Here is a 59,758-nt window from a genome sequence, read left to right on the forward strand (position 1 = left end):
TAGGCACTGCGAGCTGGGGGAAAGGGGGAGTTTTGCTCTGCGCACCTGGTAGTGCGCACCGGTCCTGGCCCCCAAACCAACTGAGTTTGAACCGTAGATGGGCGATTGGCCAAAAAGTAGAGTTAATTTTCAAACGAACATAGGAAGCCGGGGATAGACTATACATACCAAAAGCCCTTCTCTTACTTTTTTTTTTTTTTAATTTAGATAAATGAAGCTGGGATTTCTACCGCCTGCGCGGGGATGGAAACCAGCCTAAGCGGCTGCCCAGCAGCCCGAGGTAGGCAGAATGCTAAGAGCTGGAGGCGGCGGGGAGGAGAGGAGCGGCGGTCGGGAGCGTGAAGCTCGGACACTGGCCTCTGAGCGAGGCGCTAATAGAGCGCTGGTTCCTCCCGGGCGGCCCACTACTCCTTTTTGCTGTCTACGGCCCCGGGCGCGGGCAGGCGGCCCCAGCCCTTGACAGATCGCAGCGCTACGGTGTGTTTATTCAGTTGTCGGCGCCCGCGGGGTGACGCCCGGAGCGCGGCTCGGGAGTACGCGCTGGTCCCTGGGGCCGCGGCTGCAGGGCCGGGCTGGGCTCTCGGTCAGATGCAGTTGACGGCGCCGGGGTCAAAGTGGGGTACGGGGGGTAGAGGACCTCACTGCCCCGTCTCACTCAGCATCCATTTTTAAAGCTTGCAATAATTAAGCCCCTTCCAGGCCAGGATGAACTTTACCAGTGATACAAAGCCACATGGGTTTCCAGCGTCTCTCCTCCTCCTTCTTTCCTTTACTCTCCATTCCATTAGCTCTAAAGAAGCAGAGGTGTGATGGGTTAAGCCCAGAGAGAGACCAGGGTTTCAGCTCGGTTTTGCCACTAATTTGTTACGTGTCCTTGAACAATAATAACAAAAATTGTAACGTTCCTTGAGGGCATAGGCTAACACTCTCTTCCGTCTCATCCTCAGGACCCCTTGAGGTGGGTACTAATATCCCATTATTCCATGTGACCAATAAGGAAACTGAGACTCACAGCGGCTGCGAGCTCGTCTATGGTCGCACAGCGGCTGGTTACCTGGTGGAGCTGAGATTCTTTTCTCTGGCCACCAAACTCTTGCTCTTAACCACTGCACTCCACAGCTGCCTTTCCTCTCTCTGCCTGGGCCTCAGTTTCCTTTTCTGTAGAACTAGGAGTTTAATTTCCAGCTCTGCCAATCGGTGATTCAGACCACATCCTCTGCCATAGGTCTCAGTGCTGTCGGGGGTGGGAAAGTGATTGAGAGAAAGGAGCGGCCAGTTCTCCGCAGCCCTCAGATCCCTGGGACCTTGGGCCGGTCTCGAGCCACAGGAGGTGCAGCAGAGCGCGCTCTACCTGCTGGGGCGGGGGGAGGTTGGACCTTCTTCCCGGCCAGACTGTCTCCCCCTCTGACCAGCTCAGGGCGCCGAGGCCAGCAGAGCGGGCGCGTCCGCCTGGGTAACTGCAGAGCTCCCGCCGAGAACGTCACCTAGTGGAGGGACAAGTCGGGGAGCGTAGGGCACCCCGTGAGCGCAGTAGTGTGCAGGTTTCCCAGGGTTGGCCCCGGGGCGCCTGGGCTCCCGGGCGTGGGCACGGACTAGGGGCGTTCAAAGACCTCGTCTCGGGTGAGGCCCTCTGGCTGCGGCTTCGGACGCGCAGCATTTACTTCTCTGCCCTGAGGGTTGCAGAGAACTCCTCCCACCGCTTCGGACTACAAGGTCTGGGAGAGGGGGTACCCCAGGGTTGAAATGGGGATCGCACCACTGCTCTTCCCTCCCTCAAGAGTTCTCAGGTGGGGGCTTCCCTGGTGGCGCAGTGGTTGAGAATCTGCCTGCTAATGCAGGGGACACAGGTTCAAGCCCTGGTTTGGGAGGATCCCACATGCCACGGAGCAACTAGGCCCGTGAGCCACAACTACTGAGCCTGCGCGTCTGGAGCCTGTGCTCCGCAACAAGAGAGGCCGCGACAGTGAGAGGCCCGCGCACCGCGACGAAGAGTGGCCCCTGCTTACCACAACTAGAGAAAGCCCTCGCACAGAAACTCAGACCCAACACAGTAAAAATAAATAAATTAATTAATAAACTCCTACCCCCAACATCTAAAAAAAAAAAAAAAGAGTTTTCAGGCAACAAATGGCGGGCGAGAGAGGAGTGCTAAACTTGCTAGCCCCCTCCTTTCCTCTCACCCCACGCCCAGGCCAAAAAAAAAAAACCATTTTTTTTTTAAACTCAGAGAGTTAAGAGTCCTTGCCCTATCTGGGATTCAAAACCGCAAAAGCTCACAATCAAGCCACCTTCCTCCAAATACCCTCCCCCCAAAAAATTCCAAAGAAGGATAAAAAAAGAAACAATCTCGACCTTTTTCACTTAGAAGTGGAAATCCCGGGCTTTCATAAAGGGCTCGCCTTTCCTCGTAGCGCTTGAGTGAGTCCTAGTTAAGAAAAACGACTTCGAAGTAGAAATAAAAGTGAAGAGTGTGAGACAGTGGTCTGGGGCGTCCTAGGGACAACTTGGCCTGAGAAGTTTTTTCTCGCTGGGCCTTTCTCCACCCAAAATACGAAAAGCGCCTGTCCTCTGCCCAGCCCTGGAGCCCTGTACAGGTTTAGAGATGGGACATGCGGGCGAGGAGTAGGCGGCCCACAGGGAGTGTAGGGGAGAAGGAGCTGGCCTCGAGAGCCTTTTCACTTCTTTTTTTAAAAAGAAAAAGAAAGAAAAAGTTTCTGAGTGAAGACTTCGCAAAGTCAGGCACCAAAGTAGAGCAGAGAAGTGTCCACCACCGCGAAACTGGTCCGGCGATCAAACGGGGTAGCGCCTGTTCTTGACCTTTGCCCTCACGGTTTCCTGCGCCTCCAAGACAAGCGACCCCAAGAGGAGGGAACTGCACTTAGCGTGTAGGTCTTGAGCTGGCACACGCTTCGGGTCCGCAGCGAGAACTCCTGGCTACCGTTTACTGAGTAGAAATGAACTAAAACCAACGCGTAAGAAATTGTGAGTAAATCAAGGCTTTAAAACTCCCGGCTTCTTTATAAAACTGCAACTACCTTGATTGTTGCTTCACATGGGCTTGGCTGAAAAGCTTCGGGCCCCATCCCCGGCCAGCCTCGTGTCAGAGGCCAGGCGGCAACAGGCCGCTTCCCGCCCGGCGCTCCTGGCAGTCCCAGGCTGCGCCGTCGCCGCTGCCTCCTGGGCGTTTCCACGCGCCCCTGAAGCGCACTCCCATCCAGTTTCCCGGCTCTTACTAGCCTAGGGTTTGTTTGCCGATAGAAGCCGACTCTTTTGGAAGAACCAAAAGAAACAAAACCTCAAGCACCTGCTCTGGGGCGCGGGGCTCCCAAAGAATGATTAGGTGGAGGGAGGAATCTGATTTGGCGATGCCAGGCGCTGGGAGCTCTGAACAGTAAGAACCCTGCCTTGGACCTTGGGCCGCTGGAGGCTCTCTTCCGTCCGCGTACCCTGGCTTGCGCCTCCTGATCAGTCACTACGCATGCAGAATGGTACTCCCGACTGGAGTGAGCGGAGGCAGAGCTCAGCAGGAGCGGCTCCAAGAGCCAACCTCGCCCCAAGGACTTCGTATCTAAACCTTCCCCTCCCGCTAACCTCCAAACTCGGCGCCTGGATTCTCCGACCGGAATCTGGGCATTTCCCTAAGGGTTTTCTTCCCTCCCAAACTAGCCGCCGTTTTGTTTTCCCGGTTTCCCCGTAGAAGAGTTAGGTACTCCTCACTAGAAAGGGTGACTAAGTGCCGCTGACACCGATTTTAGGTAGGCGGCAACCGCCCTTCTCCGGGCGCAAACCTCACCATGTCGCCAACTACCAGACGGTGGATATACGCCCCGTTTATCACAAATGATGCAACCTCCAGGTGACCCACGTTCGCCTGAGTCTGGCCTCTGGAATCCACAAAAAGCCACCCCGCTCCCCAGTGACCCCAAGATTATGAACACCAGTCCAGCCTGACGGCTCTAGAAGCAAGAGCCGCCGCCTCTTTGAAGTCCGGTAAAGTTCTCTGCGTTATCCTTAAGTTCCCGCCCTCGTGGAGCCCCCTGCCCCTCCCTCCAACCCGCCCTCCCTGATTAACAACCCCTTCCCTACCCCCATCACACAGGGATGCAGAGGGGACATTCAGTGCTCACCTGGAGAGGCTCGCCAGTGCCCCAAGGCGCCCACACTCGCGAAGGCCGAGAAGGGGAGGTGGGGGGAGGATTGTGTCCCACAGGCCTGCGGAGAGCGCATGGCGGGTAGGAGAGGAGGGTGTCTCCGAGAGGGACGCTCCCTCGGGCCCGCCCCACACTCCCACTGCGAGGACGCCCCCAAGGAGTCGCGCGCCCTGCCTAATCTGCTAGGGCTGCGGTGTGAATGGAGCCGCCGAGACTCCTGACTCCTCCTCCTCCCCCGCCGCCGGCCCCTCTTATTTGAGCTTTGGGAAGCTGGGGGTAGCCAGGCAGCTGGGGTAAGGAGTTCAAGGCAGCGCCCACACTCGGGGGCTCTCGCAACTCGACCGCCTATCCGCTCCCCACTTCCCGCCCTCCCTCCCACTCATTCACCCACCCACCCACCCATAGCCGGGACTGCAGCCCAGGAGCCCGGGCCCCGCCGCCTCCTCGCCGCGATCCTGGACTTCCCCCTGCCGCAAGAGCCGGCATCCACGTGTGCCCCGGAGCCAGCGTCTAAGCACACGCTCCGCTCCGGGCCTGGGTGCCTTCAGCAGACCGAGCAGCCGGGGATCCGGGGCCCGGAAGGCATCTGGGCCAAGTTAGGCGCGGCGGAATCGAGCGCCGAGCGTCTGCAAAGCCGGTGGGGCCGCGGAGCGTCCGGGGCTGAGCCACAGCAAATGGGCTCCGACGTGCGGGACCTGAACGCGCTGCTGCCGGCGGTACCCTCGCTGGGTGGCGGCGGCGGTTGCGCCCTGCCCGTGAGCGGCGCGGCGCAGTGGGCGCCGGTGCTGGACTTTGCGCCCCCGGGCGCCTCGGCTTACGGTTCCTTGGGCGGTCCTGCGCCGCCGCCTGCTCCGCCGCCACCACCCCCGCCGCCGCCGCCTCACTCCTTCATCAAACAGGAGCCGAGCTGGGGTGGCGCGGAGCCGCACGAGGAGCAGTGCTTGAGCGCCTTCACCGTCCACTTCTCGGGCCAGTTCACCGGCACGGCTGGAGCCTGTCGCTACGGACCCTTCGGTCCTCCTCCGCCCAGCCAGGCGTCGTCCGGCCAGGCCAGGATGTTCCCCAACGCGCCCTACCTGCCCAGCTGCCTCGAGAGCCAGCCCGCTATTCGCAACCAGGGTAAGCAGACTGGGGAGCGCCCCCTACATGCGGGGCGGTGGCGACGGGGCTGTGGCTGCACGCGGGCACCCCCCTGTCCTACCCCTTACCTGACCACAGCTCTCACTCGGCTGCCTCCCCAAGGACTGTGAGGGTAGAGGAAGCAGCAGCTGGGGGAGAGGAGGGCAAGGAGAGGGAGTCCAGGGCATGGGCCCCTGACATCCTCCAGAGCAGGGAACCGGACTCTTCGCATGAGCCGGGAGGTCATCTGGGGCCCCTCGGACCTCGGGAGATTCTAAGACTATTCCCCGTGGGAGTGGGAAGCGGGAACTGGTGCAATGCCTGGCTCTGCCTCAGGAAGAGGTTTTGTCGCTCAAGGCACCACCAAACTGTCGCCAGGCATTGGACTTTTTAGACCCTGGATTCAGAGTGGGACCAGCGCAGGGTGAGCAGCCTTTGCTCAGGCTGTCCACTCTAGACCTAAGGGAGGCACAGTAAGCACCTTGGAGCACTAGAATGAGTAAATGAATGAGCTAGAGACAATAGTGGCTTTCCTGGACCCGTGTCCGTGTTGCCTGTGGCTCCAGCGCATGGTAGTGTATAAGTGGATCTCTCCTGGGTTCCAGCTCAGGTGGCGGCCGCGCGGGCTCCGGGCTGGAAGAGAGCCCCGTTTATCTGATTCCAATCTCTGCGGGACCGGGTCCTACCACAGGCGGTGGAATAAGGCCCGAGCGTCGTCGGCCTTCCTTCCAGCTCACCTCTGGCACCTCCTCGTCATTGAACACGGGGCTTAGCTGAAGAAAGATTTTTGCAAGACTTGGAGGTTAGAACAAGGACAGGTTTATTTTCCCTTTTCAGTCATTGTACATCGAGGGACACAGCCGGTGGTCTTCTCATCCCGCGCCGGCGCCCTCTCACTTCTCTTTCTCAGGGACCAGCGCGGAACCAATCATGCCAAACCTTTGTATTTTGATTTCTAAGTTTATTCTAATTAGACTTCTGCGCTGTTGGGAACCTAAACCAATTCGGGTTGATTCGATATTTTAGGAAATGCTTTAAAAAAGGAGTGGATACTTTTCCTAGAGCAAAAATTCCCTCGGACCTAGGGACTGGGATGTTTCTAGAATGCGTGGGCTAGGAGGAGCAGAGTATGTACTGTTTGCAGGAGGTGCTGCGGCTCCCGAGGCTCAGAAGAAGGGCCCTGTTCTTCCCGCCTTCACGCGCATGTTCTAAAACTGTATTTCTAGGCTGTTCGTATCTTAGCCCAGCCCGGAGCACCGAGCCCACCAGAAGCTCTGGCGAAACCGAAACCGCCCTCCTCTCTTCGTTCGGGGAACCTGGGATCCATGTTCTGTGGAAGAACCTCAAGCCCACCCATGGGGTCCCTCCACTCTAGGTCTTTCCTAAAGGAAATTAGTGTTTCGAACTCAAGGAGTATTGGAACAGCTCAGTGACTATTACAGATTCTTTTCCTCTGATCGTACCGCCTCTAATTAGCAGGCTGGTGATACCTCTGGCAAATCTCCAGGTCTCAGTTTCCCCGTTTGTAAGAGGAGAGCCAAGATGGGCAACCTGGTGTTTGGCTCAGGTTTGAAGTTCTATGCCACAGAAGCAGAAGTCCGACCCTCCCCCCGCAGGGGTTCTAAACACAGAAGGCAGCAGCCACGTAAACTTGGTTGGACCAGAAACGGCAAGACTGGCAGGCAGGTGTGTGACATGAGTGAGTCTCTGTGTGGATGCTTGCTATTGGAAGACACCTGAGAAGCTATTTTGATCTAAGTACCCTCTGTGCAAAATACTACCATTATCATTTATTTGAAACCATCTAGGTTCTCTCAGGGTTTTGGAACCTGGAATCTGCGGCTTTGGTTGGATCCCTGGGTCCAGCCTTCTACAGGGTGGTCTGGTGCCCAGAATTTCATCAACTCAGCCTCAGGAGTGAGACTGTGGGCATCCTAGCCAGTGGGCAATATGCTTACAGGAAAAATCCCAATTCCTTTCTAGAGGATAGGCCCAGAATGTTAAAGAGAAAAGGGGCTTGGGAGCTGGAGACCGACTAGCAGGGAAAGGAGTCCCCCCCTCCCCATCCTGGGAAATAGCCCAGTAGAGAGGCGGCCCCAGATCCAGGCCACAGCCTGTAAGCCGGTTCCTGTCTTCTTCGGGCTTAGGCTCTCTCTTGTAATCAAAACATAAAGGGATCACACTTGACCAGTCCTTGGGACTCAGTCAGCAGCTAGGAGCTGGGGTCGGATGTCAGAAGCCACTTGCCCTGGCATTGGCAACCAGAGTGGGCCCTGGGTCCCTGAGATTTCAGATTTATTCTCTCGATTTCTGGGCTTCCTGCAGCTCTCCCAGCAATGTAGAGTCTTGGCAGGAGGCTTAACCAGGGGAAAGCAAGGGCATCAATTCCTTCCCCAAAGTGTGGGAAAGGCCATCAGTAGGCCGAGGCGGAGAGGAATCAAGCTTCGGGATCCCTGTCCCCAGGCAGGGCAACCTAGCAATGGCCCAGGGGTGGGGACAATGGCTGGCACTCTTGAACCTCCCCCCACCCCAAGGTATCACACCTCGTTTTTCCCCAATTGCTTAAATATTATAGCTGGTATTCTAATCTTGCTTCTAAATATTAATTCAGGAAACATTTATTGAGCACCTACTCTGTGCCAGGCACTGGGGATTGAATGTTAAGACAAAGTGCCTCAACCTTTGCAGGAAGCTCACAGCCTGACACTGGAGGAGCCCCTTATTTTTGGATGAGGAAATCTAGGCTCTAAGAGATAATGTGTGCAGGAGATCTCTCTGTGGCAGAACTTGAACTCAAACCCAGACCATTCTAGGTTATTTCTACCTCCTTTCCCAGGGATCTTGGCCCCGCTGTTGAGATGGATTTTCTCTTCCCTGATGGATGGGCACCCAACCCACTGTAGTCTGTGTGAGGGGTGGGGAATTTGCCGGGGCAGAAGAAGGGCGAGGACGTCGATAGCCCTAGACTAAGTGCGGGGTTTGGGAAGGGAAGACAAAGACTGCTTTGACAGTCTGCGAGATTCCCCCGGACCGGCTGGCGCGCAGCACCCTATACCTACAGGAGGCCTTGTTATCACCGGGCCACCCTAGTGTCACGTGGGGACACCAGCTCAGCCCTAGGGCTAAGGGCGCCCCCCTTGGGTCGCATTGGAGAGGGTATTTCGTTGCGGGACAAATTACCCCGTATGCTGCCGCAGCGGCGGAGTCATGATTTTCAGCCTTGGGACCACCTTCCTGACTGAGCCTGCTGTCCACTTCATCCCTCAGCTCCCGCGGGGCCTGGCCCGGCCAGGCCGTTCCCGGGCTCCTCCGCTGCGGCGGGCGGGGGAGAGAGGCGCACAGCGTGTCTCGCCTCTCCCCGCGGTCAAGGTTGCACTCCCTTCCCCGGCCGAGACTAATCGTGGGAAAGGCGCTACCTTGGCCCCTCGAGCCTCTCCCTCTAAGGCCTGTACAAGGAGCCTTTGAACACGCTGCCCCTTTCTGCCGGCAGCTGTCTCTCCCCGGGCCTCCGCCCCCGCGCTCTCCGCGCCTGGCTCAGCGCTAGGCCCCGGGACAGCACGCTCCGATCAGTTCCGCATTCGATAAGTTTCTAATTTAAAGAGCCCTCCCTGCTCTCTGAGGGCCCTTTCACCGATGCCCATACCCTCTCCGGGGAGGGGGACTACGAGAGGGGTTTGGAGGCCAGCTTCTGCCCAGCGGTCCGGTGTCCGGTCTGGGACGGATCCTTGGGAGCCTCGCGGGGCGCGGAGGCGACGCGGCCTGCGCAGGAGCTGCAGCCCGCAACCCGTGGCCCTAGCCGCGCACCGAAGGTTGCGGAGCTCGCCTCCGAGGACAGCACGGTGCCCGGGCCATTGCCTTCTCATCGGCTCAGAAATGGAAAAGGGTTCGTCTAGAGACAACTTCTTTATTGCTTCTGTTTCTCCTGTTTATTTAAAAAATGGTATTTGAAAATTCGGCCTTCCCTCTGCAAAACTGGGTGCTTGGAGCCAAATTTCGTTTGTCAGCGGACTGGTAGGCCTTAAACACAGCCTGGCCTTCGCTCCCAAAATGAAGTGCCTGGAAGCCCAAGCGTGCTCACCCACTCCTGACAGCTAACAGGGCGGGGGTTATCTTTGCCCACTTAGCAGGCCAGAAATGGAGGCCTCTGGGGTCATGTAAATTATAAAAGCGGGTGGCTTCTTAAGTTGTCAACCTGTGGCGCCAATTGGTGCGTGAGACTTGGACTGCCCTGTACAATCCGGTAATGAAGACCTGTTCAAACCCTCCCTCCCACACTGACACACCACATTCCCCGAAGTGGACTGTAGAAGGTCGGTTTTTGTTTTTGTTTTTTTTTGGAGATGTGTATTTGAAAGATGTGGGTAATGGCCACCTTTCACTGTTCAATCTAAGTCTTCACTGGACACTTGTTGTAGAGCCTTGACCATGTCTGGGGCAAGAGTGGGGGAATGGGGTTCATTTGACTTATCCCACTCCCAAGAATTGAGCGGGGTTTGGAGACTCAGCTCAGTGCCCAGAGGTGGGGCCGAGGGTGGGGGGACTGGGTCCGGCCCAGTGGCCCTGCAGGGAGACGATGTGAGCGTCTGGACCAATCTGATTCGTCACTTGGTCAGGACCTCAGGCCAGAGACTACCGAGCCTGCGCATAGGCAGGGACCCCACCATTGGCTTCAGGGCTCAGAACTGATCTTTATCTTAGCTGGAGGATACTTTTCCCCCAGAGGCAGCTACAGCTTTGCAGAAGCTAGTGGGGTAAATGTTTAAAGTAATTTAGTGACAATAGTCACAGAAGGAGACTACGTTTTTCAACCAACACGTTTTTGGGTTCTTTTCCCCCTCACTTTCGGAGAGCTGGGGAAGAATACGGGCGGTATTGCCCTCGGTTTCTCGGCAGGGAAACTGAGGCAGAGGACCAGTGCATACCATGGAGGGAAAGGGAGGTACAGTCTCAGGCACGTTGAAACAAACAGGCTTCCTGGACTGGTGCGCGCGGAAGCCCGCCCCGGCAGTGGTGGTCACAGTCCGACCCGCTGGGCGCGAAGTGGGTCCGAGGTAGGAAGGAGGAGGGCGCGATGTCGAGGCCCGTGGGCCCAACTGGAAAGGCCCCTTCTTTTCCCCCCTCACCAGCTTTCCCGAGGGCCTTGGGTGTCAATGGTGTCGGGTCGCGCAGCCTCAGACAGATAACATTACTCTGTAATTACTCTCCCCATTTAAAGCCCATGCCGTTTAACTGGGCCCGAGTAATTAATGAAAGTTGGTGCGCGGGCCTCTGATTTACGGCTGCGAGTCAGCGCCGGGTCAGGCGAGCAGATTCATTTCGGTCGCCCGCGCTGCCCTGTTTTGGGGGGAGAACAACTTTCTCCGCCGAGCGGTTGGCGGCTTTCATACTTGCGAGGTGTTCGGTGCAGAAGCGGCGGACACCGTGCAAGACAAGGGCGTAAATAAATTGGGAAATGGTGGGGAGGCCTGGGTTTTACTCGGGAAAGGACGGGGAGCCTGTCGCGAGGTCACATTGGGCCCGGCTTCTCGCCGCAAGCCCTGGCGGCTGAGGCATCGGGATCCGAATGAGGGGCTGGGCGCTCCTCGCCCGGGTTCTGGTTCAGACACACGGTCCCTGACTCCCCGCCGACGCTGTTTCTCTCTCGGCTGCGCCCGCAGGATACAGCACGGTCACCTTCGACGGGACGCCCAGCTACGGTCACACGCCCTCGCACCACGCGGCTCAGTTCCCCAATCACTCCTTCAAGCACGAGGACCCCATGGGCCAGCAGGGCTCGCTGGGTAAGCGGAGGGAATGATGTGGGGTCTTTCTCTCCTTCTTCTATGCTACCCCTCACTCCCCAGGAATTTCCAACCCACAGCAAATTGGGGAAGGGAGGAGAGGATAGCTAAAAGAAGTTTAGAAGTAATTAGCCTAATCTCACTCAAAAGAAAAGATTGTTTCCCCCCACCCCAAGTATGTTAACTCCGCTCAGCCGAGACCGCGACTGTCCAGAGGGTCTTTTCGGTGCTCTGTGCCGTGACTGCTAAGGGAATGTGAAGTGAGAGGCTTAGCTCGCTGTGACCTGTAGGCCGTCTCTCTGCACGCCCCGGCATCCAGGCCCCAGTGGCCCCAGCGCAGCCTGGGAGCCCAGCTCAGGACGCTCTGCCCCAGCCCTTGCATGCGGCCTCGCACCCCCAGCCCTTGGTGTGCTGCTCTCACCCCGCTCTCCTGGCTCTCTGCAGGTGAACAGCAGTACTCCGTGCCGCCCCCAGTCTACGGCTGCCACACGCCCACCGACAGCTGCACAGGCAGCCAGGCCCTGCTGCTGAGGACGCCCTACAGCAGGTAGGAAGGCGCTCGGCACCTCATCTGGGTCCTCGCGACCTCGGAGGGGGCGCTCGAGCCAGCGGGCACGGGAACGTCCGACGCGGGGCAGCCCGGATGCGGCCGTGCAGGGTCCTGGAGGCAAAGTACGCCTTTAGCCCACTCGTCTCCATAAAGCAAATGAAAGCCTCTCTCCTGGCTCCTATTTGAAAGAAGTAGCTTTCCCCGTTTCCCGGTGTTCTTACTTTGTGTGTGTACGTTGGTGTTTGGTTTTGGCCGCGCCGCGCGGTATGCGCGATCTTAGCTCCGCGACTAGGGCTCGAACCCGCGTCCCGTGCAGTGGAAGCGCGGAGTCTTAATCACTGGACCGCCAGGGAAGTCCCCCCCCCCCACGGTGTTCTTATTTTGAATATAAACGAGGGCGATTACTGTTTGGAGATGAAGTAGAAGGAGCGGCGCTTTGAGGAGTATTTTTTAAAAGGGCTCTTTGCTGGGAGGATTTCAGCTTCCTCGGGATCAAAGATTAAACACGGGGTCCACTCCCACTCGGTTCTTCTCACTCCTCAAGCCCCTCCTCGCGCACTGGCCACACCCGCCAGCCTTCTCTGGGAAGAATTCGAGGGCGCGTACACTCGGGCCACAGCCTGCTCCCCACCCCTGTCCCCCAGAGTCTCGGGCTGCAGCACCACTCTGTGGGCGTCGTCCCCAGCGCCCAGCTACCCCGGACTGTGTGCGGGACTGTGGTCGGGCGGCAGCGGTACCCGCGGGGAGACCGCTCCAGCCGGCGCCCGCCCTTCTTCCTGTTCCCGTGAGGCCGAAGACCAGCTTCTTTTCCTTGCAGACTCTTTCCCAGCTCCTCGTGCCTTCTCTAGGTTCTTGCTCCACCCTCCACCTTCTCTCCCCCAAATTTACTCTTCAACTTTGGGTGAACTTGGCCGGCATCCCCCGTCACCGATAGGGTTGCCTAGTAACTATACCGGCCGGAGCTGGGCGGGAAGGTGGGGCGGGGGGAGGAAAGTGGCAGATCGCGGCCTTGGATGCCGGGGATTGGGCGCGCATTACCTCATATTCCATCCCTACCCCCCACCCGGTGCTGCGGGGATCCTGATACCGACTGCCCCAGGCTCATCTCCATCCTCCCTCCCCTCTGTTGGAAGACCCGGGGCTGACGTCAAGGGAAGGAGGTAGTGAGGTAATAAAGGAAGGAAAAGCGTCTGCCCTGGGAGGTTGGTGGAAGGAATGGCCGCGCCTGGGGGACCTGCAGTCCCACAGGTGGAGGAGGGGAAGGAATGTTCGCTCCTGAGCCCGCAGGCGGCTCATGCCAATGTTCCGACGTGTTTATGAAACCGAGCCTAGGACGGGTCTGATTCTTCCATCCCGGGGAGGGACAGGGTCGAGCCCGTCTACTTCTGTACGCCTACGGTACACAGATTTTGGAAACCTTTCCTTTTGATCGGGAAATCCGGCATATCTAATCTGATCATGGATTCAAGATAACTTTTTTTCCTCCCTACTCCCCCCGCCTTTTTTTTTTTTTTAATTTTAGAGAGGCGGGGGGGGGGGGAAAGGCATGCATTTTGCCCAGACAGAGGTATTGAATGGTCACACCTTCTCACCCTCCTTTTCTCCCTGTCTAGTTAGAACCCAGTTCTGTTCTTTTACACCTCAGGCCCAGTGATCTGTCCCGAGCAGCCATCTTTGCACCTTCCCTTGGTGGGTCAACTCACTGGAATGGGTACAGGATCTGAAATCTCTGTTGTGAAACCCCTTCTCCAAGCAAAACTGAGATGGTGGGGTCATTGCCATCCTTTTTCAGGAGCTGCTCCTGCCCATTGCCAGAGTAGCATTGCTCTTATTCTAGTCATTGGGGGTACAGATGGAATGGTTCCCAGTGGGATGACCTTGACCCAGTCATTCTCCCTTGGCTCCTGGTTGATGCCTCACCCCAAGCAGAGAGGAAGACCTTGGTGCTGGAATGGGTGCTATTTAGATGGGTCCGGATACCTGCTTGGAGGTTGGGGACTGGGAGGCTTTGGAGTCTGGTTCAGTAGTGACACAGTTACACACATTTCTTACTCTCCCCTCTTCAAGCCTAGATCCACCCTGTGGCTGCCTAAGAAGGGACTGAACAGCCTAGAAATGAGTAGGGGATAAAGTGATCACAACTTCTGTCTTAACAGCAGTTCTCCAAACTGAGTCCCTGTGGTGGATTTTGACTTAGGGCTGAATTAATGGTTGCTATGGAAGCAGGAAAAGTCACTTGGATTGCATTTTATGCATAAAAATTTCATATTTTCTAATCCATCTTCTCACTGGCCACTGTATAAAGCAATTTTGTCAGGTTCATCTTTCAGAGATATTTGCTTATCCCTTTCTTCTTTCTACATAATTGGAACTTCTTTGCTCATTTTTATATGAATGTCATATAAATACCATTTTCTCTTATTACAGAAAAATCTCTAAGTAATATCTCCTGAAAAAGAATTTGTGACCCCGTAGGAAAAGTTTGCTTCCTTGAAGTTTGTGCTGAGTCTTTGAAGCTCCATCCACTCTTAAATTGACAGCATTTCTAATCACTTTCAAAGATCAGGTACTTCCCCAGCAGTAATGATGGATGGAATTTGTAGGGATGTTTTAAAATTGGATGCATCAACATTACTACCATTACGGTTATGTCATTTCCTTCTTTCCTACTCCTGAAAATGTTTGAAGGATATTTAAATGCTTTTGTGAGCACAGTGTTTGAAAAAGCATAGGAAGTACAACTAAACTGTAATCACTTAATGGCTAAACTTTTAGATTTTAGATATTCAGTGGTTCTTCTGATCCCTGGCTCTCTTCCCTTTTCTGTCCCAAACTGGGACCTCCCGTGAAAGGTTTGCTTGTATTTTGTTTGACTTGTTGCACTTGACCCCCTAAGGCAGCCTGCCCAGCTTCTTTGCCCTGCCCTTCCAAAGCTTCTGTCTCCCCATTCTTGGATTTAGTCTCCCTTCCCACATGACCTAAAGGTAATGGTACATACACTGACATTAAATAGCACTGCACAATGTGAATTTGCTTTGAGGAAACTCTCAAAATTCTCTCCCTATTCTGAGAGAACTGTAAAGTGATTCTCTCCTCTCTTTCAGGTTACAGATCGGAGGAGTTACAGCTATACACAGATGTGATCAGTAGTGAATAGAAAATGACACCCCAATCAACTTACAGAAAGTGTTAGGAGATAGTTTTCTCCATACTCTCTCCCCACCGTATTGAGAGTGGGTAGAATTTTGTCTAAAGGTCACTAAGGATTCTGGAACAGATTTCAGCCCTTCTGGAGCCCAGCGATCATAGCCCTTATTATGTAATCACTCGGCTTTACTGCATATTGTGTGCTGCTGGGCACTGCGCTGCGTGCTTCACTCAGTTTACTCATTTAGTTCTTCTGATTACCTACGAGGTTGGTACGGTAATCTGCACTCTACTGAAGAGGAGATAGGTTCAGAGACTCCGAGTAACTTGCTCAAGTTACACAGCGAGTGAGAATCAGAACCAGGATTTGATTCTTAGTCTCTCTGCCTTCAAAGCTCATGTGTGCTCTGAATCGCTGAGGGACTCCAAGCCACTCAGTGTCCTCCACCTGGAATATTCCCCTTATACAGTCTGTGCCAGCACCTTTGCTAATAAATAACAAGAATAAATGCTTATATAAACTTACTACTTCCAGAAACCATTCTGAGCACTTCACAAGTATTGACTTATTTACATTTAATCTGAAACTCTTTGAGGTAGGCAAGAGGTTATCACCCCCATTTTACAGAGGAGGAAACTGAAGCCCTTGGAGGTGAATTTGCCCAGTGTGACACAGTAAGGGACAGAGCAAGTGTGAGGCTCCAGAATCCATCTTCCCACCCTCTGCACCCTGCTGCCTCTCCTGATGCTTAAGTGCCATTTCTTTCCAAACGTGGCATCTGCCTTAGGTCTTGCTAGGGGAAGGTCTTTATTCCTCACATTTGTGAAAGAAATCCCGTTATCCATAGTTTTATCCATAGTTTTCAGTTGAAATCGCTCAGTGGATCAGAGGCAGTATTTTCATTGGTGAGTATTGTAGGAGCCAACTTGAACTTTCTCCTGAAGTCTTAACTCACAAAGCAGCTGTCTTTCAAGCTCCAGACTCCTCCAGCTTTCCCTTTACCACTCACTGGGTGTGAACTACTGAAGTTCAGTCCAGGCTCCTAAAGAAACAGGTAGAAGTGGCAGAGACCTTTCTCCCTTCCATCCAGACCCAGGGGGAGTGACAGCCTCCAGGGCCACCCTGGTCTGTGCTTGCTCAGAGGCAAGGTCCCAGGGAAGGAGGGACCCCATGCTACCCTGAGGGGAAAAAGTAGTGAAGTCCAACCACACTAAGCACAGTTTTCCCCTGATTTTGACCTAGAACAGGCAGCTAGCTGGGCCTTCCCTGCTCACTTCCCTTGAATCCTCTTCCACAAGTCCCCCTCTTTCCCTCAGCTTGCTGAGCTCCTTGGAGCCCACAATCCCTGACCATGCCCATTTCACAGGTTGATTCTCACAGCTACTTTGAAAAGGAGTTCTGTGCCCTGTGTTTGAAAAATATTCCCCCACACACTTTTTTTGAGACATTCTAGTTTCCTTTTCTTTTTGCACTCTTATTAGGTTTACATATTCATTTTTAGCAACTGTGCTACTAATTTAAATGAGCATGCATGTTTCCTCTGGCCCCCTAGTGGGTAAAACTATTCCAATTCAGAAGCAACAATTGCTAATTTGAATATTTTTAATTGAATGTTGACAATTCAATCCAACGATGAAGTTGACAGTGGAACCTGTTACCGGTAGACTGTCTTTCATGTGAGAGAAGCTTCCTTAGCAGCCATAGAGCTTCTGGGGAATCCGGTCAGTGGGAAGTACATGATCTACCATTCAGGTTCGCTTTCAATGTAGAATTAAATCAGAGGACATCTGTCACCGAAGAAATAAAACCATGATTAATAAGGCCTCTTCTTACGTGTCGTCTACAAACACTTTACATGGTGTACAAGTTTCATTTAAGACAATACTGATACTTGTTTCCCATATAGGTAGGCATGAAGGCAGGAAGTCTGAACTGGTTTCCAGGGTGGTGGGCAGTGTTATCAAAGCCAAAGAAAGGCTTGAATTGGACTTGTCTCCAGGGAGCAGGAAAAATCTAGTTTCAATTATTCCTGCAACATTTGTGCTGACCAAGTGTTTATTAATAGAAGTTGAATCCCCAGTGAGTTTTTCTTTGGTTAACTGGTGAGCTAGAGAGAAATTACAATACTAAGAGATTGGCTGTAAAATGATTATTCACCATGGCCTGCTGAGCAGAAATTTCTGAACAGGCAGCCTCCGTGGCGCCTTGGAGGGAAGAACGCAGGAAAAAGTCTGCGTGGAAGTTTGTCTGCAGCCTCTGTGCATGAGCGCTGGTCATCAGGTAGAGGCGTGGGGCAGAGCTATTACAGCAAACTCTGGAAACATCATGAATTCTGATCACAGATGCCAGTTACATGTGCCTTTTTCTTATTGGGAATTTTCTTTCCTTGATCTCGGGAAATACTTTTCTTCTACCAAGATGCTGGTTTGCCAGCCAGCAACCATCTGGCAGAGGTAACTCCAGTCTTAATCAGGTTCGACAGTTCCATGCCAGTGGTAATAAGGACTTTTCTACTTTGTTCTGCTGAATATACTTAAACACACTTAAAGATGAAAATGTACTTGAATTACACGTGCATTTGAAGAGTGGGGGAGTTCTGGTCCAGATAATAGCCGAGAGCTTTTCTCTTCCTTTCTTTTTGTGCAGAGGTCAAGAACTCAGTAATACTGCAGTCCAGGCCAAAGCAAACTCCATATGATCTACTACTGATTTCCTTTTAAGTTCCCCTTTTTGCTAGGACTGACTTCCTTTTATTTGACTCCAACTTGCATTAATCCCAGTTATAGAAGTTTCTTTCCTCTCTCCCTTGCTTCCAACTTCAAACATTTCTTACATAGGAAACCAGTGACTCTTTCTGTTTAAAGATCTACTTAAAAATATAAAAGACACCATGACTTTCGCAATATATTTTGGCAGCCAGCAATTTCAGAGTTCACTTGCAAACAGACAGAGTTAGATGGGGAGCTGAAGTGCCTACATGACCACTGTGGTCACTGTGAACCAGACCACCTGCTTACCTGCTCTCCTCTGGGACTGCGGTGGCCGACACCTCCAGCGGTCATTTAGTAATTAGATGCTGTATTTGCCAGGGGGCACATTTTCCTCTACTGGTTCTGCCTCTTTTCGTGGGCTTTCCTGATGACAGCTGGGTGTTGACCAACTGCCCAAAGAGATCAGATTTTGAGCATATGCTCGGGACCAGTAGTTTTAGTTCAAGTTCGCATTTGATCCTCTCCCAGCAGCAGCTATTGTTATTACTGTCACTGTCATCCAGCGGAAAGATGGTGCCAGCCAGGCCGACTGACTGAGCTGCTGAGGAGCCGCAGCCAACGGAAGGCAGGATGTGGTTAAGACTGTGCTCTGATCCTATGGCCAGCCTCAGGAAACCTATTTGGTGGTGGTGGTTGTTTGTTTGGTTTTCTTTTTTGGTTTTTGCTTGGGGATTTTCTGAAAGTCCTTCCCCATTGGCCCTTTCCACCTTCTCTCCCCTTATGAGGATTTGCAAGCTGAGCTATCAGGGCCACTGAAATCGAAGTGAGGGTCCAACTGGGATCTTGGCACACTATTCTTAATCAGGTGCAGAGGATGTGGTGGGGCACCACATCTTGGCGACAGAGAAGGTCATGATGCTCCCTTGAGTATGTTCTCTTTCACCTCCAGACTCCTGTTTGTATTACTATACTATTTTTACTATCATTTAAATGGTAGTGAGAGGACAAGGCTCAGAGGTCAAATAATGCCAGGAAGCCTTTAGAGGGGCCTGGCAGCGTAGAGGTGGGGGCATCAGGCAAGTCAGCACTAGGCACTTCCCTGAGCCCCCCCGTCCTCCTCTGCTAAATGGGAATCATAATTACACCTGCCTCACAGAGTTGTTGTGAGGAGTATTGGTGATGTGTGAATGTACTATACAAAATTTGATGGATTTGAAAAAGTTAAACTATATTATCTGTATAGTCTTGAAAGAGCCAGTATTAGAGCTTCACAACATCCTGGTAAATTTAGACTGATTGAGATTAATATTCCCATTTAACAGATGAGAAAACTGAGGTGCAGAGAGCTGAACTGATATGCTCAAGGTCTTAAAATTTACCGAGTAGCACTGTCCAATAGAAACGTAATGCAAGTCATCTATGTAATTTGAAATTTTCTAATAGCCACATTAAAAAAAATAAGAAACAGGAAATTAATTTTTAAAATGTTCTACTTAACCTCAAAAGCCCAAATCTTATTTCAACGTGTGGTACTCTCCATATTTCAAGTGCTCAATGGCCATGTCTGACTAGTGGCTACCATATTGGGCAGTGTGGTAGAGAGTATTTATCAAGCATCCACTAGGAAGATACATACGTAAGACATAGATTCAGTATTTTAGAAGGTTTGCTTTCTGGGGGCCAAGAAAATGTCCTTAAAATTATTTTCTCTTTGGGAATCTGTGGACTATTCTTTAAGTATGTGAGAAAATTCCTAAATCATAAAGTTAGGTATTTGGGACTCATTGACCCATGTGTGTAAACTTCTGTCACTCATCTTGCTTCTCAGACCTCTTGAAAATTACAGTGTTCTTAGTCTTATGCAAGGAGGAAATAATTTCAGAAAGATCCCACATCCCAATAGGACCTAGGAAAATTGTCAACTGGGGCTGAGTGATTTTAGTTGGTGAACAATTTTTTAAAAATCAGTGACAAAAATAGAGAGCTGCCTGGGGAATACAATGCCTGTTGGCTGAGATTAATGGCAAGATTAATAAATGGATTGCCTGATGAAAAGGCGCAGGAGAACAAAAACCAGTAGAGATTGTGGAGGAGGCCGCTTATTAATGAACTGTCAGCCCAAAGAAAGTTCAAGAAACTCTCCCATGTTAAATGCCGCAGGCTGGCACTTCTAATAAAAATTGGGGTCCTTCAGGAATTAATTACACTGGCCTTACAGCAAGAATTCGTGGAATTGCGAAACGTAGTGGCACAGACCAGCACCGGCCGCTGCTGTGAACAGGGAAGCTGCAGGAGAAACTAATCATTTTTTTTTTCATTGATATGTAGGATATTGTAGTAGCATAATAGCCAGTCAGACACGGGGATGAATGATGGGGTCCAGATATGCACTGACTAATGAAACTACACGTACTTCGAGTTTGAAGTCACTTCACATTTCATACGTAAAATTCCCTCCTGGAATCTGATTTCCTCCTTATCCTGTGTACCCACCACTAAGGAGTTCCAAATAATTTTCAGTGATTATATGAGAGGCAGATGGACTCCACCATGATTTATCAAGCTATGCTGAGAGCATGGTGTTCATTTATTCCAAGGGATAAATACTGTAATTTCCCTCACCCCTCCACAAGTCCCCGGTTTGGCTGGCCTTACAAAACCTCCTCTTAATTAAACTTTGGTGTTACCTCTGCCCGATGGATGAAGCAGTCCAAAGGAATGCCGTGACAAGGTGGATATTGTCCAGAATTTGCAATCTGGTATCATACATTACAGACTGAAAGCTTCTTACCTTCTTTGCCTTCTGCCATGAAGGTGGAGTGGAAATGTTCTTCTGTAATGTGTTTAGACCAAGCGTTCCCAGACAAACCATTAATCTCTTGGGTCTCAAATTTCATAATTAACCATTTCAGTTCGGAACTACATTTATTCCTAGTTGAGCTTGGTTAGTTAGGAGATTTCTGGTAATTGAGTTATGTGCTAGTTTTTTAGGAAGGAGATAAATATAAAATTAATAAATTAAACATAAAAGCATATAATAAAGATGTTCATGAGTCATGCATGCAGGATACTTTGAGAACAGTGTTATTTCAGGAAATAGATGTGATAGCTCTTCTATAATGCATTTAGAGATGTGTCTTAAAACATATGTAATAATGATGTTTTTAAGAGTTGTATGTGCAAAAAAATAAGGGAGAGAAAACCTTTTGGTTGGTTTATATGGTGGGATATTTTTCCTTTGGGGTCTTAATGTAAATGATCAACCATTGTTTTCCCTCATATAATATAGAACTGAGTTGGGGGCTTTAAAAAAAACACTCCGTGACTATAAAATTTATAGAGAATGATTCCTTCAGTTGTATCTAGAGTTTATCATCCTCTTTCTTTCGCTTGTCACATCCTTGAGTATTAGACCATCCATCACCCATCACTCTTTGACTTTTCAGGCCCTCATAATCCACATGATACTTATCCTTTTGATTAAAACAACTTAATGGCCTTTTCACGAATAATTAATCTGCTGTCTTTTTACTTTCAGCTCCAGGCTTTTAACTTTAATGTTGAGCTATCCAGCCTGTGTTGCCTTTCAAAGTTTCACTCCCTTTAGCCTCTTCCCTTCAGAGGTTTAATACCTCTTTAGAAACTTCAGTGTTTGCTCTACTAAGGTTTTTTAAAGGCTTCCAACTTATTCTCACATCCTTTCTGCTGTGTGTGAAGTGAATGACATGCAGAGATCAGTGGGATGAAATGAAAATCATTTCAGACTCCTGTATTCTGTCATTCTGGAAAATGTGGAGGGCTTTCATTGTAAAGAAAAGTTAAAAGTCTATTGCTTTTTGGAGAAACAGTTGCATATATATGTGTCTTTTGTATTATGCATTTCTAACTCTGAATGTTTTTCTAACAGTGACAATTTATACCAGATGACCTCCCAACTTGAATGCATGACCTGGAATCAGATGAACCTAGGAGCTACATTAAAGGGGTAAGGTCTTCTCTACTCCATTTCCCTTAAACAGTAACTTACACTTGTTTGAACCATTTTAAAGGTTCTTATACCATATGAAGAGAGTACAGTTTTCGAAGAATAGGCATGGCTGTCTGTAGAATTAAGATGCTTTCCTTCCTCTCCCAGTTGGTCAGTGGTGTTCAGTGTTAAATTTTTAGGAATATAAACAGAGGATGTTCTTGTCTAGAACAAGGGGGTTGAGAATACTGGGAAAATTTAATATGGCCTTTTCTTGTTGAATGTTTTAGAGTTCTTCAAACTTTTGTCCATTCAAACTTGTTTAATGTTTGTGTTTTGCTAGTGACATCACAGAGGTTAATCATTACATTATCTGATCAAGAAACGCTTTGAGTTTACAAAGTCCCGGATCCAAACTTCTATTTGAGTGAAGATGATTTGGACCATCCAAAGTCAGATGTGTTCACACCTGGTTGCCTGAACAGGCTTTTATCACACTTGATACACAACCAGAATAGGGAGAACATAGCAATCAAACATAGGTAGGGGCAATGCTTTGCACCTGGAACTGAAAAAACAAAGCAGGTGGGACTTGCTTTAAACAGTAAAAGAACTCACTTTTAGTTTCGAATCTGAGTTGGTGGGCAGTAGGATGTGTCAGTCGTGAAGCACCTGCGGTGTATCAGGTACTCGTCTAGGTCACCTCATCTGATCTTCCTGATGGCATTATGATGCCTAGGTACTGTTATCCTGTTTTCCAAATAAGTCAGTCAAGCTCAGAGAATTAAGTAACTTCCCAAGTTCACATCATACTGTGTGGTAGAGCTGGGATTCCAAGTCCAGATCTGATTCCAAAGCAAAGGCTCTTTCCAGCCTCCCTGTGATGCCTTCCACACCCCCACCCTATCAGCCCCAGTGGGATCGAGTCCTCAGTTCAGCACTCTTGACTAGACAGCTGGCTCTACATCTCTGTGTATTTAGTGGCTTCTCATTGGACTGCGGGATCTGGGGGGCTTGCTAGAGCCACGCATGCTGCAGCCCCCATTCCCCACCTCTTCTTCTCTTCTAGAGTTGCTGCTGGGAGCTCCAGCTCAGTGAAATGGACAGAAGGGCAGAGCAAGTGAGTGGACAATGCGATGATGGCAAAGCAAATGACATAGGCCTTGTTGACTGGCACCTGGGGTGATGCAGGAGTTAGGACTGATGCTGGGTAATCAGGGTAGCAGTTGGTGCACAGGGATGGGAAGAATCTATTCATTTTTTCTTCCCTCTATCTCTCTCTGCCTCCTCTTATGCACTGTAGATATACTGTGGGTAAAAATGGAGGTGGTGACATTTCTCATCAACATACTCCTGAAAAACAATTTAAAAAATGATGCTGTAGCAACCCTGCTCATTTCCTGGTGAACGTTGCAAAAAATACTAAATTTGTGGCATTACACATATTCCTGTTCGATCGGTCAAATCTTTCAGCCATACTTAACTTGCCTTTTCTCTATTTATCTTTAAATCTCTCAGGGAGAACTTAATTTTTACCCCAAGTCTATGGCCAGACTTTCTGCAAAGACTTTTTAAAATTCCTAAACATCTGTGTTTTCCCCAGCCTTACAGCCTGCACCCTGGGACATTTCTGTAACTGTTTCTTTTGATTTTATTTTCTCTGCTTAAACACCAAAACCAGCCTTCCTCTTCTCATCTTTCTTTTGTTGGTTCAGTCCTGTTTGTTGGATCGTCCTTCAGTGATCAGTGAAGTTGTTTTTCATCTTCTAAGACTCACTATTAGATCCTTCTTTCCACCCCCAGACCCCAATTTTTCATTTTTCTATTTTAACCAAATCTCCACTTCATCTCTCTAGACCCCAAAGTAAAAAAGCCTGCTATGGACTTGGATTTTTTTCTCTCCCCACTTCCATCCAAGGGGCTGCTGACAGTTTTAGCACTGTATCTTTACACCTACTCAAAACTTGTCCTATGTTTCGTGCTCCCAGCCTTTCTTTCTTGATCCCTTGCTTTTCTTCTCTCTACTGTAATCAGAATTCAGTAACTCTCCCCAAACTACATGCCAAGAATAGATAGAACATGATTGTGAAGTGAGCAGTATGTTTTCCGTTTTTAAAATTTCTTCATGCTGGAGTACAGGGTTAGTTTATTTGCTTAATTACAAAAATTACATATAAGGAATCTTGGCATGTATTTGAATCTGGGTCTTGCCATAGGTGAGAGAATTTTTGTACCTTTTAAGATCTTTAGACACATGATATTAGTCACTTGCTAGGGAGTCAGAAGCTATATTATGAAGACGAAGCACAAAAATGCAAATAATTTGTTTTGTTCAATCCTGTGTAAGAAACCAAAACTAGAAGTGTTTTCATTGATCTGGTGCTTACATTTTGGAGAAGGATTCCTGCAATTAAAATGTATTTCTTGAGTACTTTATTCAGAGAGTTGTATAAAAAGCATCAAGGACTCCTCCAGTAGATAGTCTTATAGAAGAGTAACTCTTTGGAGAGCAAAACATTACAATTGTCTGATTTCCTAATATCTTCTCTCACACTGTGTTTTTATCCCTTTTGTAAGCCAACTAAATGTTTGCTTCTGAGTGTGAGCTGAACATTTACCTGAAGATGGATGTGAACGTTATCGGGCAGGGTGTGAAGGGCTTTATATACCTCTCCTCTTTTGGTCTCATGACAATCCTAGGGTATTATGTTCACACCCATCTTGCACATGAGGAGGCTTGAGAGGTTAAGCCACCTAATCAAGTTCACTTAGCAAGTAAGGGTCAGAGCCACGTTGGAACCCACTTCTGTCTGACTCCAGTATCTGGGCCCTAGATTAGAGTTTCTTAAACTTTTTAGACTGCGACCACAGTTAGAAATACCTTTTACACTGAGATCAGATGTACCCACACACATAGAAGTTTTCACAAAACAATACTTACTACATCCTCTGCATACTGATGTTTTCTACTTTATTCCATATCATTTAAAAAAATGCTGGTTGAGATGTGTAGATTGATTTTACAACTCACTAATATATCATGACCCACAGTTTGCCCCTCTTAGCCCTAAACGTAGCAACTCCTTAGCCCTTTCCTCCAAGCCCATGAGCAGCTGAGAACTGGATTCAGTTGAAGCTGATATCCCAGTAGAAAGTGGTTTTTCCCCAGGGGGGACATAATCTGGGTAGGTATCTTTATTCTCTGTACCAAATTTGCTTTCCTTTGCCATGGTATGAAAATGCTGTTAATATGGAAAATCCATTTGCGAAAAGATATTCCATGAAGAAAGACAAAGAGAAATAACTGTGTTTTTGCATTTATCTGTTACTAGTGTCTGGACACTATCTGAAATCAGTAGTAAGAAAAATCGTGGTGACAAGGTAGATCTGTAACATGAATACTGGAGGTTTGAGTCATGTTTTGGAGAAAAAGGATATAGTTTCTAAGTCACTCATAAAAAAGAGGCATTATAACGTTTTTATTAAAAGATGATGTGCCTCCCACTAATGCCCACTAAATATTAGTTCGCGTCCTCTTTCCTTGAGAATTTTACTTTTTAAAAAAAGAATGAGCTTGTTTCCTTGCAAGTCCACAGAGACATCTTTCGTTAGATGTTGGGGAGCAGTGTTATTATACTGGTTGGGGATAGGATCGTAGGGGGGACATGGGCAAGACGAGATGAAAACATGAAACGGGGTGCTGAGGAGGGAATCTTACCACAGATTTACTCCTCTCTCCTCCTCCCTTTACTCATTTTCTAATCTCTGCGTGCCCATAGGGATCAGAGCTACTTTTATGACCTCAAATGGGAGAATATTGTGTTTCAATTTAAGTCAAAGAGAAGGTACTTTGTGAAGCCACTTTCTTAACTCTGACCCTTTTCTTTACAAACAAATGAAATTATATTTTCTAAGTGGGTCATTGGGAGAAAAAATTGCAGGGGAATCTATCTAAGCACTAGTCCACCTTTATGAATAATTCTGTGTATGGTGCCTCGCATTGCTGTCTGCTTTGTATTTCTTTAGAATCATTTTCTGTGTGTTCCTAACGCCTGCTGATTTCCTAACGCTGCTCCCAAGCCCGGCTACTCTGTCAGCCTCTGTTTTGTCTCTTCTGAAGAAAATATCCTGCAAAATGGAGAAACACATCAACCTTGACTGCGGTCCAGGTTATTAAAACAAGGAAGAAGTTATTCTCTGGGGACTTGGGTAGGGGGAGTGGGAAATCGAACACAATAGAAATGTGAAAGGAGTGCTGAGCGAAATGAATGTCCCTGTGCTGGTCCAAGAAGTTCAGACCATTGGGAACACACAGTATTTGACCTGTGGATGCTTGAAAGGAAAAACGAAACACTCAGGTTGAGTGATGTATGGTGAAAACAAAGCTGCGTGTTTTGGTAGGGCCAAGGCTGTCGAATCTGGAGAAAATCCCCACTAGACATGGTCTCATCCCTGAGAACCTGTGCCAGAAGAGATAGCTGGAGTTCCAATACACAGCCCAGCACCTTTCCTCTCCAGCTAGTGAACAGAAGGTATTCGTCCAAGATATTTACTTCTTGAAAATGGATAGCTTGCTTTTCAGGGGCTCCTGGAGCTTGTGATGCAAACACAAAGGTGGAGAGAAGCAGCTCTGGGAATATCAGCATTCCTGAGGGTACTCCTCCACTCCCAGGATAAAGCTGTTACTTTCTTCTTTTATATGGTTACATTTATGCATTTCAACTGTGTTGGACTTGGCTAGAGTCTGTTAGCCATACTTACCAGAACAAAGCAGGGGACTCTCCTGGGTTTGCAGGATAAAGATGGGGACTCTGATTTAGAGCTGTCTCCCCTGTACCTCTCAACGTGGACTAATTCAGTGGTTTCTTTGCCTTCACTTCACTTCCCTGCTGCTACTTTCCCCTCCCTAGCTTTTTGTCTTGCCCGTTCTTTTCTTTGGGCTTATATTCAATTCATGTATTTAATTTTTTAAATTATGTAAGTAATAACGTATAAATTATAGAACAGTTAGAAAATACAACTTTATAGGAAAGGAAATTAACACTCCCCCCAGCAGCCCAGATGAAACTACTAGTAATATTATGTTGCATACACTTTCAGACCTTTTTCCATGCATAGGTATACATTTGTGTCCTTTTCTTTTTTATAACAAATGATTGGCTTCGGCTTAGAACTAATTCAGCAAATGCACTTCTATAGGCCATTGCAGAGTTCTGTGTTTCGACCTTCATGAGAGTGTTTTTGAAAATATTCTCCACCTCTTAAAAATACTTCACTTTAAAAAGTATTTTGGGCTTTATAGACTTATCATCTCCACACTATGTTTCTAACTGTTCTGTTTTGAAGCAAGGAACTAGTTTTATCTCATAGACGGGAGGATGAATAACAGGTTTGTTCAGGTCAGGAGAAGAAAGAAGCCAAGCAGGAAAGATAGCAAAGGAAGGTGGTGATGAAGGGGGTCAAGCTGGGAATGAGGAGCAATGGTGGACTCTGTTCAGGGAGGGGTTAATGAGGGCTCCAGTCTGTTGATAAAGGGGTGTGTGTGTGTGTGTGTGTGTGTGTGTGTGTGTGTGTGTTGGAGGGCGAGAAGGTATATTAGATGAGTGGAGGATCTCTTTCATGACCTCAAGGTGTCTTTTGGACCTCTCATGTCTGTGATCCCATCATAGGCCCTTCTGAGACCCTCTGCTCACCATTTATCCTTCTCCCTGTCATCTATCCAAGGAAAAAAATCATAACCTCTAGCTAGAAAGACGTCAGTATAGAAGCTGCCCTCATAAAAAGTCATCCAGGGCCTCCCTGGTGGCGCAAGTGGTTGAGAGTCCGCCTGCCGATGCAGGGGATACGGGTTCGTGCCCCGGTCTGGGAGGATCCCATATGCCGCGGAGCGGCTGGGCCCGTGGGCCATGGCCGCTGAGCCTGCGCGTCCGGAGCCTGTGCGTCCGGAGCCTGTGCTCCGCAACGGGGGAGGCCACAGCAGTGAGAGGCCCGCATACCGCAAAAAAAAAAAAAAAAAAAAAAAAAAAAGTCATCCAAATAAATGCATCTCTGGAATGAGGGGTTACTGCTTATTTTTAGTAGGGTTTTTTTCCCCTCTTCAAAGTGAACAATTTCATTTATTCTAGTTTTATTTCTAACTCTTCATTTTAAAAGCAAAGCCACAGATGTAGTGTTCTTAAGGCTAAGATAGTGACTTTATCAAAATGAAAACAACTTTTTTCCCCTTGATTACAAAAGTAACACAGGCTTACTATATATTGAAAAAATTCAGACAGTACCAAAACATTATAAAGGAAAAAAAGAGAAGTCATCTGTTATCTCACCACACAGAGATAACTAGTTTTTAAACATATTGGGGTATATTTGTATCTGCAGAGAAGAAATTCTGGAAACATTTACTGAACTATTAACTGTAGTTGCCTCTGAAAAGATGAGAGGGAAAGGGCAAAAGCCTATTAGAGATGGGTTTAAGAGATCATAGGAGGAGATAAGCTGGAGCCATTGTATTAAGTCAACACACTTCCATGGAGTTTTGCAGCAAAAGGGAGCAAAGAAATGGGGTTCTAGCTCAATGGGGAAAGAGGGTCAGGAGAAGATGGTTTTTTATTGCTTTGATTTATTTATATTTAGATGGAAGTACTTGCATGTTTGCTATTGAGAATGTTCAAGAAGAGGGGAAAAAATTAATGATGGGAGGGGGTAGAATTGCTGGAACAGGGTCCTTGATAGAGAAGAGGCTCGGTGGGCAACTGGGGTTGGTTAGCTAGGAGCTGGGATAGTTCATCTATTAGTAAATTGGTTTACAAGAGATCCTTGTTTCTAAGGATATTAACCCTTTCCTTGTCATATGTACTGCAAATGTTTTATCTGGTTTGTATTTTAACTATTAATGGTTTATTTTCTGTCAGAAATTTTTATTTTCATAGTAAAAATTATCAGTTTATGTTTCATAGTTACAAGTTTTTGGCTTTTGTATAGAAAAGATTTCTTCAATCCCTTTTTTTTATATTTTATTTTTGGCTGCATTGGGTCTTCATTAGTGTGCGTGTGCTTTCTCTAGTTGCAGCGAGCGAGGGCTGCTCTTCATTGTGGTGCGCGGTCTTCTCGTTGCGGTGGCTTCTCTTGTTGCGGAGCACAGGCTCTACACACGCGGGTTTCAGTAGTTGTGGCACACAGGCTCAGTAGTTGTGGCTCAGGGGCTCTAGAGGGCAGGCTTAGTAGTTGTGGCGCATGGGCTTCGTTGCTCTGCGGCATGTGGGATCTTCCCGGACCAGGGATGGAACCCATGTCCCCTGCATTGGCAGGCGGATTCTTAACCACTGCACCACCAGGGGAGTCCCCTCATTTTTTAAAAGTTTACTTATTGTATTTTGGTATATTTTTTGATTGGCTTCTTAACACTTAAACATTTAATTTATTCTGAATTTATTTTGCAATTGGATTCCACCTTGATTTGTTTCTAGATGACTAGCCAGTATCCCCAAACTGCTTTGAATAATCCATCCTTTTCTCATTAACTTCATATATTACCTTTATCAATTCTTGAATCCTATCAAATTCCTTGGATCCATTTCTAGACTCATTATTCTCTTCTTTTGATCAGTCCGGCTCTTTTTGTCAAACATCAGACTGTTTTCTTTGCTATAATTTTATAGTCTGTTTAAATACCTGACAGGAAAGTTCCCTAGCATTGTATTTCTTTTTTCAACCTATTTCTGGCTATTATCTCTTGTTTATTCTTCAAGATGAACTTTAGATTCATTTTGTTAATTTCAAAGAAAGTCTTTATCAATATTGGTTCATTAATTGTGACAAATACACCATACTAATGTGAGATGTTAAGAATAGAGGAAACAGTGCAGTGTACATGGCAACTGTCTATATTATCTTTAGAAATAAAGACTCATTCTAAAGTAACAAGTTTATTTTTTAAAACTCTTAACTGGAATTTTGAATGAATTGCATCAGGTTTAAAAATTAATTTTGGAGAATTTTGACCTTTGAAAAATTGCTAGTCCTTTCTTCAAGAACTTGAATGGCATTTCTGAACTCTTTTTCAAGTCTTGTATGTCAGATGTCCCTATTTTGAATTTCTCCTTTTCAGGAATTTTAACAGTAATGCCTCTGGCTTCATAAATCTCTTTGAGAATGTGTGTGATTCCTGTGAATGTATTACAAGGTATGTCTTTTGTTTCTTCACTTTGAAATACTTTGTTGTGTTACTAATGTCAGCCGAAAGGTTGTGCCTTTGGTAGAGATGATTATGCACGTGCCCTTCACATGTACAAACCTCCATTTCAACTGGAGAAGCAGAAAAGGGCTTAGTCTTAAGAGTGCTGTGCTTGATTCTGGGGTTTTAGGGAGGACTTTTTTTTTTTTTTAAAGTAATCGAGAATGGTTGAGTAAAATTTTTCAGATTTAAGAGTGTGTGAGCAAGCTGGGTGGGAGCCTTTGAGAACCCAGGCTGAAAAGATCCTGCTCATTTTCCCTGTGTAGAATTTGTCTATCGTGAATTTGGGACAACTGTTCTTGGGGTGAATCTAGCAGCAGTCTCTGGCCATAGGGCCAAAGCATTGATATTATAGAACCCAGTGAGTTAGATGAAACTGGGATTCTGATGAACTAGCACTTCAATACCAGACACATGTAAGGGGAGATCCAGATATTTCATATGGTCTGATGAGGTGATCTATGAGGACGTGCGTTCCTATGTTTGTGTGTGTTGAAGTAGGAAGGAAAGTCATGCCTAAAAATATTCTTCCCAGCAGTAGGAGCCAGTAAATAGTGTGGAGTTTTATTTTTGGAGGGGAGCTGTATTTTCCCCAAACTGTTATGGGAAACTAGATTTAAAATAGCTTCTAGCTCTGCTCTGAGTGTGAAATAAGAGAAAAAAGTCAGTTGGAGGAGGTTTGTGTACCATTTCAAGTGGTGAGGAAAGCTTGATGGTTCATAATGGCTGATTTATACAAGTGTTGTTATCAGGCTATTAACCACTCAGCCTGTATTCCCCATTAAACAGTGGCTAATGACTAGGCTGCATGGAAGTGAAAACATATGAGCTGTGACTATAAAGAAACTTTCAAAAGAGGAATACAAACAAGTTTTAGCAATAATAGCTAGCATGGTTGGAACAAGTGAGCATCTTCCAAAAGGTAATATATATTTTTAAATGAATACATTAATTTTTATTTTTTACCTTTTTCTTGATGTCATTTCACTGAGTTTTGTGTCTATCATGAAATGTGGATGGAGGGCTATTTTTATTTTTATTTATTTACTTTTTTAACTTTTAATTTTTATTGGAGTATAGCCAATTAACAATGTTGTGATAGTTTCAGGTGCACAGCAAAGGGACTCAGCCATACATATGCATGTATCCATTCTCCCATTCAGGCTGCCACATAACATTGAGCAGAGTACCCAAAAGGTAATACTTTGAAGGGACCTTTTGCAGTACTCACTTATAGGTATCGTGTTTTGATATATTTGCTGAAAAATAAATCCAATTACTTCTAGATAACTGTTAGATTATGTATTATCAGGACATTTTCTACAGCAAGCGGCAGAACCCTAGTTGTAACTGGAATAGGTCAAAGAGGGAATTTAAATTTAGCGGCTTATTGTATTGTGTGTTAAAACCCCATGTGTGGATTCAGGGGCTGAGACAGTGTCTTTAGAACACTATTTCATTGTCCCTTGTCTTTGCTCTCCTCTGTGCTGGCTGTCCTCTTAAACAGGCTTTCTTCACTGTGGCGAAAATAGCTATTTTTTGGCACCTACAGCTTCACAAGAAGACTGCCTCCCTATTGGTTCTTCTCCACCAAAAGACCCAGGGAAGCCTCTGATTGGCCTGGATTGGGTAGCTAGAGAATGCAGTGGTCTGATTGGCCAGGCCATAGGCATGTACTCACCCCTGGAGCCTGAGGGTGGGATTAGAGAGAGGTGGTTCCCTGAAAGGAGAAGAGGCTATGTTACCAGAGGACGGTGAGCAAAAAGAAAAAAAGATACTCAATAGAGAATTTAAAAAGTCAGAGTTAGTGAAAGTGGGCTGAGTCCTCTTCCCCTCCAGATACTATGTGGAGCTGGATGCTGCAGGGATGTACAAGACCTGGATAGAAAATAAATGAAGGATGGAGTGGGTGGGAGGAACCTTCTTTCTAATGCTCATGGGAAAAGTGTTCATTAAAAAGTACAATAGTTAGAATTATTACCATAGTATAATTTTTAATGAAAAGTGACATAAAATATATATAAATTAAAAGTAAAAAATGTGTCTTTTTCTTGAGGTCTGAGCTGAAATGAAACACATGAGGGCAGGAGGAAAGTAAATATTTCAAATAAAAATATGGCTGATTGTTTTCTGTAGACTACTGAGGAAATTTTTTACTCACAAGTTACCAGATTACATATATTACTTGTGTTTTTTTTAAACTCAGTCGAATTTAACTTTGTCGTTTCATTTTTAGATTCTACTTTCTATGCTGGATTAGTAAAAGAAACTGCATCTTTCAGCCTTTCCCTTTATGTTCTCAGTAGCAGAGTAATCCTTTGTTTTTCGTATTGATATATACTTTATATGTATTTATGTGTTATATTATGCATACATATATGTATACATTATATATCACATATATTTATATACATTGATTTGTTATGCTTCCACTATAAAAGATTAAACCACACAAAGAAAAGAGGATGGCTCGATGGCATTGCTGATAATATTTGTGCAGAATTTTATTTAAATATTGCCTGTAGACCATAAGACTCAGGCAAGAGAATAACATAGCATTTTGTATTGAACTAGAGGTAGTTGTGCTAGGTCGACACCAGCTCTGAATATGTACAAAAAGATAATTCTATATCTATTCATTTTCCCAAGTCAGATTTTATAAATGGATATGAAAGTGAGTTTTGAAATTACTCTGGCTGTAGGGAAATTACATTTGCTTTAAAGTAAAGCTTTAAACCCAAGCATTCTGATGTGACCACTGAGCCTTCCGCAGGGACTTCTTGACTGTAAGGCCTCTAGAACTGAACGGTTCAAGTCCAGCTGTCTCTGGCTCATCCTTGTGCACGGTGAGCATTTGTGCAGAGGCTTATTGTTTTGTTGGTTTTTATTTTGTTGATTGTCCTCTCTTAAGTCTCTTTTATGCTGTAACTGCCCTCCCCGCCCCCACTTCCTCTTTTTTTCTCATGTTATGATTTGTTGAAGATGGCAGGTCAATTGGTCAGTAGAATATCTCACAGTCAGGATTTGGCAGATCACTTCCTCTTATAGTCTTTTAACTTTGGATGTCCATGCTCTGTATTTCCTATAAGTAGTTAGATCTGGAGGCTTGATTAGATTTGGGTTCCTTTTTTTTTTTTGGCAAGAATAATTGAGGAGTGGTGGTGTGTTCAGTCTCATCTCTTGTGTTTAAACTTTAAGGAAGCACACTTTTTAAACATGGTTCCATTGCTCTTTTCCCTCAAAACTGGCACAGTAGACAGGGATGATGATGGTTCTCAAGGCTGGCAGCAAAGTGTATTTTCTTTTTTTCTTTTTTGCAAAGTGTATTTTCAACACCAAAAGGAATCAGGCACCTAAGCATCTCATATATAAGCCTGAGTGGCAAAGGTGGAGAGAGAAGAAGGGTTGATGGGTAAATTCCATTTTCTGGATACACAAGAGTATGAAGTTTTCCCATGTGCTTCCGTTTAAATCTGATTAATTCTGCAGAGGTGAGAAGACAGAGGTGAAGATGGGGGGATGCCCACCTGGCCAAGGGTTAGAGGTGGGAGAGAGAAATCACAGGTGGTGGTTTCCCCTTTTTGAATATTCTTATCAAATGCTAGTTGCCCTCAAAAGGCTTTTTTTTTTAAAAAAAAAAAAAAAAAACCTCTTCTGTTGATAAGGGATTTCAGGGCAGCTCTGGTTTTCCTCATGTGTAAAACCTCAATTCCTTTTTATTAATCTTCTCGTGCCTGTGAAATATCAAAATTAATCATTTCTAAAGACGCTACTCTTTAAACATTAAGTTTTTTCTGGGCCGAACCTCAATGTACAAGTTTTTAGCATGAATAGGGCTCATAATTTGAGTTATATGAGGGACATTTTTCTCTTTTTACAGACTTTCTAAGGTCACATGTTTATGTATTTTAAAGCTGTCTAGGAAGAGCACACTTTCTCAAGATACATTTTAATGCATTTTAAAGCTGTTTAGGAAAATGTACAGTCCATGCCACCGCCAGAAATGAAGTGGCGAGATGTATGCTCTGCTGATAACTGCTTCTGCTTAGTTTATTTTCCCAGTTAGGTAGAAAGAAATTTTCTTGTAAAAATTGTCCTCAGTTTCAACTGCTCTATTGCACATAAGCAGGCCATTTCCTGCAGTTTACCTTGCGCTTTCTTATACCAAATAAATATTGTGCCTCTGAACAGAAGCTGAAGTTTGCTAAGAGTGCATATTTTGAACTTGCTCCTCCTTACAGCCCCCATCCTCCTATCCTACCCACTCCTACTGCATTTTTCAAACCTTCAAATGCAGCTAATTTCATTCACACCCCTGGAGAAAAGAGCTGGGAATTATTCAAGTGTCATGCTGATAGAAGTGAACCCAGGATGGGCTTGCACTATCAGAATTGTCTAGCTGGTTTCAAAGGAAGAAGAGCTACACTGACCTGGATGCAAACCCCATTTCTGCCACTAGCCATCTATCTGACTTTAGGCAAATAACTCAATCTCTCCTTAAACCTCAGTATTCTTTGCTGTAAAATGGGGATAATACTATTAAGTAACATTTATTGAGGGCATACCATGTAACAAGCATTGTGCTTTACTTCCCTAATCTCGTTTGACCTTATAACAGTCTAATGGCGGGGGTACTGTTTTTCTCATTTTACATGAAGCTGAGGCCAGGGAGGCTAAGTCATTTGCCTAGAGTGATACCCTTAATGACTTCTAGTGTTGTGCTAAGGATAAAAATATATGTTTTATAGATCTCAATCACCAGGCTTATAAGAAGCCTACAAGAAATAATTTCTGTGGTTGTTAGTCACCTAAAGCATATAACCATAGACCTGAACATTTTGTTAGGGTAAAGTTACTGAGTGATATTTAACTTTTGCTCCCCATATAGCTTAGGTCTTTGGTTTTCAAACAAATGTATAAAATAGGTTATTGCTTCATTTTGTAGAGGATGAATGTCAGTCACAGAGGGTTTAGATGACTCACCCATGACCACAGAGCAAATAAATGATGGAAGTGGGCCTGGAACACACGCCTTCAGATGCAGAACCCATGTTCTTTCAGACTAGTTTTTCAGATTAATCTGGAGATAAAGGATCCAGGTTAATTTAGCTCTGGCAAATGTATCTGGAAGAAACCAAATAAATCCAGTTCCTTTGGTATGGTAGGCTGAATAATGACCCCCAAGGATATCCAAGTCCTAATCCTTGGAACCTGTGAATGTTGCCTTATATGGCAAAAAGGGACTTTGCAAATGTGACTAAGTTAAGGATCTTGAGATGGGGAGATATACTAAATATCTGAGTGGGTCCTAAGTATAATAAGTGTCTTTATAAAAGGAAGGCAGAGGGAGATTTGACTGTAGAAGACAAGTAGGAAATGTGATACAGGGAGCAAGAGGTCAGAGTGATGTAGTGATGTGAAGAAGGGGCCAAGGAGTGCAGGTGAGTTCTAGAAACTGAAAAAGGCAATGAAAGAGATTCTCCCCTCAGCCCTCAGAAGAAAACAGCCCCACCAACACCTGGACTTTAGTGCAGTGAGGCTGATTTTAGACTTCTGGTCTCCAGAGTTGTAAGAGCATAAATTTGTGTCCTATTAAGCCACCAAATTTGTGGTAATTTGTTACAGTAACTGTAGAAAATAGATACACTTCAACTTACTGCACAGCAACTGCATTTTTCTATCTGTAACCTCAGTGCTTAAGCCTACTTTCAAATAGACCAGTGACATTCAGAGGTAAACCGCTGACCCCTGTAGATGGTAACTTATGGATTTTGCTCTAACAACACTGGCCATTCCTGCTGTTCAAGTACAGCATCCTTTCAAGCTTTCAAGAGTTTGGAAGATTCTAATACTCAGTTCTCAAAGAATCAGGCACATCCCCACCTCCACTTTGTTGCCATGTAGGAGGAAGCAGCAGAATCCAGGTGGAATTTTCGGTTTGCGGCTTAAACTTCACTGCTCAACCTTTAAAGCAGAGGTTGCAAATTGGTGGCCCTTAGGCCAGAGATACATTTTGTTTGACCTGACAGTGATTCTTTAAAATTTCAATAATTTGCCAGAATTTAAAACTCAGATGATTTCACAAAAAAGTCCTGATTTCTTTTTTTTTGCGGTACACGGGCCTCTCACTGTTGTGGCCTCTCCCGTTGCGGAGCACAGCCTCTGGACGCGCAGGGTCAGTGGCCATGGCTCATGGGCCCAGCCGCTCCGCGGCATGTGGGATCTTCCCGGACCGGGGCACGAACCCGTGTCCCCTGCCTCGGCAGGTGGACTCTCAACCACTGCGCCACCAGGGAAGCCCTAGCTTAGTTATTTTTTGATGTCCTTGTAGATAAGATAATGATGGGCCAAGTGCTTAAATGAACGATTTGTGCCTAGTTGAACATAAAACCAAAGGATCTGCCTTAAGTATCTTTATCAAGCTGGTGAGTCGTTTCTCGTGCAGTGCTCCAGGGCACGAAGGAAGAAGCAGTTGCATTACTCAGCCTCCTCATCGTTACCACTGGCTCTTCTCCCCACCTGCTGGACCCATGGCTGCCCTCATTATACCTAACTGTACTTCCCTGTGCTCTCCCTGATTATCTTGGCCAAAGAGTCAACAAATCCATTTCCCCTGCCATTCAGCCAAGTCCAGTATCTTATCTGTCAAAGAGAAATTTTTGAGGCAACAGAACAGAAAAAACATGGAAACATTTTATAAAGCACCAATTTTTTTCCCTAAGAAATTCCAGCCTCACTCAGGCTTGGTTCATGTGCCTTTCTGTGTGTAGTGCCAAGGTTCCTTTACTTTCCCCTCATTATCTGGCTTGGAAGGTAGACCTAGTCACTGCATGCATTTCTACCCTAAGGGAGATACAGGGTCTCTCAACTGCTTGGTCTGGTGGGATTCATGCTCTGCTCTGGAACCTGCTTTCTGATATCAGCTTCATGAATGATAACACCCTTGTCTCTGGGTCATGACCAGTTTTTACCCCACAACTATCCAGGGCTCTGTAATTCCTTTATTTGAAAGGTGTATCATTGGCCCCAGAAATCTCTTCTCTAGGCTGATAGCTCCTTGCCCTTTAATGGTTTCAGACCTCTAGGAATCCTACCTTCATTCCTGTTTGGTTCATCCACAGCATACTTATTGGAACTTTTAAAGTCTGATCTCTCTGGGGGTAAAGCTTGGTTTCACTTCACCATTTAAGCTAGCAGCTGGGTCTTAACAATAGCTATTGACCCAATGGCAGCTGCCATCTTCCTGAGCTTTTCTGTCTCAGATTAACTCCTGCTTATGCTCTGTTGGACTGGACCCCATCTAAATGACCAGATTCTTTATGATGGCTTCCCTCAGGTTGCCCTATGGCGAGACCTTCTAGAATCTTATCACTGCCTTGGATACCAGAGAATAACTGTACAAACTGTTAATATAATAGCTCCCAACAACAGCAAGGAAGAGTTTTTCCTCTTATGAAAACAGAAAAGGTGCTTTTCAAATGTTGAGATAACATGAAATGGGATGGAAAGCAAATGCTTTGGAAGCCAAATCAAAAAGATTTCAACAGTTGAGGATAGCTTGCTAAAAGAAATAGAATGGGATTTGAAGGATATATGTGTAGTCCTCAATTGCAGTTAAAAAAAAATCACGCCTTCAAGTTCAAGGTTGGAACACCTGCCTTAATTGTGGTTTGTGCTAGGGTGGGAGTTGGAGATTTTATTTGACTAAGGAAGACCACTCTGACTTGAGTGCTAAGAGAGGGTGTGCTCTTAGGTGTGTTCGCAGTACTCTGTCCAGGCTGAGAAGGGAAGCCCCAGACCCTCTGCCCAGGGATTGAACTCTGGCAGCCTGTGGGCATAACACATTGTATTGACTAGCATGCTGACTTTGAAAAATTCGGAATGGAATCTCTTTGGGTAAGGCATATACTCTCCAGTGTTAGGTATTTATGTTACTTCTCTGATTCTAAAGACTTTTAAAAAAATTTTATTTTGGCTGCTTTGGGTCTTTGTTGCTGCGTGTGGGCTTTCTTTAGTTGCGGCGAGCAGGGGCTACTCTTCGTTGCTGTGCGCAGGCTTCTCATTGTGGTGGCTTCTCTTGTTGTGGAGCACGGGCTCTAGGGCACTCGGGCTTCAGTAGTTGTGGCCCACGGGCTTTAGAGTGCAGGCTCAGTAGTTGTGGCACACGGGCTTAGTTGCTCCGTGACATGTGGGATCTTCCCGGACCAGGGATAGAACCCGTGTCCCCTGCATTGGCAGGCGGGTTCTTAACCACTGTGCCACCAGGGAAGTCCCTCTAAAGACTCTTGTGGTCCTCCTTTCTCAGTCCCTTATTTAAATACTCTTAATGGGTACCAGGGTCCATCCTAAGCCTACACTTTGAGCGGGGCTTCATAAAATTAAGGGGATAAAGAAGAGGGTGATCTGGAAAGCACGGAAGTTAGATACCAGTTCACATTGTCATAGTTGTGAGAGCCACAGCTCTGTAGTCTGGAGAGCTGTCTTCAGGTACCTGAAGGATTGTCATGTGGAAGAGGAGTTAGATTCAGTCCATCTCCAGGAATTTTTCAGGACTATGCACCTTACTTCAGTCACAAAGTTGAGAGGATACAGAGGGGAGCAAGTCAGTCTGTCTGTCTTCAAGGCCAAGTTTACCATACAGTGGAGGAGATACACAGAGATGGCTGTAAAATTGTAATACTCTCTGGTTCTCCAGAAGACAGAAATGAGGAGGCAGATTTCTGCTCAGTTTAGAAAGCCCTTTCCTAACAATTAGAGCTCTCCCCAAGTGGAGTGGGCTGCCTTCAAAACTCGTCACCAGTCATGTTGTCCAGCTCATGAGGATGAGCTGGAGAAGCTTTGAATGGGGGGTCAGAGTAGATGATTTTTCTGCCTTTATCAATCTATGGTTACAAGTCCCCTCACTTGCTTTCCTTTACTTACCCAAAGAGAGTTATTACCATACTGAATGCCCACGGGTTGTACTCAGCGTTCTAGGCAGACCACGCTGGGAAGAGTGTGGGGTTGCAGGGTTTCTACTGTGTGGAATTGCACTGGTGAGTTTGTCTTATGGAGACACAAGAGCCAATAAGCAGGGACCTGGCTGGTTTTCTTGTTCACGGACCTGGTAGAAGAATCTAGTGGCGTATTTGGCAGGTACAGTCTTATTGCTTCTTTTGTTTGTTGGTTGCATCTGGCTGTGAGGATCATGACATCCCCTTTGAGTGGTGCAACACTTCATTTCCTGGGACAAGTATCCTGAGAAAAGTCTATTTCCTATGTGTCCCCCACCCCCCGACCCCGCTCCAGGAATCCAGATAACGTCCAGAGATTAGCTCCCAAGACAGGAGATTCCAAGTTCTTCCTCTTTGATGGTGGAACTTTAAAAAAAGTCAGACTTCTATCATTGGGTCCCTAAAAATCCCTCAGCCCTACAAAATATGTAAGTCACATTTTGGCTCCATGCAGAAGGCTAAACCAAGCAAAGGCAGCATCTCTTCACAGCCTTTGAGGCAAAATCTGGCAGCACCATTCTTTTTTTTTTTTTTTTTTTTTTTGGCGGTTCACGGGCCTCTCACTGTTGTGGCCTCTCCCATTGCGGAGCACAGGCTCCGGACGCGCAGGCTCAGCGGCCATGGCTCACGGGCCCAGCCGCTCCACGGCATGTGGGATCTTCCCGGACCGGGACACGAACCTGTGTCCCCCGCATCGGCAGGCGGACTCTCAACCACTGCGCCGCCAGGGAAGCCCTGGCAGCACCATTCTTGTCTCTTTCTGCTGCCACATCGCCGTTCTCATCAGCTCTCCCTTCCCCACTGTCTATATAATGTAATTGTAAGGAGGGTAGATAGGGCCTCTTTCTTTTGGCAAGCGCATTCTAAGGTTCTGAAAGGCAGACACTATCTGATTTTGGCATTTCTTTCCAATTTTTGTGTGTCTGACCCTGGGTCAGCTCTTTGGGACATTTTCCCCAGGTATGTCAGAAATCACCTAAAGGATGTGGAGATGAGGTGTAGGAGGTTAGGGGGAGCAGAACTGCCACCCACCTCCCCCAACTGCTCTCACTGCTCTGTGCAAAGGAGACAGGCAATTCTTTCCAAAAAGTTTGGAGCCAGAGCCAAATGTGAAACGCCACAGCTGCTGTGGCCGCTGGGTGTGTGGACATGTCCGTCGCCCTGGCATGTGCTCTTCCCTTCAGGAGTTCTCTCCCCTGGGTGAGTGAGAGTTGAGCCAGTCCCAGATGGAGTGGGGTGCCTGCCTCCTGCATCGGACCCCTGGGAATGTCTAGAGTAACAGAGGCAGAGGGTAGGGGTTCTCAGCTCTGACAGACAGTTGATTGCACCCAGAGGCTTAAAAAAATGCATAGTAGTCCCCAGAGGTAGTTTATTTATAAATGCTTGCAATTTTATTTTGTTTTAGTTTTTTGGCACAATCACTTTAATTTTTATTAGAGTATAGTTTTTTGGTTTTTTTGTTTTTTTTTTTGTTTTTTTTTTGCGGTACGCAGGCCTCTCACTGTTGTGGCCTCTCCCATTGTGGAGCACAGGCTCCGGACGCGCAGGCTCAGCGGCCATGGCTCACGGGCCCAGCCGCTCCGCGGCATGTGGGATCTTCCCGGACCGGGGCACGAACCCGCGTCCCCCGCATCGGCAGGCGGACTCCCAACCACTGCGCCACAAGGGGAGCCCTAGAGTATAGTTGATTTACAACGTTGCGTTACTTTCTCCTGTTCAGCAAAGTGTATCAGTTATGCATATACATAGATACTCTTGTTTAGATTCTTTTCCCATACAGGTCATTACAGAGAAATGGGAAGAGTTCGCTGTGTTATACTGTAGGTCCTTATTAGTTATCTATTTTATATATAGTAGTGTGTATATGTCAGTCCCAGTCTCTCAATTTATCCCTCCCCCACCCCCAAGGTAATTTTTTAAGCATCTTTATATATTTCGCATACTCTACATTCACCCATTTGCAGCGTACAGTTCAATGGTTTTAGTATATTCACAGAGTTGTATGACTAGTACCACAATTTGAGGACATTTTTACCAGTCACTCTCCATTTCCCCTCAAAATCCTCAGTCCTAGGCAACCAACCACCCATCTATCTACTTCCTGTCTCTATAAATTTGCCTATTCTGTACGTTTCTTATAAAGAGAGTCACACAACAGGCGGTCCTTTGTGACGGACTCTTTTCTCTTAGCGTAATGTTTTCAAGGTTTGTCCCTTGTCATGTACCAATACTTCATTCCTTTTGTTGTCAAATAATATTCCATTTTAGGAATATACTATATTTTCTTTATCCACCGTCAGCCAATGGACGTTTGGGTTGATTCCACTTTTTGGCTGTTGTGAATAATGCTGCCAATAAACAATGTGTACAAGTTTTTGTGGAGAAATATATTTTCATTTCTTCTGGGAATATACCTAGAAGTGGAATTTCTGGGCCATATGATAACTTCATGTCTAACCTTTTGAGGAACTGCCAGACATTGTCCAAGCAACTGTACCATTTTACAGAGGCGTTTCGTAAAAGCTCCCTGTGGTGAGTCTAGATATGATTATACTGTGCTGCCCGTGTGGGTTGGAACCCTCAGTCTGCCTCATCTGGAAGTAAAATAACTGCAAAACAGAGATCAGCTTGTACCCGAAGGGGAGAATACTTTTAGAGCAGAACATCCACCCCTTCCAAGGTGTTCTTCTCAACCTTCTCCATCCCTCAGCCCTTGATAGTAGTCCAAGGTCAACTGAGCTCTGACTAGAGGACTGGTCAGAGGAAGGAAGGAGGAAGATTACCTATCCAGTGTCCACCTAGGGTACAGGTTGGCTGCAAAGAGTTAAGTTGATCTGGAAAACTGATCTGTGGGTTAAGTGGAGCCGAGCCACAGATGTGTAATCCCCACTTCTGAGGGTGTGACATCTCTTCTTTTAAGTGTCATCACTTAGTTGGTGCTATCTGGTAAAAACTGAGTCATGAGGTGCCGACAAAAATTCCTTGCACTCCATGTGAAACTTGAGGCATCTGCTCATTCCTGAGATATTCACAGCTGTCAGCCCCGTTTTGATGGTAAACAATTTGCTGCGGATGAAATCCTGCACTGTGACTTTGCCCGGCTTGTCTGAGAGAGGCATAGACCCAGGTGGTGTGCCCTCGAGAATCTGAGCGTGAGGGGCTGCGTGAGGGTGACCCGAGGATTGAGCAGCCCCGCCTTTCACAGAGCCCTGTTTCCAAAGCAGCCCCAGTGGAGGAAGACAGAAACCGACCGTATTGTCCCGAGAGCTTTTAAAGAACATTCCTTCCGCTGCAGATGTGCATTTCCAAAGGGTGCCTGTGAACTAGCCTGAGTCTTGTTCTCCCTTCTTTGTGTTTGCAGCCACGGCACGGGGTACGATAGTGATAACCATACCACTCCCATCCTCTGTGGTGCCCAGTACAGGATACACACCCACGGCGTCTTCAGGGGTATTCAGGTGAGTGTGCAGGGGCCCCAGATGCCTCTTTCCTTCCCAACAGTCTTTCACTTCCTTGCTGAAGGCCATTTGGCCCTGGCAAGTCTGTTCCTAATTGTAGGCTCCTGTGACAGCAGGGACCCCTCCTCTTCCACTGGGGCAGCTTGGGGGCCTCCTCCTCTCCAGAGGCCAGTGTGGATGTGGCCGCCTCCCTGACTCAGGCCAGGATGCTTCCTGCAGAACCCCTTCCCTTCCTCCTTCACTGCCTAACTCACCTTCTCCAGGGTGGGCCGCGCACATCTTGTATCGGTGGTAAATGAGCTTGAATTAATGACCTGGACTCTTGACTTGTAAGGAGACTTGGTCCACAAGGTAAAGCGCCCAAAGTTCGAGTCTATCATTGCTAATAATAAAAATAACAATAATAAACAGCACCATGTATGGCTGGACACTTTCTCTATGCCAGGCATTGTGCTAAGTTTTATACCTGGACATTTTTTTAAAGATAGAATTCATTTTTTTTCGAGCAGTTTTTAGGTTTAAGGAGAAACAGAAAGTACAGAGAGTTCCCATATCCACCCCTCACCCCATCCCTTGGTCTCCCCTATTAACATCTTGTATGGGTGGTACATTTGTTACAATGATCAGCCAATATTGATACAACATTAACTGAAGTCCATAGTTGACATTAGGGTTCACTTTGTGTGTTGTGCAGTTCTAAGGGAGAGTAAAGAAAGTAAAGTAAAAAGGCTGACGTTTTCAGAGAATTCAGGAAACTCGATGGAAGGCCACCTTCAGGGAGCCTCTCTTGGATGCTCAGAAACATGCACAGTTACCAAGGGTTTGTGTTTGTGACTCTGGCATGTGACTCAGTGTCTGCAACATGAGGAACGGCTGAGATTCTTTCACCGGCCTAGTCAGCACACTAGAAACAAATTGTGTGTGGGCCAAGTCCTCACGTGATGTGTGGGGCAAGTGTTCTGAGATGTTCTGATGAATGTTTCCAGAAGCATCATGGTGATAGAACAGCATGCTCCCTCATCTCAGGCCTTCCAATGGTGGGAATTAAGGCAAGGGTTACAGAAATATGATGGCAATCAGATGGCAATCAGACAAGTACCATCAGACTCTTCCACCAGGACCGGCTGACATTGACAACTCAGATTTATGTCCTATTGCCGTGTGTGCTGCCTTCAGGATCAATTAAAGGAAGTGTAAAAAGCTCCTTTTGCCTTCCTCTCCACCAAGGGCAGTTTGTCAGACTTGCTGTCATGTCCTCTGATAGACTCCAGACCAGACGGGTGTTCATTTTCTGCTAGAGTAGACCAGTCGGACACAGCTGGCTCGCCATTTAAACTTATGCCACATTTTGCCTTGAGGCACTGTGTGGCCCATCAATAGCAGAGCTATATGAGACTACTGTACGTTTTCTTCAAAAAGATCTCACGGTGCAAGGCAGTGTGAAATAGGAACGCAAACAGGAGCTTGGGGGTGGTGTGGGAAGTGCACAGGGCAGGAGTGGGTTAAGCTCAGAAGTGTTTCCAGGTCTTAACACGAACTATGGCCGTGCTCTTGGGCCTTGACTGCACATCTGTGAGAGCACAAGGGATACAGTGATGCCTCAGGCACTTCCACTGTTCCTGTCTATGACTCTTTGGTCCCAGGAGCCTAAGGGGCTTCTGCCTCACCGTTTCCCCGTAGCTCCTTTTCATGGAGGACCGGCCATGCACACACTCACTCGCACAAGATAAGGGAGATCAGAAGAATGCCCTGAGACGGACACGTGAAGTGGACGGAAGGTGGACACAGTGTTTCTGAGTGTCTCTAGTAAAGGATTGCCCTGGCTACGCCATGGCCCTCCTGGAGTTTCAGCTCCCTTCACAGACAGAACCTCCATATCCCAGGAGCTCCTTCTTCCTTGTCATTGACTCATATGTGGAAGGTCTGCTCAGTTGGGGGTTCATTTAATATCCTTTGTGTTTCTCTACTAAGGACTTCCCAACCCATTGCAGATTGGGCCCAAGGTCATGTGGCCGGGTGTCCCGAGTGGGAGGGGATAGAATAGAACCTGGAGCTTTGGACTTCCAGACCTCACTGCCTCAAGAGGAGAAGCTGAGAGACAGGATGGATCGGGAGCTCTTCCAGTCACCAGCGTTTCTTTTCCAGATGCTCCAGATCAGCAGTACCAAACAGACTTTATTTCAAGTCCCCGTTCTGGTTGATAGCCGTGATGATGTTAGAGCACCGCATTGTAGAATATACTTCTCTGTCACCCATTAGTGACATCGGCTGCGGGCGCCTCGGGTGTGGTGGGGAGTGGCTTAGGCCTCACATCCGCCATCCCTTCTTTGGGAATACTTCAACGCTCACTTTCCTCGGGACCAACATGAATGTTCACACGTGCCTTAAAACCTCCGTTTCTCTTACACTCTGCTTTCAGGACGTGCGGCGAGTGCCCGGAGTAGCCCCGACTCTTGTTCGGTCGGCATCTGAGACCAGTGAGAAACGCCCCTTCATGTGTGCTTACCCGGGCTGCAATAAGAGATATTTTAAGCTGTCTCACTTACAGATGCACAGCCGGAAGCACACTGGTAAGTGCGTCCATTGTCCAGCGTTGGCTCTGGTGGCCTTTGGGCAGCAGTGCTCCCGGCTCCTGCGCTGCCAGGACACAGGTGATTGCTGGGATGGAAAGTAGGTGCTGCTTTCAAAGATCTGGCCCAGGCGATGGAAGAAGGATGCCAGGTCATTTTGTATCCTGATGGTCCATCCTTTATTAAAGAAGGGCAGAGCAGAATAGGTGGAGAGAGAATTCCACAGAATTAAAGAGACCTGTGTTTGAATTCTGGCGTCACCACCAGGTGGTGTGACCTTGAGCAAGTTACCTAACTGTTCTTCAGATTTCACTTGCCTCACCTACCTTATACAATTGTTGAGACTAGATTAACTTCTAAAATCAAATTGAATTAAAGGAGTTACAGCTAGCCTGGGAGCTTGGTAATCAGATGATTCTGAGAGCTTGATATGCAAGGTCATCCTAAGACTTAGGAAAAGATGGTCCAAAGAAGAACTTAACTGCTTGGGTTAGTAATAACCAACCAGATAGGAATGGGAAAATGGCTTATAGGTTTAATTTTTGTTTTCAATCTTAAAAAAAAGGGATGATGATTTTTGATGATGTTTTAAAGAAAACTGGATTCTCCCACAGATCAAGGGGTCTGCCTCTGGGAAAGAGAGAACTGGCCATGTGCTGTTGTTGGCTGCCTTGAATGTGAACAGCCATTCACAAATGTCTGCTCTTGGCCTTGTGGGCACTACTAGATAGGGGTGTGGCTAGGTCTCCCCTACAGAAAAGCCGGGCAAAGCACAGGCTTTCCTGCTGGGGAGTTGGTACCATTCTTTCCACGGCAGAAGGGAAGCTACATTGTTATGATTACCATCATTATTTTATTGTTACTGTGGACTTTGCTTTGGAGAAGCTGGAGAAGAAAATGAGCTGCATTCAGATCTCTTTAGACCATTGGTCTTTGCTAAGCCATTGCGTCTGGAGGATGCAATTCTGGCATAGACCTGAGGTTGCACTCAGTAAACCACTTGCTTTGAAGCTGAAGATGAGAGAACCAGTTGCATGTTATATTTTTACATATTTCCCCAAATGGGATCATTTGAAAACTATCTGTTAAGATTATAAGGAAAATGATAAAGTAAAGTTCTGCCTAGACGGATGTAATACATTGAAGGCAATGTGGTTGTAGAAATTTTAATGGGAAAGAGGCACTTAGAAAACAGTGAGGGTTAGATGTCTATGGGAAGGGAAGGCAGTGGGCAAGATAGTCATGACCCCCAGACCCGCTGGAACCTTTAAGAAATGCTTCCTTGGGCTTCCCTGGTGGCGCAGTGGTTGAGAGTCCACCTGCTGATGCAGGGGACACGGGTTCATGCCCCGGTCCGGGAAGATCCCACATGCCGCGGAGCGGCTGGGCCCGTGAGCCATGGCCGCTGAGCCTGCGCATCCGGAGCCTGTGCTCCGCAATGGGAGAGGCCACAACAGTGAGAGGCCCACGTAAAAAAAAAAAAGAAATGCTTCCTTGCAGAAGACGAGGAGGGTGGGGTATTTAACAACGCTGAAGTCCCTTTCTTGAAAGAGTGCCATCTTTTTGTATTTATTTATAATAATAGTACAGACTATTATGTTAAGTACTTTTATATTCAATACTTTCTATGTGCCAAATTCTCTGCATGCATTATTTCATTTAATCCTCACGCACAATTATCCAGTGGTAGGATATAGGGAAGCGGGACTTAAACTCACGACTTTCAACTCCAAGTCACAGGCCGCCTTCTCAAAGAGTCTGTGGTCTGTTTTGGAGCCAAGACGTACACAAATGAAAAGGGACAGAGAGTGTGTGAATCTGGAGGTGCTGAGAAGACTTGCTCGAGTGAGCGCCGTTCGTTTCTTGGAGGAGGAAGGGCTTGGGTTAACCATCAAAGGGTTGGCAAGGTTGGGCAGAGGAAGTAAAGGATGAGCAGGAGCAGAAAGGCAGAGAAAAGACATGAGACTGAACAAGAGTGTTGCTTTTCCCAGGTTGAAGAGGTGAAGCTTAAGTTGCTGGGCTGGATATCAATAGCAAGTTAAGGAAAGGCTCCTGCCCTCAGGATTTTCCAGCTTGCGGCAGAACTAGACCTGGACACGGCCCCATGTTAGACGTTCTGTAATAAGTTCTGTAATGAGGGAAGGAAGGGCTTTCTGTGTGAACATGAAGTTTCCAAGAAGGTGTCGCAGAGGAAGCGGCATTTGTGAGGGACGTGCAGTAGAGTTTTTGATGGGTTAGGAATCCGGAGATAGGGATGAAGGATGTTTAGTGTGAGCAAAGTACAAGGCAGTTTTTGGGAATGGTGAGCTCTGTATAGCAGGAATATAGATTAATCAGGGAAACAGAGGGGGTCATGAGGCTGGAAGGGTAACCAGGCACTGCCCAGCAACAGAAAAAGCCGGCTGATCCTGGGAAGGCTTGCTCTCCATCCCAGAATGCTGGTGACTCAGAATTCTCATAAGAAGGTGGGATGACCCAGGGTCGCTCAGTGCATTCAGGGGGCGCAGTTCCCAGGATTTGGCTAAACTTTCTCCAGTGAGGACAGGGGTGGGGCTTCTCCATTCTGAGGCAGGAGGTTGTGTAATCCCAGTCCTGACTTCTCTCGGGTAAAGGGATACCAAAAACTCTAAAGGCTCTGGCTCCTGGTTTAACTTGAGCACCTCACAACCATGCAGCTGTTTATGCCTGACTCAGGAATGGGAAGTCAGTAGCAGAGAACACCACATCTTCAGGCCATAAAACATAAAACACTTATTTCACAGGGCTGGCTCCAAGGCACATCCATCCCAGAATTCTGCCTCAGACTCAGCCTAGGACTTAAGACTGCTTTGGTTTATTATTTGTTTAAATATTCTCTGTACTTTTTGAGCACTGTCTCTGTGCTAGGTAGGCACTGGACTAAGACCCTTATGTGGATGGTCTGTTGTAATCTGCTTATAAATCCTTGGAAGTTGTCGGATTATTGGCTCCATTTCACAGTGAGGAAATGATACCTCAACCAGCACTTTAAGTGGAAGAGCTGGATGTGACCCCAGCGTCAGACTCCAGAACCTGAATTTCCTTCACTTCTTTTTTTTTTTTTTTAATTTATTTATTTTTGGCTGCGTTGGGTCTTGTGTTGCTGTGCACGGGCTTTCTCTAGCTGCATCAAGCGGGGGCTACTCTTTGTTGCGGTGCGCGGGCTTCTCATTGCAGTGGCTACTCATTGCGGAGCACGGGGTCTAGGTGCGCAGGCTTCAGTAGTTGTGGCACGCGAGCTCAGTAGTTGTGGCGCCCAGGCTTAGTTGCTCCGCAGCATGTGGGATCCACCGGAACCAGGGATCGAACCCGTGTCCCCTGCATTGGCAGGCGGATTCTTAACCACTGCGCCACCAGGGAACTCCCCCTCCATTCACTTCTAACGCATCCTTATTCACGCAACCCCCTTCTACGCCTCCTGCCCACGAGTGTACGTATAGGTGGGCCTTTAACCTCACACTGTGGTTGGCAGTACATCCCTGAAACCTTCCACCCGAGTGCCTTCAGCATTTTGGGATCCCTTCAGTCCCAGTAAGAGAAGTTGCCTCTAATGAGATCCTCATTTCCAGTATCATTTTCAAACGGAATATGTGTCTTCCCAAAGGTGAGAAGCCATACCAGTGTGACTTCAAGGACTGTGAGCGAAGGTTTTCTCGTTCAGACCAGCTCAAAAGACACCAAAGGAGACACACAGGTTTGTAGGCTCCCTTCTCGTTGCTGGCACTGTGTTCCCTCGGGTCATGGTTGATTTTGTGATTCTCTTTATTGTTCAGTATGGATGTGAGAGGGTCAGCCATTTGTTTGTTTAGTTTCTCCAATAATTTTTTCCCCCTAATCTCTGGGGATTTACCTTTCCTTAAGGGGGAAAAAAAAAAAGAAGAAGAAGAAAGGAAAGAAAAAGAAACATCCCATATTTCCCCTGAAAACCACAGAGCCATGATATTCCCACTAGCAATTTGCTGTTGATACACTGAGTGTCAATAAAGAACATGGGTGGTGGAGAGCAAAATCCCATTTGTAGTGTGTGATTCACTTTTTCAGTCTCAGACACAGCTGAGAACTTGGTGAGAAGCTGGACATTTGTGGTTAAGCAGTAGTTGTTCCCAAGAACACAGGTCTTCAAGGATTACTTTGTAGAATCAGGTGGTTCCTGCTGGGCCTGGGGTACTGGGGAAATCTGAGGGCGAGGCAGATATTGCAGGCGTGGCTGGAGATGCCTGGCTCCTTGGGCCGCCGGGAAGTAGGCCTTGTGGGCCTTGCTTTGCCCCACATGGTTAGGGCCACGGCTAGACCTTCTCTGTCCGTTTAGGTGTGAAACCATTCCAGTGTAAAACTTGTCAGCGAAAGTTCTCCCGGTCTGACCATCTGAAGACCCACACCAGGACTCATACAGGTAAAACAAGTGCGTAAACTTTTCTTCACATTTATTTTTCAATATTTTTTTAAACTACTGTTGAATGGAGTTGCTTGTGATGAGAGAGATTGGAAAAAACAAGTTCTAAGCAGGTTTAGATTCAGTGGAGAGAAAGAACAGTGCATGGCTATCTTTAAATAACAACATTGTTTAAGAAGGAATGAGGGTGGGGGACGCAGAGCATAAGAGATGTGAAAAGAACTCTTTTCATGATTGTCCAGAATGAAGTGAAGAGATAAGCTAGGTCCCTGCTGTTCCCAATTTGTTGCATCACATTTTTATCAACGCAGTTTGATAGGATAATCAACCTTACAGAAAAACAGCAAAAATTCTAGCAAGCCAAACACTTATTTTCCTGAAAGTTTGCGTTTCACAACACTATTTTCAGAGGACTGAATCTTTGCTCTGCTAAAAATTAATGCTGCAGGAGCAGTCATGGTTTCTGCCAGACCCATATCAGAGTGTGGGTATTATTTCCTTCGTACTAGAATAGAGAGGGGAATAGGACATTAATTCACTGGCTGCTGAAAGTTTTTGCTTCTCCACAAGGCTGGTGTGATTCATAATGAAAATAGCACCATCTTTGTTGTGTATTTTCTAGCTTTGGAGGGAGGGCCAATGCTTAGGTTATCTCATTTTATCTTCACACCATCCTTGGAAGAAGAGTGGGGTAGGCACGTTTTATCCCCATTTTACAGATGAGGAGGCTGAGGCACGTGATAAAATGACTTTGTCTAAAGTCCCAAAGCTAGTAAGTAGCAAACCCAGTTCTGTCTTCTCCCAGCCCACCTACCCACTGCCTTCTTTGTTGGGGAAAGAGCCTGGGTTCACCTTGCAGCCCAGGGAGGATAGAGAATAAAGAAGAGACCCAAGGTCAGCAGAGTTGAATTCCATTGAGAGACTGAGGAGAATGATGACTGACAGGAGAAGAGGTTGGGATTTACCCATCAGGAGGTGTTCTTTGACAGCATGGCTGGCGGTGGGGGTGGGGAACAGGAGCCAGATCAGAAAGAGCAGAGGAGCAGTGAGTAGGAGGTGAGGGAAGTGGGAGGTCATGAGCCCCTGTGAAGTCCTGGATTCTCAGCCCCAACAGGCTGTACGTACTGACAGTCAAGGCCCCTGTGCCCCAGAGTTGGTGGGACGGGCATCTCATTCCCTTACTCACGTGCCTTTGGTGTCGATTCTTGGCCTTAGTCCTGAGCTCATAACTTGGTGACAAAGAGTTATCATCGCTTGGACCCTGCCCCCTACCCGGTGCATATCTGTATATGTACAAAGTGACCTATGTCACCAGCAGACTGTTTAATGCTCTATTTGACTGGCCTCCAGTTCTGACCCTGGAACAGCACCTCTCCTGGGACATTTCTCAGTGCTTGTCCCATCCAGTAGTTCTCAGAGAAAGTAACGTGGGACTAGCCATATCCTGAGAACATCCCCAGGTGGTACAGGCATAGGCTCCTGCAACGTTTTTACTTAAGATAAAGCTATGGCTGTATTTCCATTATGTCGAGGTCCAATGCATCGAGGTATGATGCAGCAAAGTGTGTGGGCTTTGGAATCAGACAGACCTGGATTTAAGTCTTGCCTGGGTCTGCCCTCACCAGAGGTCCAGCTTCATCTGTAGAGTGGGGATAATAATGCTGGCCTCACAGGCTGCTGTAAGGAGTACATGAAATTATATATATATATATGTGTGTGTGTGTGTATATATGTATATATATATATATTTGAATATATATGTATGTATATATGTGTGTGTGTAATACCCCAGCACAAGGCTTGGCACGTATTAGGCATTCATAAATGCTAATTATCTTCACTATCCAAAATGAGGCTTGGAAGGATCTTCTGAGGCCTCCTTAGATGGAGAAGCCTCGATTTTTTGGCAAGCTTGTTAAAAATCTCAAAACCATGCCTCAGTTAGAATCTTCTGTATAATGGGTATTATGCTGAGTAACCCTTTAAGGTAAAAGAAGCAAATACCATGTGCACTGATGTCAGTGATTTATTGAAAAACACCCGGCCCATCCAGAATATCTATACAGACAGAGATATTAAAGCTACAGTCACAGCTCCGCTACTGGGTGGCTGTCAATCAACAATATCCAGGGTGGTGATCCTGAGGCCCTTGCCTCCCAATTAAGCTCAATTCCCTCCTTAAACAGCAAAGGGGAAACATTTACACAGTTCACAAAACAGTCTAATGGCAGGGGTTTTACCAAATGCTTTTCCCCCTTGATTAAATATGAATTGCCCAGACATTTCCATTAACTAGACTCATTCTTTCTCTCCCATTTCCCAAGTCTTCTGACTCAATAACACTTTATAATTGTCACAGTATTTTAATCCTTAAGGCCCCAGAGGTGCTGCCACTTCAAGGCTGCTTGCGAGATGAGCCCGATTTGTTAGCTTAGGGAAAGAGCTAGAGAGAATCTGGAGTGGGTGTCTTGTGATGATTTAATTTGGGCCTTTGATGATTGAACTTGCGCCCCATCTCTCCACCCCAAGTGTCTCTGACTGGCCATTGTGTCAACAGGTGAAAAGCCCTTCAGCTGTCGGTGGTCCAGTTGTCAGAAAAAGTTTGCCCGGTCAGACGAATTAGTCCGCCATCACAACATGCACCAGAGAAACATGAGCAAACTCCAGCTGGCGCTTTGAGGGGTCCACGCCAGGCACCGTTCTGTGTCTCAGGCAGGACAGTGTGTGAACTACTTTCAAAGCTGACTTTAAAATTCCTCCTCACTCGCCTCTCTAAGAAGGAAACGGAGGTTGATCTTCTTCATCCAGCTTCTGAGAAAGATGCCTGTACTACCGGATCCTACCAGGTTTGCCCAGAGGAGTTGGTCTCTGCTTAGCCAACTTTTAGTTGACTCGTAAGGCTCTGGAGCAGTGGCTGTCAGTGTCCAGTTAGTTAAAAGCCCATTGCCATTTGGTCTGGATTTTCCACTGTAAGAAGAGCCATTGTTGGTAATGCGCCCCCCTGCCCCCTCTCCCTCTACGCTCATTTTCACGAGGAATGGAGTCATTGTACCTTTTTCCATCATAGAATATTTATAGGCCAGGGCATGTGGATGTGCCTGCTAATGTAAACTTTGTCATGGTTTCCATTTACTAACAGCAACAGCAAGAAATAAATCAGAGAGCAAGGCACTGGGGGTGAGTGCCGTCCGACATTCCGGAGCTTAGGCAGGCTGCGAACCTGGAAAGCAGGATGTAGCGCCACCAGGCAACTTTTAAAACCCAAGCATTTCAAGCGGCTGAAAAAAGAATCAGAACTAACCAGTACCTCTGCAGAGATATCTAAAAGAATCTTTTATCATTCAGTTAATTCCATGTTAACATTAGCACAGTGCTCTTAAGAAACCATGCTTGAGGATCTGAGATTTTGTTTTTGCGTTTCTTTTTGACTTTTTTGAGTTGTAATCATATGCATCTTCAGAGATGTACATGTCTCCTCACACAAAGGAAGTGGAATTCATTTTTATCATTTGGGGTGTCCCTAAGAGTATACAGACCACACTGGTTATGTGGCTTCAAGTTGTAAAAAATTAAAGGGACTCTAAAAGAAAATAAGGGCTGGTCCGGGATCTCCACTGATAAGACTGTTCTTTAGTAACTTAAGTAACTTTGGGTCTACAAGTATATGTGAAAAAAAATGAGACTTACTAGTGTGAGGAAATCCATTGTTTAAAGGTGGTTGGGTGTATGTGTGTGTTTTGTTTTTTAAGGGAGGGAGTTTATTATTTACTGTCGCTTGAAATTATTATGTAAATATATATATCTGATAATGACTTGCTGTTTGACAACTAAGGTTAGGAAATGTATAAATGTTAGATGAATCACTGTTTTGGTGTTGATCTTCCAACATATAACACTAAGTAACACTAAAAATGTAACCTGCATTTTTCACTTCGCTCTCAATTAAAGTCTATTCAAAAGGAAAGTGGTAAGATTCTATCAGCTGTATTGTGTACAAATCTTGAGGACAGTTGAGCCTCTCTTAAACAGGTAAGATGCTGACGCTGACATCAGTCACCACTTAAGTCTGTCCGGGTCCTGACCACTCTCAGTGATTTCTCTCAGTTGAACCTCAGGAGGCAATTACTGGTCATAGAAGCAGCCAGAGAGCACCGCCTTCACCTCTCATCATGCCATGTGGATGGCACGGGGGGAGTTGTATTTTCAGAGTCATTTTCATCGGGCTCTCCTTGCATCACTGCTTACTCCAGGTCAGCAAAAGAGAGTAGAGAGATGCACATGATAACTGGTTTTTTTTGAAAAGTTCACTGCTATACACTGCAATCAGGAGAGTATAAACTGAACACCTAGTACAACCAAATTTACAATGGTAGTTGCTATAAATTAGCTCAGCAGGTTGGAAACTGCTTAGACTTTCCAGGGCAGCCGAGTGTGAAAGGCAAAGGTCTACGTTATCTATAAACTATAAACTCTCTTTCTGGTTCTGGTGGATGGTTTTTCAGTTGTAAATAAGGAGATTCATTTGGTGCCGCCCCTCTCAACTCCGTTATCTGGGAGCTTGCGTGCATTCCAGGCTTCATTTCTTCATTTAAAATGTATCTTGAGGGCTTCCCTGGTGGCGCAGTGGTTGAGAGCCCGCCTGACGATGCAGGGGACACGGGTTCATGCCCCGGTCCGGGAGGATCCCACATGCCGCGGAGCCTGCGCGTCCGGAGCCTGTGCTCCGCAGCGGGAGAGGTCACAGCGGTGAGAGGCCCGCGTACTGCAAAAAAAAAAAATAAAAATAAAAAAAAATAAAATGTATCTTGAGCAGACAGCAGGTCACAACAGAGACTTTTCTGCGTTGAAGGGCAGCTCAAAGCTTGGGCTGCCTAAAAGTCAGGTCCTGAGGCCCCTCTTGGTGTGCATCTGGCTCTTGCATCACTGTTAATGATAGCCAGTGTAGTGACTCGTTTGTATCAGCAGTTTTTATCTTTTCCTGCCAGAAGACGGCATTTCTCTGGAGAAGCTCAGGACAAGCATGGCAAACGTCAGCGAGTCAGAGCGAGCCAGGTTTCACAACAAAAGCAGCCACATTGTTTCATCTGCGCTAGGGATCCCGGAGATTCTCACACACTTTAGCAGGTTAGCTTGCAGTTAAGGTCATGGGCTTTGGAAAGCAGACCAACCTGGATTCAGATCCTAAGTCCTCAGTTTCCTTATCTGTGAAGTGGGGACTTTTTGTCCCTACCTGTCTGATAGGGTCGTCGTGAGGATTAAATGGGGGGAAAAAGCATGCAGTCATCTAGTACATCGCAAAGGCTTAATAGGCATCATCTAGGAAAATGATTACCTGAGAACTCATGCTAATTTCCTTTACCTCCCCCCTCACCCCCTGCATCCTCTTGCGGTGTCCAGACATCTTCATGCAAAATGACAAACAAATCCGTTTCCATATACTACAAACCAGGGTTAAGGTTTGCAGCAATAGGGCTCTTGTCAGCCTCCCCACAGAGACCACATCTATTTGCTTTGTGCCTTTTGTAACACACCCAGTGGCATTGAGTGTGTGTTTTGAGACCCGTGGAATTGACCACGAGCAGATTGTCAGGATGAAAGCTGGTCAGAGGGAGCTCTCTGTAGCTCAGGCTAGAGTCTATATGAGGTGCAAAGGTCAAAATGTACATTTTTCCATCTTGCTTTAGTAAAGTGTATGGTCCAATATCTTTAAAAGGCCACCTTCAGCCCCCCAGTGGATCTTCCCAGACCCTCTCATCCCAGCAGCTCTGTAGCACTTAGAGTACTTAACATTCAATAGTATTTTTTATGGGTATCATGCTTTCCCACCTAGGACCATCCATCTATAAGGTAGACAGGATAAGTATTATTCCCACTGTACAGATGAGGAAGCTGAGGCTCAGTGAAAGTAGTGGCTGAGGCAGGACTTGGTCTAGGTGTTCTGTATCCAGGTTTTCTTCCAAAACGTGCTCGATGATATAGACATGCACTCTGCTCCATGGTTTCATATCTACAAGTCATATCTTCCTAACCATGTGGGAGCTTCTAGAGGAGTGGATCGTCTCCCTTCCTGTTTTACTTCCTTGAGGACTTCTCAACCTTTAATATCGATAGACATTCCCTGAGGAATTTGTTGAAGTACAGACTCCTATTCGGAAGTTCTGGGTGGGGCCTGAGACTGCATTCCTAACAAGCTCCCAGGCGATGCCCACCCTGCTGGTCTGTGGACGACACTTTACAAAGACCTAACGGCTGGACTCGAGAAATACTTGCTATAAGGTGACTGATGAGTTTTGCACCTAACACTCCTGAGACTGTCCTGAACCTTTTTAGCCCGTAGAGAGCGGCCGTGAAGATGGCCCGGGGCCCGCTGCGATGAGCCCCGGGGCTGTGGGACAGGACATTGTTGCTGAATGCAGTCAGAAGAGCTGTATGCAGGAGAGTCCATCCATGAGGAGCTTTGTTTCCAAAACAGCCTGACCGTCCTCTGTCAGTGACTTTCCCCAAGCAAGGGAGACCCCCTCCCCCAGGTAAGGAGAAGGTGGTACACGGTCCCACCTGCATATCTAATCCTCGCACCTCACTCAGGTCACATCTCCACAGCAGGCCTCTCCCTCCCTGAGGCGTGTTTTCCAGTACCCACAAACTGAAACCTCGTGGCTTTGGAGCGGATTTATTCCCTGTGAGTCAGGCAGGAATTCCCCACGTCTTGTCCCTACGAGGAGCCACTTGCTTAGCTCTTTGGGTACCAAAGGGAAAAGGAAAAAGGCAATGTCTTCCAGAGCCCTGTCCTTCCTGCAGGGTGTTTGCATCACTGATTTTGGACTAACAGGTGTGTCAGGAACAGGTGTAGTGTGTGTGTGTGTGTGTGTGTGTGTGTGTGTGTGTGTGTGTGTGTGTAAACAACAGTCGTTCCCAACTAGGGGCATTTTTCTTCAAAGGCTTGCAGCAGGCAGAGTGGCTCATAAGAACTTCTCACAGGTGAATGTATAAGAACTACAGTAAGGGAAACAAATCCCCAAGAAAATATGGAGGTCTTGGCCCTTTTTATTCAGGTCTTTGCTTCTAGTGACTATTTTATTGTATTTCAAATGATTGAAATCTGCACAAAACTTAATACATAAGTGTAAATGATACAATGTTGATGACCACATGGTCTGATTTCTTACACTGAGAAAGTAGCTGCTTCAGTGGAGGGCTCTGGGCTTTTCTCCATTTTTCAAGCAGGCTTGAGAAGCAAAGAGAGAGCCAGGCAGCATAGGGAGGGGCCTCTCTCAGAGGGCTGAGGGAGGGGCATCTCTCAGAGGGCTGAGGGAGGGGCATCTCTCAGAGGGCCGGAGACCCACCAGAGCGGCCAGCAGACAGCCATACGCAGTCAGGACCTCCTGAATAAAGTTTTGTTTCGGAGAGTCGTGAGGGGATGAGGACAAACTCCTGAGGAGGCAGATGCAGGAAAGTCAGTGCCTTTAAGCACGCTGTGAACATCAGCTAGCTATGAGTGGAAGTCTCAGATCTCAGATATAAGCAGCTAAGACAGACCAAATTAGCAAATGTGAGTTTAGGAGTTAACAAGATATTTTTATGGAGCCGGGAGGATTGAGAGATGGCCCAGGAGGAGGGGCTAAGATTAGTGTAGAAGGTGGGTTGGCTGAAACAGGTGCCATCTCCCCTTCTCGGCATCCTGGGAGCATTGACGTTGACACTGGGCGAGAAGGATTGCCTGACACGGCAGGGATTCTGAGGGCCACTGGGGAGGCAGTTGGACTCCAGGAGAAAGAAAGGAGGGGTAGAAAGAGGGGGACAACTCTGCGAAGAAAGATGAGACAGATGAGGGGTGGAGTGCGGATATCAGGGAGGTCTGACAGGAAGAGGGGGCTTCTGTCTGACAGGGCCCGACGCCCCATGTGAACCCACCCCAGCTCTGTTAACACGCAGCCAGGGCCTTCCCACATGGGAGATGCTCAAGGGCTAATATGCAAATGATAATTATGGGGCCATTTATCAGACCTTTATGTACAGACCAGTGCCCTTGTACGTGCATTCTCTTATTGAGACTGTTCCCAGTTTACAGATAAAGAAACTGAGACCCTACGCAGTAGCTCACACAGGGTCTCACAGCTCGCGTATGGCAGAGATTCAAACTCAACTCTGACTCAGAGCCCACACTCTCAACCCGTTCATTTTACGGTATTTATCCCCCTCGTCTCAGGGCATGTTGGCCTGGAGGAGGAACAGGAATGCCGAGAGAAGGCAACAGTGATGCCTTGCCCACCGGCTTGTTCGGATACTAGGAATGTTTGCCAGGTGTCCAGAGGAAGAATAGGCATGATTGGCAAAATGTTCCCTCCTCCCGTTTCCAGTTGCAGAGCCTGTTCGTAAAGTACGTTTTCATTCAATATTATGTATTAAATACCGGAACTTAAATGACCTAGCATAACGTTAGCCAGACAGTGATCAAAGGGGAAAATTGAGAAACACATTTAAAAGTTCAAGGTCAACGAATACTTTTTAAAAGCGGCATCCTGCTTTCCCCAGGGGCTCTACGTCAGAGGGAGCGGGTGCAGGAGGAAGCGACTGGTGTCTAGTGACGGTGGAGGTGAGGGAAGCTCCTGACGGGTCCCGTGGATAGGATCATCCCCTTGTCTCCGCGGGCAGCCTCCATTTTTCTAAGATGTCTCTGGGCCCTTACCATCCAAAGGGAGAAGGCCAGGGAGCCTGTCACAGATGTCTCTTGTCCTAACTTTTCTGAGGTCTAAAAATACAATGATCCATCTCAGTGGCCTTTATCACTCACCGTGGGCACAGCCTTCCTTCCAGTCCCCACTGCAGCAGACCTTCTCCCCTGGCAGGGGAGAAGGGGCACAGTGATCCTGGGTAAGGGCTTACAAAGGTCTCGTGGGGGAATAAGTCCAGGGAGGCCGTACCTGCCCTGCTCCTGGCACCAGAGTTCATCCTTTCTCGTAGACTCCTGATGAAGATGCCTTTGAGTTCGCTGGGTGGGCAACACAAAGCACCTTCTGAGGAAGATTCCTGATGCCGTCACATGGAGACGAGCTGCCACTGTTTTTAGACAGAGACTCCTGGGCCCTGGGAGAAGCAGCTGAGGAGCTGTGAATCTTAGAGGACCCTCCCGCCACCTGTAAGTGTCTAGGAAATTCCAACTGCTAGTGGCAAGATACAGTGGTTCAGCTTGCTGCTCCCGCCCCTGGTGAGTCCCTCCCTTCACCTCTAACAGGAGCGGTCTAGAAAGGCCCAAAGCAAAGCATGAGGATTGTTGAAAGAGGCCTCGGGGTGGGCATGCCCTCCAGGAGGCAAGAGCCTCCCAGCAATGGGATACAGGCTCAGACCATGAGACCTGAAACACTTGAACCTCAGCTTTTTTCTCAGATTAACAACACTGTTCACCTCCACGGAAGGGGATGCCACAGGGGCTTAGTCCACATGCTCAGGCAGGGTAGCCAGGTCTCCAGCTGTGCATCGAGCAGGGCAGAGCCATTCAAGGAGGGCTGAGGCAGAGCCTGTCCCTGGGTTCTCGCCCGCACTGGCCCTGGGCCACCCCACCAGCAAGCCGTGGCCCCCTGCACTGCAGAGAGGAGACATGGGCCGTGCTGGGCAAAGCCAGGAGGGGCAGGTAGTCAGCAACTGCCCAACTCCACTTGTCCCACAGTTGTCTCTGTGATCCTCCAGGAGACTGAAGGGACTGGGACACAAGGTCACCTCGCCACCTGTCAGTCACCCTGGCCAGCTGGTGGCTATCAGGCAGGGATAGCTGGGACCCACCCTCATCAGAGGTCAGGCCCATGCCCAGGTGTCGTGAGGCATCTTTCGTATAAAGGTCCTGTGTGAACCCATCAAAATGCCTGCTGCTGGTTTCAACTTCCCAAGTGAGAGGAGAGGAAGAAAGTATTCAGAGGCCTTGGCTCAGGTACGAAACATGGAGTGTGTCAGCGAGAGGTATAGTATCGAGGAACCGGGAGAGCTGTGGGTCTCAGTCTGGGGCCCAGTTCGGGTCTTCAGAAACACCTTGCTGGCTCCGCACTCCTTGGTATACTGAACGAGAAGAACAATGGCTCAAATAACCAAAAGCAGCGGCAATGAAAAACTCCTGGTTCTGGGTTCTGAGACGAATTTATAGTGTGTGGGTTTTTTCAAACCCCAATGATAGATTCATATTTTATCAATATTTTACTACGGTCATCACGTTGCTACTAAACCTGGATGAAAAAGGAAAGGTTTGGGCTTCCCTGGTGGCGCAGTGGTTTGGAGTCCCCCTGCCGATGCAGGGGACATGGGTTCGTGCCCCGGTCCGGGAAGATCCCACATGCCGCGGAGCGGCTGGGCCCGTGAGCCATGGCCACTGCTGAGCCTGCGCGTCCGGAGCCTGTGCTCTGCAGCGGGAGAGGCCACAACAGTGAGAGGCCCGCGTGCCACAAAAAGAGAAAAAAAAAAAAAAAAAGTAAAGGTTTATCTGACTTAGCTATTGCAGAGTCTCCAGGTATTTATTTCATTTTGCCTATTTTCCTCCACACTAGTCCTTTTAGGATTACAGGCTGTGTGGATAGATGAAACTCAGTTTCATTCCCCAGATCTGCCACTTGACCAGCCCCATGACTCTGGACAGCTGGACTGAAACCTCAGTTTGCTCATCTCTAAGGTGGGAATGTAACACTGAC

At 47.1% G+C, this 59,758-nt stretch overlaps 1 protein-coding gene across 2 annotated transcripts; it reads left to right on the forward strand.

Moving 5' to 3' along the window:
- Positions 1-9,143: 9,143 nt before the first annotated feature.
- On the forward strand, positions 9,144-51,767 carry WT1 (WT1 transcription factor). 2 transcript variants are annotated; one of them, XM_060104131.1, is made up of 10 exons: positions 9,144-9,153; positions 10,928-11,050; positions 11,495-11,597; positions 21,367-21,444; positions 22,496-22,546; positions 42,011-42,107; positions 44,527-44,677; positions 48,300-48,389; positions 49,005-49,088; positions 51,646-51,767. In XM_060104131.1, exons 1-10 carry the CDS (start codon positions 9,144-9,146, stop codon positions 51,765-51,767), a joined length of 909 nt encoding a protein of 302 aa, XP_059960114.1. The 2 variants fall into 2 exon arrangements, with proteins under 2 accessions (XP_059960114.1, XP_059960116.1); XM_060104133.1 differs by lacking the exon at positions 22,496-22,546 and having other exon boundaries at positions 49,005-49,097.
- The last annotated feature ends 7,991 nt before the right edge of the window (positions 51,768-59,758 follow it).

This window comes from Mesoplodon densirostris, chromosome 7 (assembly GCF_025265405.1).
Source record: "Mesoplodon densirostris isolate mMesDen1 chromosome 7, mMesDen1 primary haplotype, whole genome shotgun sequence".
In the NCBI taxonomy this organism is placed as follows: domain Eukaryota; kingdom Metazoa; phylum Chordata; class Mammalia; order Artiodactyla; family Ziphiidae; genus Mesoplodon; species Mesoplodon densirostris.

Coding starts and splice junctions, on each gene's coding strand:
- WT1 (XM_060104131.1), top strand. Junction 21,445..22,495: donor CTAGGAGCTACATTAAAGGG/GTAAGGTCTTCT, acceptor CTTCTCTTCTAG/AGTTGCTGCTGGGAGCTCCA. Junction 49,089..51,645: donor CCACACCAGGACTCATACAG/GTAAAACAAGTG, acceptor TTGTGTCAACAG/GTGAAAAGCCCTTCAGCTGT.